We start from the raw sequence: 70,732 nt of genomic DNA on the forward strand, positions 1-70,732 counted from the left end.
CTGCTAGCTCCAGTCGACTACGGTTGACGAAGACGTTCCCCTTCCACTGAGAGCCATTCTCAGTCCCGCTCTATGTAAATAATGTAAATATTCATGTAACCATGTGAATACAGTTTTTCCTTCACTTCCCCTACTCCCCGTCTCCGGCCCACGTTTCCTTCCTCCTTCGGCAATGCGGCGGTGATCCTGGATCCGATGCCTGGTGGGACACGCTACTAGCACGGCAAAACATATCAACTGGTTGGCAGCGGCGGGATCTTCCACGCTTGGTCCTGGCTTCAGCAGTGGTGAGCGCTTGACTTTCTTTAAGAATCTGCCAGGCTTGATAACTCTGGAAATTTATCACTACCTGTAGATTGTTTTTCTGCACGTGCTCGCTTAAGCATTTCACGTAGCAGCTTATTTTTGAAAGTCCTCGTTCGGGAATTGCCATGGATTTGAGCAAGCTAAAGAAGCCAGAGTTGATGTTGCTGTGTGAAAAGCTGGGTATTGAGGCCAGGAAAAGTCACAGAAAGCCGCAGCTGATTGAGGCTATTAAGGAATGTGGTGCTAAGGGGGAGGGTGACAAAATTTGGGAGACCTGGGAAGTCATTCAGGAGGGAATCAGGAACGCTAAGGAGGAGGCCGACAGGGTTGAAAAGGAACGCAAGGAGAAGGCCGACAGGGTTGAAAAAGAACGCCTTTACCGCAAGGAAGCCGCTAAGAAGGAGGCCGACAGGATTGAAAGAGAACGCCTTTACCGCAAGGAAGCCGCTAAAAAGGAGGCTGACAGGTTGGATAAAGAAATTGCTCTAAAGCGTTTGGAGTTGCAACAAATTTTAGAGGCAAAGCGCGCCGAGAGGAATTCGACATTAAATCAGGAGGTTTCGGCGCGAGAAGAAATTAAAGTCGGCAATGAAAACTGCGTGTCTTTGCTCATTGCCCGCGTCACGATCGAGAGCCCGCTCGGGGTGCGTCTGACCGAGGCAGCCATCTCCCAAAACCTGCCTAAGCAGCATCACTCGATTTCCTCAAATCGCTCGGATATGCTGCCCAAAGAAAAGGGCCTTTGTTTTGGAGATAACGCTGCGCAGGTCCTTACCACTTCGAAGGCTCGTGAATTCGCAGCGCCAGCAGAGCACGTAGTTGAAGAGGGCAAACCTGACAGCGACTGTGGGGCTCCAGGCCAGAGCGCGGCGTTAGCTGAAAAGCGCGATGCCGCACAGATTGTCCTTTCAACCCAGAAAGACTTAGGCGCAGCGCAAAAATGTCGTCCTCCAGAAAGCAGTCGCGCGCTGAAAGCGGCAACTGCAAGTTCTATTGTAAGCGAGGAAGGCGCCTCAGCGCTGCCTCGAAACAATGATCTGTTCAACGATCAGGGAACGACAGCCGCTCGCGACCAAACACCCGAAATTGAGTTATGCTCCAATGAAACCAGCGTCTCTTTGCCAACTGGCCGCGTCGCGATCGAGAGCCCGCTCGAGGTGCGTCTGACCGAGGCAGCCGTCTCCCAAAACCTGCCTAAGCAGCAACCCTCGATTTTCTCAAATCGCTTGGATATGCTGCCCAAAGAAAAGGGCCTTTGTTTTGGAGATAACGCTGCGCAGGTCCTTGCCATTTCGAAGGCTCGTGAGGTCGCGGCGCCAGCAGAGCACGTGGTTGAAGAGGGCAAACCTCAACCTGTAAGCTCGAAGCCTGTAAATTCTCTCGGTGATGAGCTAGAGCAGGCTTTGTCACAAACAGACGATGAGACGAACGCCGGCGACTTAAGCTGTGACGGCTCCGCGTTACCACATGACGAGCCAGCCCAGGACTTACTCACTACTAGCACAGGGGTAAAGAGTACCGATAGTAGTGCAGGCGATAGTGAGTCTTCCGAATCAGACGCAAGTGATGACCTGGAGCTAGGTGAGGAATTGAATTCCAATCTTGTGTTACCCCACTCGGATGGCTTTCTCGAACTCCTTCGTGTGGACAGAGAAACGTTCACCGCTGAGCAAGAGAAAGACCAATCTCTACGCAAGTTGAGTCCCCAAAGTGACATAGGTGTGTCACGGGAGAAAATACCTTTCCAGCTCCGTTCTGGCCTGCTGTACCGCCAGTATAAGGATAGGAAAGGTATCCAACACGACCAACTTAATGCCCGCGTCGCGATCGAGAGCCCGCTCGAGCTGCGTCTGACCGAGGCAGCCGTCTCCCAAGACCTGCCTATGCAGCATCCCTCGATTTTCCCAAATCGCTTGGATATGCTGCCCAAAGAAAAGGGCCTTAGTCTTGGAGATAACGCTGCGCAGGTCCTCACCAGTTCGAAGGCTCCAGAATTCGCAGCGCCAGCAGAGCACGTGGGTGAAGAGGGCAAACGTGGCCCTGTAACCCTCATAAACTCTCACGGTAGTGAGCCAGAGCAGGCTGGATCACAAACTGACAATGAGGCGAACGCCGACGACTTAACCTGTGACGGTTCCGCGATGGCTAGTGACGCGCCCCGCAAACCAACAGCGAGGGTTTCCACGGAGCGGAAGCGTATAGAGGTGGCCAAACGGGAAGAGTTAATCAAGGGGAAAGTGCGGCTCTTGTTGAATGCTCGACTAAAATCCGAACCGCGTAGCCACCCCAATTTGGCACCTCGGTGCTCAAGAGTTCGCACCCGCCCCGTGGGAACACAAGCCAAGAGAACGCAACGCGCGAACCCAATCCGAGAGAGACGGATACGCTGGCACGGCATTCGCACCCGTTCGTTCCCTTCTCGCATTCTGCTTTCTGAGCGTCAGCCAAACTTCAGAACCGCGAGACTTGGACGAGAAACAGTCAAGGGTCCCAAGCTGAAATTCCTAGCCTTGTGTCCTGTTGCACCTGCTAGAGCAGCAATCGGACCGCGGCCGCGCAGGGGGCGGCTGAAGAATAGGAACCAGTAAATTCCTCTAATCGTAACGTTGTTTCTGGACGGTTTCGAGGAATAATCCTATACAGTTTATTGCTTGTTTCTTTTTGTTCATTTAACTCTCCTGTACAGAAATGCAAGCTGAAATTCCTAGAATTATGTAATGTCTCATCTGCTAAAGCAGCTGTCGGACCACGGCCGCGCAAGGGGCGGATATGACGCATAATCTCATATTGAGTTTAATGCTTGTTTTTTTTCTTTTGTTCATATCACTCTCCTATGCGAAATGAGAGCGAAATTTCGGAGCTTGGCATTGCGGGACTCAGTTTACATGCGTTGCAGTAAAGTGCGCGGTAATGGAAACGCTGATGGCCTCAGCCGAAGCTTTCCCGCGTAATGCCCTTTCCTGACTCCACGGAGGTCAATCCGCTATGCAAATTTGTATTTTTTTTTTTTGCTTTAGCGGGAATCATTTTTGTCTGTTTTGCATGTGTGTTCAGCAGCTCCACCTTCCCTTTGTGCTCTCACGGGCGGTGGCTTTCTGTGACATACACCGTGCTACGGCACCCCCCCAAAATTTTAGGAAATTTTTCCCTTTTGGCTAAACAAGCTCTCTGTATTCTGGTTTGGTCAAACTTGGAAACTTTCGGAGGAGGACGTAAATTTCACGCGACAGCTCATTTTCTCTAAACAGACTTTGTCGACCGAAAACAGCTTGGCAGTTCTTAAAGTCGGTTTGGCGCTTTCTGCTTGTTGGGCTGTGTACCTTGCTGGTTGAGACCGTTACAGTTGTCAACGAAGCAAGAAGAACCTTTGGGCCCAGCTGTGACCAAAAGCCGAACGGACACAACTCCAGGTCTCTGCGCGCAGCAGCGTTGGCTGCAACCACTACGAGACCTCTTCGGGCGGCGGACGTGCTGTTGTGACTGTACTTCGGACCACGTGGGCCCGATCATGCAGCTACCGTGAACATTCATCGAGGCCGACAACCCCGCGACGGCGGTGGGAAGTGGGATGCTTGGAATGCCCCTCCGAGCCTCAGCGGATTAGTGTAGCAGGAATTTCAAAGGCCATTGTCAGCAGTAACCCAAGCGAAATTCCTTGAGCGGATTAGTGTAGCAGGAATGCAGGAGGTATTGTTCGAGCGACCACAGAGGAGGCGACGGGCTGGCGCCGGTCACGCTGGCGGATAATTGAAGAATTCTGTGGCCCCGACTCGCGTTCTGGGCATTCGGCGGGGAAGCAAGTTCATTCACCTGCTGGAAGACTTCGGGAGATTCCTTTCCCGCAGGGCTGGATGAGTCGGCATCTCCTCCTCTCATCGACCCAGCTGCGGGAGAGGGGAAAAGCTCGCACCTGCCCAGCCGTGGGTGGTAACAAGAACGTCCCCTTCGGTCCATCCGATTGGACAGTGCTCGTCGACCATTATTCCCCAGCCAGGGATCTGGGGAAACCGAACGATATTTAACTCGGCCGTGAGTGTGGCCGAGAGAAGCCTGCTAGCTCCAGTCGACTACGGTTGACGAAGACGTTCCCCTTCCACTGAGAGCCATTCTCAGTCCCGCTCTATGTAAATAATGTAAATATTCATGTAACCATGTGAATACAGTTTTTCCTTCACTTCCCCTACTCCCCGTCTCCGGCCCACGTTTCCTTCCTCCTTCGGCAATGCGGCGGTGATCCTGGATCTGATGCCTGGTGGGACACGCTACTAGCACGGCAAAACATATCAATACCCAGCTCTATTCTTAAAGCGCTCGTGTCGTCTACTCTTTCTGTCCGAGTTTTTCGCGCTAAAAATTTTGCAAGATGTCTTCTTACAGTGTGACTCGCGCTATGGCCTCTGCTCATACCCAGCTCTATTCTTAAGCTACGGAGCTGCCTATTGTGAGACTGGCACTGTTTGTCCACGTATTGCAGCATGCACCCTCTTAATGTTTTTTTTTGTTCTTAAACCTTTTTCTTTTTAAAGGGGTGGCGAAAACGAGTGTAAGTTGGCGTGTATCGACATGGTACTACCTAGTTTTAATCACAGAGAAAGAGCCCGAGAATCAAATTTTAACTAAGTAGGATATTTGGATGGAGTTACCCTCAATGCGCATTTCAGAAAGTAAGCCCGACAAGAGAAGACACTACGGTAATCAGAGGCACGTAATTGGAATTCTGGGAAAAGGCATGTGAATATACGCTTGCACGCGCTCATACGCGCACGCACGCACATTCACACAAAACAATGTACACAAAGTTTTAATCCGTGCTTAGAGACATAAGAAGCGAAAGCGATAGATCTCACTTGAAAGCAACAAAATGTCGCCGACTCTACTAACGCCTTGGTATAGATAAGGCACGTCGTAGGGCTAGGTAATATAACGTGCGTCTAAATGCTTAGTGTCACTTCTAGGAATATCAGTTACCTTGAGGACATGGCTGGGCGTACAGGAGTATAATGGAAGAAAAAAATTCTAGCGTTAAAAGTACCACTTTTCGATGAATGCTTACTCTCATGACTTAGGCGCACGATTGCATTTACTCACAAGGCGGAAAAAACTGGAAAGAAATAAGAAGTGTACTTAGAGGAGTGGATGGAGGGGTGGCAGCTATTCAACCCCACCAACACAAAAATATTAGGAGCAAGTATCGAGGAGCTCTGCTGTGGTCGCACCAGCTTTTTTTTTTTCTTTATTATCCATGGTTTTACCCGCCCCGCCAGCAAAATGTGTACGGGGAACGACGAGAATGACGGCGTCGTCAAAAAGCGCGGCTGGTGCATATGACAAAGGAAACGGCATCCCAGCTTCCGTGTGTAAAAAGGACGAATGAAATTCAATTTCATTTCATCTTTTAAATTAGGAATTTACAAGTGGACTACTGTTCGCATGTTCCGATTTCTATGATTCTTTATCGCACCGACCTCTTGAAAACATGAACTGTTTGAACCAGAGTATAATCTGCAGTGAAAACAACGTAGCAGCCAAGCAGCAGTCGCGACTGCACCTTGAAAAGATAACACTTCATTTGATAAATTCACGCAAAACACTTCTTAATTATCACCGTGACTCTAGTACAACTGCTAAAGCGCGTGAAACGTGAAGAGCACGAAGGAAGACAGGCAGTTATGCGTATGTTTTCTAATTTCCAAAATTTACTGTCTTTAAGGCCATAATTCCAGGCTTCGTGGCCGCGGGAAACGCGCACTTACGAAAAAAAAAGGGCTAAACAGAGCTACTATGGACAGAACATGCTGCGGGTAAAAAAAGATACGGTCTGTTGAAAGCGCCAAAGAAAATATTGTAACAAACTGATAAGGAAAAGTGCGGCCCAATCCACTGTCTGTAAGCGCGCCAGGTCGCCACGTGGGGCGAAACTTGTGCGTCTGAAGAAGCATCTTGGTATCGCTTCATCGTGAGCATTTCGCACCAGACCAGAGACAGATAGCCGTCCAAGAAAAAAAACGAAAAAAAAACGTCAGGCCGCTGGAAAAGCGGCGATGCACCGGTGCATCGTCATGACTGCTGCCTGCACACGTGCGGAGCCTCTTGTCGAAGATCGCATGGGGTTTAATTGCAGCGGGGGAAAAGGGGTGAGGGGGAGGGTCGCGGAAGAAAAAGATGTGAAGAAAACGCTCGGTGACTGATCACAGATAACTCAAACCTTCTAGAACATTCTGCCAGCGTCAGTAGCGCATACGCAGCCTGGCAGCGTATGGCTGAGACGAAGCCATTTTGTCTTCTTAGCTGGAAGTGCTGCGGGAGAACCGATGAGGACGTTTCGCAGTGCGGTGCTTCTTGCCGCGACTTTTTGTGCCCGTTGCCAGTTGATTGCTGTCGTCTTCGCCATTCCCCGGAGGCGTCCGGGAGCTCTTATGCTCGTGACCTGCCGAAGAGTGCAGGCGGAATTTTCGTCGAGCCAGGCGTCCGGCAAGGAAGGTGAGTTGGGCTAAGCCTCGCGGCGAGGGGGCATGAGTTCGTGAAACGAGCTCTCTGCTATTGGCATACGAATACTCGCATTTTTTTTTTTTTTTTACCAGCAGAACTGGATAACAGTGTAGCACAATTAACACGAGGCTTGTAAAGTGGTTTCACGAACCGTGGCCGTCGGGTCTCTTTTCCGTGACGGAAGCGCAGCGGGCTAGTATTCGCGACGCACATGTGTAGGCTTAGCAGACACTAGGCGGGGCAGCTGCAGGCATTGAGTCAGCGAGGAATTGTCATGTATGCCTCGCGCCTCTGCGCTTCTCCACCCAGAACTTATATGGACGCTGCCAGAGTAAACTCCCGAATTCTATATGCTTGCACCCTTGTTACAGCTCTGTTTTTATTTTCGCAGATGCACGGACTTTGGCTCAGCCTTTCTGCCTTCCTGACTGTCAGCGCTGAGGGAGTAGTGATGAAGGCACTTTGCAATGCGGTGCTTCTTGCCGCGACTTTGTACCAGTTGATTGCTGTCGTCTTCGCCATTCCCCGGACGCGTCCGGAAGCTCTTACGCTCGTGACCTGCTGAAGAGTGCAGGCGGAATTTTCGTCGAGCCAGGCGACCGGCAACGAAGGTGAGTGGGGCCTCGCCTCGTGGCGAGGGGCGCATGTGTTCGTGAAACGAGCTCTCGGCTATTGGCATATACGAATACTCGCATTTTTTTTTTTTTTACCAGCAGAACTGGATAACAGTGTAGCACAATTAACACGACGCTTGTAAAGTGGTTTCACGAACCGTGGCCGTCAAGTCTTTTTTCCGTGACGGAAGCGCAGCGGGCTAGCATTCGCGACGCACATGTGTAGGCTTAGTTGACTCTAGGCAGGCAGCGGGGTAAAGCGCGGCGAGGAGGTTGCGGTACACTCCAGCAGCGCCATCTTGTTACTCCCATAGTTGCCTGTACTTATTTGTGGTTCATGGTATTGAAAATTAAGTGATCATTTTCAATATAGCGACACAGAACACATTAAAAATAAACCTCTAAAATTGTAAACGTCGAAGAAAGTGCTTAAGCATTACACTGTAATATGCAGACGTGTGCCAGAGAACTTGGGAAAGTTTCGTTTTCGTTTCGTGTGCTGTGGCAGCTGTAGGTTACCGAGGGATGCTAGTTCATTGCTACTTACAGCGTAGACTGCAGAACCGAATTAAGATACGGCAGTTTACTACGCCCAATACGCACTGCATTACACCTCTCCGGAATCACTCACTCCAGCCGCTTGGTCCGCGGTCTTTCGCACGAGCGTTGGCTTCTCTGCTGGTTTTGTTTTTCGATGTCTTAATCAGTGCGGGAAAGCCCTGCAGACGCCAGTCGTCTCCGGTACGCACATTGGTCGGACGTATTTCTCGTGCGCACGTCGGTCGATCGCGTACCATCGAGGACAAAATTTTGCGGGACGTCGGAGCGGCGTTTTCAAGCTGCCTCTGCTCATTACGCGGCGCAGTGGCCGCGTCGAGGCTGTGATGGCCGATGATTAAGCGCATGCGCGTCCTATATTCCTCCGCTTGCCTGTCTGATAGCTCGTTTCGCGTGAGTAACTGGTTTTTCTGAGCTTGGCCGCGGGCGGCCGCTTTTCGCTGCTTCCGCTCGTCAGCCGCCACATGGCCGCCGTAGCCGGCGCGCTGCCCGGCGACAGCGATGACGGTGCGCATTCACGGCGCCCGTCGCATTAATGTAACTTTTTTTTTTTTTAAGGAGAGGCTGTCTGAGCCGCAAGTCAATGAGAGGGCTCAGACCTGTATAGTGACAATCGACGGACCCTTGCCTTGTCACGCGAACAATATTGAGAACGTGTCCTGCCCTGCGTCCTTGGCGGACTATTGTGGGTTAAATGCTTTATATTTCAGCGGGACAGAGGTCCTGCGCACACTTCGCAGAGAGTGAGGGTTGCTCTTGGAAGTCGTGGTGTGCGCGGCAACTAGCACGGTCACCGGAAGGCCAGACGGATAAATGCATGGGGCTTAATAAAAGCTTACCATTTGGGGTCGCACTTTGGGAATGCCAACCAACGCGGATAATTAACAGGCGGCCATCAAGACAGTAGGAAAGGCTTCGTGCTTTACAGGTCTTTATACAAATAGATGCTGCGGCGTTTCATAAGCGTGTGACTTCTGCGATGGACTCCTGGATTGCGGTTTTGTTTAAGTGCACTTTTTTTCATTTGTGGCATTAAATTTGTTGTGAAAGAATTCCCACCTTTGCACTTTACAGGGGCAGAATATTTATGAAGTGGTTACGATGCACGCTCGCCGTTAAGGTGCGTCAGAAAGTGGTTCTAACACGCAGCAGAACAAACCCGTCCTCCAACGTAGGCACGAAGTTACAAACGATTCCTTAAATGAAGGAAAAAACAGCGCTTTATTTCTCTCCATAAGAAAAAAGTTACATTAATGCGACGGGCGCCGTGAATGCGCACCGTCACCGCTGTCGCCGGGAAGCGCGCCGAGTACGGCGGCCATGTGGCGGCTGACGAGCGCAAGCGGCGAAAAGCGGCCGCCCGCGGCCAAGCTCAGAAAAACCAGCTACTCACGCGAAACGAGCTATCAAACAGGCAAGCGGAAGAATATAGGACGCGCATGCGCCTAATCATCGGCAATCACAGCCTCGACGCGGCCACTGCGCCGCCTAGTGGCGCAGAGGCAGCTTGAAAACGCCGCTCCGACGTCCCGCAAAATTTTGTCCCCGATGGTACAAGAAACTGGACGCTAGACGTGTTGGCAGCGTTCGCGGCGAACTGCCGTAGGCACGCACCACGCTGCGACTCCGCGCGACGCGATCTACCGCTTTGCCACGCTCTTGCACAGAGTTTGAGAAGAATGCCGCCGTCGTGCATCATATGCAAAACAAGGTGTCAAAAGCGATCGGGCATTTCGCTTCATGTGTTAGCAATGTTCTTCCCTGGAAAATTCATAACGACACTGTCGCGCATTTTCTTTGTTAAGATTTTTTTGTACGCATGCAGCACGCATGACAAGCATTAATTCGTGGAGCCTTACGTTTAGTGGTATATATTACAGGCCTAGCAGTGAAACAGTATATGAATTCCTCAGAAAAATAAAAATTCCTGCAAAAGTGGCTCAGCACTATTACGACACCACTGCCTAGTTACATATAGGGCAGAGGATCTGATCAAGACATTTTGAGCAATCATGCTTTTACAGCAGCCACACCAGGTATTTTTTGAAACCAGATGCAGTGCCAACGATATTCCAAAGGGTACATAGTGAGCAGTTAGGAGTAAATTGCGGCTACTCTCTGTTTATGTCTAGTAGAAGCTGCATTCAGTGTTAAATTTTGATGCTTGTTACGAGTGAGTTTTGAAAATTATGCTGAACCTAGCTACAGCCTTTACAGCCAAATCGTAAGTAAAAAGAGGTAAACTGAACTTTTCAACAAAACACTAAATATTTAAGTTACAATTAAAAATTTACCAACTGGTATGTCAGTACGAAAGTAAAGGCAGGAATGCAGCATAAAAAGAATCAGGTTCATGATCAATAAAATGCATCATGTATCAGCAGTTCAGAGTAGTGCACTAGATGGGAGGGTTTACGCAGGAGAGACTGTGTGTTAGGCATGTCTACATTATTACACAGAATTCTGACAGAGGTCATGGTGTCTCACCAAGTCTGTCTGCGTAGGGTGATAAGTTATAATACAGTTAGTGCCTCAGCTCGTGCAATACTTTTACTTCAGGTTGCAAGCACACTTCACAGTGCTCTTTCAGGATTGCAGTGTTCGCCACTTATGTCACCGCAAAAATGCAAGCAGGTAAGGTTAGGTGAGCAGAAAGGCCAATGCTTCAGGCAACAAAATTTTTATCTTAGCAGGAGCACGCAAACTCAGAAGCAGGCCGTTCACAGACAATGTCCTCACCCCCCTCACGAGCTCAGTCACCATTGAGGAAGTTCCCACGCTTGCAGGTAAAACACAATGAATCCGAATTCTGGTGTCTCTGGTAATGTAAATGTTCTTACTTCAGGCCATTAGGGTGACAAAGTATCTTAGCCGACCAGTCATCTCACCTATATGCAAATCCCTCTGCAAACACTTGCAAACTCCCACAACATAGTCCCCACGCAAGCGAAAGTAGGCGAGATGCTTCAGATAAACAGCTAAAACCTCAGGTCAAAACTGATTTTGCTTCAGGACAAGTCTACACCACAAACCCCCAGCTCAGTAGCAGCATCATCAGGGAAATCTCTATGCAAGTGCTTGCAGGTAACATGCAAAAGATAGATGCACTGTCTCCTCTGACGAGCCAAAGTTGCACTTGAGTTATGAAGCGCGCTGCAGAAAAGTATTCTTGATTAATTTCTATCCCTAGGGTTATTGTACATGCTACAAATTTATTACAAAATAGAGTACCAGCTGTTCCCGCTAGCCGTACTGTATATTCTCTTAAATGCTCCTCCATTACAGAATCGAAACTTGGCATTCAGTAACTGCATTCAGTGGATTGAAGGAATGAGCCTGGCCAATGTGCTTGTTTACGAAGTAGAATCCGTGTCAAATTCAGGCCTGCATTCCTTTAGACTGCAAATATCTCGTGTTGCGTCTTATGTCAGATAAATGGCAATGATACGCCAAATGCAAGGTAAGTCTCTTGACTGTAGTAGAGGAAATAAGATTCTTGTTGCAGTTTCTAAAACACACCTTATACGTGTGATGCAAAAACACTGCTAAGGTCACTGAAGTACTCACTCATTTATTAGTGTTAAAACAATCTAAATGCAAAGCAGTTGTACATTTAAGCTTTTACAGACACCTCTGTGCATTTCAGAAGGTCTGATTTTTTGGTTTTGTGGGGTTTAACATCCAAATGTGGCAAAGGCTACGAGGGACGCAATTTCTGAAGGAATCTGCACAAGACGCACAGTTGAGCTATAAATAACAGGCATGATGAACAGTGGCACAAAACATTTATTCCAACATTGCTCATGCGAAATCATTGTATTAAGATACTAAGTTGAAGACTCTTTGTTTTTAAGCACCAACAATACCACATCAAGGCAGCCCTATTAGGTGTTGAACAATTAAGAGCACAGGTCTTGACACTGTTTCTATTTTTTTTTCATGCGCATTCTTCGAGCATGTCAACAGATGTGCAAGGTATTGAATGCAACATTGTGCATGACTGAGGCATTATTTACATACTATATTTATTTCTCATGTGTACAACAGTAACATCAGTGAATTTATAGAAAATAAAAAAAACGCATTCACAAACATAACTGCTTAAGTTAAATAACTGTCAACTATGAAGCCAGCTGTAACTTTGCAGTGCAAGTTGTATAGCAAGTAATCTCACATGCTTGTGATTGTAAACATACACTGGTTGTCAATTTTTTTATAGAGAACATGGCATGAATTTTTAATATTTCGAAAGCTGTACGCGAGAAAACTGCATTCCAACATTTCTATTTACCGTACACAATGCTCTGCTGGTGCTCTCTGAACGTGACTTATCCCACACGTCTTTTGCATAAAGTTCTTTCATGTATGTACACTTCGTTGGTGCTTCGGTGCACACAGATTAAACCATTCAGAACGGAGTCCATTACAGATTTTGCGTTGTATTCAAACAGAATTATGGAACACCAACGAAGTCTCACCGCAGGAGAAGACAGGAGGTGACAATTCACACTTAACTAAAGGGACTCCAGGTAGTGCCAAAATGCATGGGGCATGCATGTTTTATAACGCCCCGTACATCAAAACAAACCTCGCTGAACCTCACCCCCAATCCTCGCTGATCTCAGCTCACACAAACACAAATCATACATAATGAGCGGCACAGGATTCACCACCACCTGTAACTGTCTTTGTACGCTCACAGTCGCGAACATCTTGCACGTGAACTAAAAAGCAATCAACACAGCACGTAAGCAAGCTGCAGCACTGTTCCTCCCGCAGCTTTTTAGCGCGCACTATGTAGCGCGCGCAGCGCGCGGCCATGCTGGGCGAAGTTGCCAGGTTAGTGCGCTGTAATTGTCATTAAATCGTCAAGCTTGGTCTAGGTCGTCTGTATCATGCAGGGAACCATGAGCGAAGTAACAAGATGGCTGCCATTCATGGTTATAAAAAAAGTGGAGAGGGTTCACATGGGAGATCTGCCGCTGCTTTCTCTCTAGAGTTGGTATATTAGCTCTATGTAGGCAGGGCACCTGTGCAGGCATTGAGTCAGTGAAGAATTGTGATGTATGCCTCGCGCCTCTGCGCTTCCCCACACGGCACTTGTATGGATGCTCCAAAAGTAAACTCCCGAATTCTGTATGCTTGCACCCTTGTTACAGTTGTTTTTATTTTCGCAGATGCACGGACTTTGGCTCTGCCTTTCTCCACACGGCACTTGGATTTGTCCGGACGCTCCACGAGTAAGCTCCCGAATTCTACTTGCTTGCACCCTTGTTACAGCTGTTTTTATTTTCGCAGATCCCCGGACTTTGGCACTGCCTTTCTGCCTTCCTATAGCTGTCAGTGCTGAGGGCGAAGCGGTGAGGACACTTCGCTGTGCGGTGCTTCTTGCTGGGACTTTGTGCCCGTTGCCGGCTGTTGCTGTCGCCATTCCCCGGAGGCACTTGTGACCTACCAAGGAGTCCTGGCGGAATTTTCTTCGAGCCAGGCCTCCGGCAACGAAGGTGAGAGCGGGGCTAAGTCTCGCGGCGAGGGCGGCTGTGTTCGTGAAACGAGCTCTGGTTATTGGCTTAAGAATACTCGCATTTTTGCTACTAGCAGAATTGGATAAGTCATGGAAAACTGGATAACTCGCCCGAGCGTCTGCCTTCATGGATAACAGTGTAGTAAAATTGGTTTGGTTTATTGGGGTTTAAGGTCTTACAACGACTCAGGCTATGAGAGACGCCATACTGAAGTGCTTCGGAAATTTAAACCACCTCGAGTAGAATTAACACGAGGCTTGTGAAGTGGTTTCACGAACCGCCGTTGTCGGGTCTCTTTTCCGTGACGGAAGCGCAGCGGGCTAGTATTCGCGGCGCACATATGTGTAGGCTTAGCTGACACTAGGCAGGGCAGGTAGCTGCAGGCATTGAGTCAGTGAGGAATTGTATGCCTCGCATATTGCTCACTGCCTCAAGGAGCTCAGCTCATCGTGCCCGCTGTCGTTTATGTCACGGAACGAGCACCCGTTCCGAACGCCTTTGTAGCCCGGCCACCATGTCGTGTCAAGGAAGAAATTGGTCAAATCCCCTTGTGTGATCGCCCGTTCGATCGCCCATTCAAAATTGTACGGCCTTAACGCCATCGCGCACGCGCACGCTAGTGCTCTTGAGCGACATGTGGTTTGTGGACCCGTACACGGCGCTCGGAATTCCTTGCCAGCCTCGTCCAGCAACTCTGAAGAATGGACGCTGCCTGCGGTCTGCGGCAGATCGCCTTTCTGCTGCAGCCAAGGTAGGTGAGTGAGTGGGCATCCGCCACTGCGGCTCAATTTCTCCAAGAAGCGGCCACACCCTTCGCTACATGCCTGCCATGGTGAGTATACTATGTTTGTGCTTGAATTTTTTTGCTGCAATTCGTTTTTTTTTTCTTTTTTTAGGATTTGTGTACGTGCTCCAGCAAACGGCCCCCGTGCATACCAACATACACAGAACCATTCTGGCGCTCGCTTCTGGTCCGTTGACTTCTGCACATCGTGCCATTCCTCCCAAGCTGAGAACCCCACCACCACACCCAGCCAGCACCTCCTCCATCATACTGGGTGACCTGACCTGGGCAGCAATCTCCTTCATGATGCAACTAGGCTTGGGAAGTTTCCCCTTACAGCCTGTCACTGCACTGCTCAGCCACTATTTCATTCTCAAGTGGCTTGTGGGCTTTGCTGGAATGTCACATAGGGTCCTTCCACTAAAGGTGGCAGATTCTTTGCTCGTTAGTCATGGTAGAACACCATTGTTTGCATATTTTCATACTATTGCTTGTCAACGATGATTGACTGGACACTGTTGCATTCATTCTTGCCTTGTCAAATGGGACACAACTGTGGCCATTCCATATGCACCAGCTCGTCGCTGCCTCGATAAAACTTGACAACGCAAACTTCATTGGAAACACATTCACGGGACCACCACTGTCAACTTGGAATTTCATTTTGGTCGTGAACAAGTTTGCTTTGCTCAACGCTTCGGACCGCTTCGCGCACTGTTACAAATTGGTTCCACTGATGCCACGTTGTATTCCAGGCGATACAGGAGTATCTCAGACACCCATGACTGCCTTCGCAGTGCTTGCGTCTCTGCAATGATCACCTCATATTCTTGCGCTTTTTCTTCTCTGCGTCTTTGAACTCGTGACAGCGGCGATTGCCTTTCATCTGCTGTTTTGCGGAATCATGCACCAGTTGCTCGGATGAACCTTTAAAGAATCAGCAGTGCGCTTGCCTCGATTGGCCACTGTTGCATTCATTCTTGCCTTGCCAAGTGGGACATAAATGTACACATTCCATAAGCACTGGCTCATCGTTGTCTCAATCGGACCTGACGTACGTCGTACACTTTTGGAATCATATTGATGGCAGCAAAACTGTCAGCTTTGAATTTCCCTTTTCTTCCGCTGACATGCAAGGTGAATGAGTTTGCTTTGCTCGGCGCTTCGGACAGCTTTTCACACTGATGCAAAATGATTCAGATGTTACTATGTTGTATTCCAGGCATTACAGGCGTTTCTCGCACACTCATGACTGCCTTCGCAGGGCTTGCGTCTCTGCAATGATCACTTTGTGTTCTTGCGCTTTTCCGTCCCCAATGGGCACTGAACATCCCTTGGACGTCCTGTGGATGTTTAGGATGTCCATGGGACGTCTAAAAGAATTCCAGTGCTCATTGGGGTCTCTGCATCTTTGAAATGGTGACGGTGCTGACTACCTTTTATTTGCTGCTTTGTGGAATCATGCAATAGGCACTCTGACGAGCCTGTCAAGAATCGGCAATGTGCCGGCCTGGACTGGCCGCTGTAGCATTTATTCTTGCCTTGCCATGTGGGACATAAATGCAGCAACTCCATATGCACCGGCTCATCGTTGCCTCGATCATACTACGACGCAAACTTCTTTGGAATCATTCATGAAACCACCGCTGTCAACTTTGAATTTTGCTTTTCGTCCGTGTTTGTTTTGCTCAACGCTTCGGACGGCTTTGCACGCTGTTTTAATATGGTTCAACTGATGCTATGTTGTAATCCAGGCATTACAGGCGTTTCTCGTACACTCATGACTGCCTTTGCGGTGCCTGCGTCTCTGCAACAATCATTTCTTGTTCTTGTGCTTTTTCTTTATCTTTGAACCGGTGACTGCAGCGATTGCCTTTCATTTGCTGTTTTGCGGAATCATGCAACAGACACTCGGATGAACTTTTCAAGAATCAGCAATGTGCCGGCCTCGACTGGCCGCTGTTCCGTTCGTTCTTGCCTTGCCAAGTGGGACATAACTGCGGACATTACATAACCATCGGGTCATCGCTGTCTCGATCAGGCCTGACAGACTCCAGGATGTTCTTTGGAATCGCTTTCATGGCAGCAAAACTCTCAGCTTTGAATTTAGGTTGTCTTCCACTGACATACAAGGTTGTCAACAAGTTTGGTTCGCTCAAAAACTTAGTACGGCTTTCCACGTTGTTGCAAACTGGCTCCACTGAAATACCACGTTGCATTCCAGGCAAATGTAGGTATTTCTCGAACGCTCAAGATTGCCTTTGCAGTGTCTGCGTCTCTCCAATGATCACTTCATGTTCTTGTGCTTTTCCCTCTCTGCGTCTTTGAACTGGTTTCAGTGGCGATTGCCTTTCTGCTGTTTTGCGGAATCATGCACCAGTCACTCGGATGAACCTTTCAAAATAGGCAATGTGCTTGCCTCGATTGGCCACTGTTGCATTTATTGTTGCCTTGCCACGTGGGACATAAATGCCACACATTCCATAACCACCGTCTCATTGTTGTCTCGATGAGACCTGACGTACGCCACGAATTATTTGGAATCACATTCAAGGCAGCAAATCTGTCAGCATTGAATTTCACTTTTCTTCCATTGACATGCAAGTCTGTGAAGGAGTTTGGTTCGCTCGACAATTAGGATGGTTTGTTTGTCATTGCAAATTGGTTCCATTGATATCGCGTTGTATTGCAGGCAATATAGGCGTTTCTCGAACGCTCGTGAGTGCCATCATTGTGCCTGCGTTTCTGCAATGATCACTTCATATTCTTGAGCTTTTTAGTCTCTGCGTCTTTTAAATGGTGACGGCGGCGATTGCCTTTCATTTAATGCTTTTTGGAATCATGCACCAGACACTCTAAAGAACCTTGCAAGAATCAGCAATGTGCTGGCCTCGATTGGCCACTGCTCCATTCATTCTTGCCTTGCCAAGTGGGACATAAATGCAGACATTCCATAAGCACCGGCTCATCGTTCTCTCGATCGGTCATGACGTATGCCACAAAGTTTTTTTGAATCAATGATGGGAACAAAACTGTCAGCTTTCAATTCTCCTTTTCTTCCGGTGACATGCAAGGTTGTGAATGAGTTTTGTGTGCTCGGCGCTTCGTGTTCCGTGGGGTCAACGACTCTGCAAGGCATCTAACAGCAGCGCATCGTGCACAATATTGGAACTGCCACAACGTGTTGGTCAGGCATAAGTACGTGCCCATAGTGAGCGCCAGATTCTATATGCATGCACTCGTGTTACAACTGTTATTATTTTTGCAGATACGCGGTCTTTGGCTCTGCCTTTCTCCACACTGTATTTGGAATCAGTTCAGACGCTCCAAGGGTAAGCTCCTGAATTCTGTATGCTTGCGCTCTTGTGAGTGAGCATTCTGTTATGTTTGCGGAGCTTGTCCACATGATTACGTCCGAACAAATGGGTTTATGCAAAAAAAAATGGTACCATCAGATAGAGCATCGGAAAATCTTGTACGGGAAATTGGGGGATTGAGGTGGGTTAATTAATGAGAGCCAAAAATGTACAAAAAGTGGACGGCCAAAGCAAAAGTGACACCAAATTTGAAAACGTCGGAAGTGTGGCACCACTTGACCGGAAGTGTTAACGGTAACGCGTGGCGCCAAATTTGAAAACAAAGCATGGCACGAAGTTTGAACTCGTACCTAAGCATTTCTCCTGTGTGGGTGCCACAGTGATCTCTGTTTTCGCAGATGCCCGGTCTTTGGCTCTGCCTTCCTCCACACGGCACTTGGTATCAGTTCAGACGCTTCAAGAGTAAGCTCCCAAATTCTATATGCTTGCGCCCTTGTCACAGCTCTTTAATTTCGCAGATACACGGACTTTCACTCAATCATACTCCCCACGGCCCTTGTACCTGTTTGGATGCTCCAAGAGTAAGCTTCCAAATTCTGTATGCTTTTTCCATTGTTGCAGCTCTGCTTTTATTATCGCAGATGCGCGGACTATCGCTTTACCATACTCCACACGGAACTTGAACCTGTTAGGATGCTCCCACACGAGTTCTGTTTGCGCCTCTATATGTTTCGATGGTGAGTATGCCTGGTCCATGCTTGTGTTTCTTTGCTACCAGCAGCCTGTCTTTTTAGATTTACGTGCATTTCTCAGTCGAGAACCCTTGAGCATAACAGCGAGAAGGCTATAAAGCGTTTCTTGAGCAGCGCATTGTCCTATTCCTTCCATGCTCCCTGCCTCTTCCGCTTACTATATGCATGCAGGGATGCTGCTAGTGCCCATCAGACGCTTTTACAGTGTGTGCATGCCCTCCATGCTTTCCCCCGCAGGTTCTCTTTTAGTATGCACAAGAACGAGCTCACATTGGCTATCCCCTGCTGTCAGCAGGAAGGACTCCGAGGTGCCGTATCATTGTCGTGCAGGAGACCCCCGTTCTGCTGTTGCTGTCACAAATGCTGAATGTCTGCGCAGTAAGTGCCTACATCTTTTATATGCTTGCATCTATTACAGTTCTATTTTTGTCTTGCAGATGCGGACTCCGGTTCTGCCATATACTCTACGGGCCACTTCATTCTACATGGTCAGGCACACACAGCGCACTCGTCCTGGACCAGATGTGACCCCGCCTTGACGTCCAGTGTGGTGCCAGATTGTTTAGTCACCATTGAGTCTCTCTCCTAAAGCTCTCAGCATATGGGTTGATGCTAGTGAAGGCCGGCTGACAGGCTGAGTTGACGAGGACAAACGGGGTGGCCGTCCGAGGCTGGAAGTCTTTGGATTGAGGCGATCTGGGCTGGAGGTTTCCTGTAGGCTATCGTGAACGTTAGACCGTGCTTCCCGGTGGCCCGCTGCGCCCCTTCTGCGCGTTCTCTTTTGGCCCATAACACTGTCACCTATATGGGCTTTGTAGGACCTGTGAGACCACCTCCACCACACCCAGCCAGTGTCTCCTCCATCATACTGGGTGAACTGACCTGGGGAGCAGTCTCCTTCATGATGCAACTAGGCTTGGGAAGTTTCCCCTTACAGCCTGTCACTGCATTGCTCAGTCACTATTTCATTCTCAAGTGGCTCGTGGGCTTTGCTGGACTGTCACATAGGGTCCTTCCACTAACGGTGGCAGATTCCTTGCTCGTTAGTCATGGTAGAACCCCATTGTTTGCATATTTTCATCCTATTGCTTGTCAACATTGATTGACTGGACACTGTTGCATTCATTCTTGCCTTGTCAAATGGGACATAACTGCGGCCATTCCATATGCACCGGCTCATCACTGCCTCGATCAAACGTGACAACGCAAACTTCATTGGAAACACATTCACGGGACCACCACTGTCAACTTGGAATTTCATTTTGGTCGTGAACAAGTTTGCTTTGCTCAACGCTTCGGACCGCTTTGCGCACTGTTCCAAATTGGTTCCACTGATGCCACGTTATATTCCAGGCGATACAGGAGTATCTCAGACACCCATGACTGCCTTCGGAGTGCTTGCGTCTCTCCAATGATCACCTCATATTCTTGCGCTTTTTCTTCTCTGCGTCTTTGAACTCGTGACGGCGGCGATTGCCTTTCATTTGCTGTTTTGCGGAATCATGCACCAGTCACTCGGCTGAACCTTTCACAATATTCAATGTGCTTGCCTCGATTGGCCACTGTTGCATTTATTCTAGCTTTGCCAGGTGGGACATAAATGAGAACATTCCGTATGCACTAGCTCATCGTTGCCTTGATCGGACTGCGCCAAAAATTTCTTTGGAATCACTTTCACGGGAACACTGCTCTCAACTTTGAATTTCTCTTTTCGTCCTACTTTAGTTTGCTCAATGCTTCGGACAACTTTGTACACAGTAGTAAATTGGTTTCACGGATACCATGTTGTATTCCAGGCAAAAACAAGTGTTTCTCGAATGCTCATGACTGCCCTCGCAGGGCCAACGTCTCTGCAATGATGACTTCATATTCTTGCGCTTTTCCTTATCTGCGCCTTTGAATTGGTGACGGTGGCAATTGCCTTTCATTTGACGCTTGGTGGAATCATGCACCAGGCACTCTAAGGAGCCTTTCAAGAATCAGCAATGTGCTTGCCACGATTGGCAACTGTTGCATTCATTCTTGACTTGCCAAGTGGGACATAAATGCAGCAATTTTTATGTACCAGCTCATCGTTGCCTCAATCAGACTGTGCCGCAAACTTCTTTAGAATCACATTGATGGTACCACTGCTGTCAGCTTTGAATTTTACTTCTGTTGACATGCAAGGTTGTGAATGAGTTTGCCTTTCTAAATGCTTAGGACGGCTTTGCACACAGTTGCAAATTGGTTCCACTAACGCCAATTTGTATTCCAGGCAATACAGGCGTTTCACGGATGCTCACGACTGCCTTCACAGTGCTTGTGTCACTGCAATGATCACTTCGTGTTTTTGCAGTTTACATTCTCTGTGCATTTGAACTAATGACGGCGGCAATTGCCTCTAACTTGCTGCTTTGTAGAATCACGCACCAGGCACTCCGACGAACCTTTCAAGAATCAGCAGTGCGCTTGCCTCGATTGGCCACTGTTGCATTCATTCTTGCCTTGCCAAGTGGGACATAAATGTACACATTCCATAAGCACTGGCTCATCATTGTCTCAATCGGACCTGATGTACGCCGTACACTTTTGGAATCATATTGTTGGCAGCAAAACTGTCAGCTTTGAATTTCCCTTTTCTTCCGCTGACATGCAAGGTGAATGAGTTTGCTTTGCTCGGCGCTTCGGACAGCTTTTCACACTGATGCAAAATGATTCCGATGATACTATGTTGTATTACAGGTGTTTCTCGCACACTCATGACTGCCTTCGCAGGGCTTGCTTCTCTGCAATGATCACTTTGTGTTCTTGCGTTTTTCCTTCTCTGAGTCTCTGAAATGGTGACGGCGCTGACTGCCTTTTATTTGCTGCTTTGTGGAATCATGCAATAGGCACTCTGACGAGCCTTTCAAGAATCGGCAATGTGCCGGCCTGGACTGGCCACTGTAGCATTTATTCTTGCTTTGCCATGTGGGACATAAATGCAGACACTCCGTATGCACCGGCTCATCGTTGCATCGATCATACTATGACTCAAACTTCTTTGGAATCATTCACGAAACCACCGCTGTCAACTTTGAATTTTACTTTTCGTCCATGTTTGCTTTGCTCAACGCTTCGGACGGCTTTGCACGCTGTTTTATTATGGCTCAAGTCACGCTATGTTGTAATCCCGGCATTACAAGCGTTTCTCGCACACTCATGACTGCCTTTGCGGTGCCTGCGTCTCTGCAATGATCACTTCTTGTTCTTGTGTGTTTTCTTCTCTATCTTTGAACCGGTGACGGCAGCAATTGCCTTTCATTTGCTGCTTTGTGGAATCATGCAACACTCGTATGAACCTCTCAAGAATCAGCAATGTGCCGGCCTCGACTGGCCGCTGTTCCATTCATTCTTGCCTTGCCAAGTGGGACATAAATGCGGACATTACATAACCGTCGTGTCATCGCTGTCTCGATCAGGCCTGACAGACTCCAGGATGTTCTTTGGAATCACTTTCATGGCAGGAAAACTCAGTTTTGAATTTAGGTTGTCTTCCACTGACATACAAGGTTGTCAACAAGTTTGGTTCGCTCAAAAACTTAGGACGGCTTTCCACGTTGTTGCAAACTGGTTCCACTGAAATACCACGTTGTATTCCAGGCAAATATAGGTATTTCTCGAACGCTCAAGATTGCCTTCACAGTGTCTGCATCTCTCCAATGATCACTTCATGTTCTTGTGCTTTTCCCTCTCTGCGTTATTGAACTGGTGGCGGTGGCGATTGCCTTTCATTTGCTGTTTTGCGTTATCATGCACCAGTCACTCGGATGAACCTTTCAAAATAGGCAATGTGCTTGCCTGGATTGGCCACTGTTGCATTTATTCTTGCCTTGCCACGTGGGACATAAATGCGGACATTCCATAACCACCGTCTCATTGTGGTCTCGATGAGACCTGACGTACGCCACGAATAATTTGGAATCTCATTCAAGGCAGCAAAACTGTCAGCATTGAATTTCACTTTCTTCCATTGACATGCAAGTCTGTGAAGGAGTTTAGTTCGCTCGACAATTAGGATGGTTTGTTTGTCATTGCAAATTGGTTCCATTGATATCGCGTTGTATTGCAGGCAATATAGGCGTTTTCACGAACGCTCGTGAGTGCCATCATAGTGCCTGCGTTTCTGCAATGATCACTTCATATTCTCGAGCTTTTTAGTCTCTGCGTCTTTTAAATGGTGACGGCGGCGATTGCCTTTCATTTAATGCTTTTTGGAATCATGCACCAGACACTCTAAAGAACCTTGCAAGAATCAGCAATGTGCTGGCCTCGATTGACCACGGCTCCATTCATTCTTGCCTTGCCAAGTGGGACATAAATGCGGACATTCCATAAGCACCGGCTCATCGTTGTCTCGATCGGTCATGACGTATGCCACAGTTTTTTTGAATCACAATGATGGGAACAAAACTGTCAGCTTTCAATTCTCCTTTTCTTCCGGTGACATGCAAGGTTGTGAATGAGTTTTGTTTGCTCGTTGCTTCGTGTTCCGTGGGGTCAACGACTCTGCAAGCCATCTAACAGCAGCGCATCGTGCACAATATTGCAACTGCCACAACGTATTGGTCAGGCGTAAGTACGTGCCCATAGTGAGCGCCAGATTCTATATGCATGCACCCGTGTTACAACTTATTATTTTTGCAGATACGCGGTCTTTGGCTCTGCCTTTCTCCACACGGTATTTGGCATGAGTTCAGACGCTCCAAGGGTAAGCTCCTGAATTCTGTATGCTTGCGCTCTTGTGAGTGAGCATTCTGTTATGTTTGCGGAGCTTGTCCGCACGATTACGTCCGAACAAATGGGTTTATGCGAAAAAAAATGGTACCATCAGATAGAGCATCGGAAAATCTTGTACGGGAAATTGGGGCATTGAGGTGGGTTAATTAATGAGAGCCAAAAATGTACAAAAAGTGGACGGGGCCATAGCAAAAGTGACACCAAATTTGAAAGCGTCGGAAGTGTGGCACCACTTGACCGGAAGTGTTAACGGTAACGCGTGGCGCCAAATTTGAAAACAAAGCATGGCACGAAGTTTGAACTCGTACCTAAGCATTTCTCCAGTGTGGGTGCTGCAGTGATCTCTATTTTCGCAGATGCCCGGTCTTTGGCTCTGCCTTCTTCCACACAGCACTTGGTATCAGTTCAGACGCTTCAAGAGTAAGCTCCCGAATTCTATATGCTTGCGCCCTTGTCACAGCTCTCTTTAATTTCGCAGATACACGGACTTTCACTCAATCATACTCCCCACGGCCCTTGTACCTGTTTGGATGCTCCCCCTCGAGTTCTGTTTGCACCTCTATATGTTTCGATGGCGAGTATGCCTGTCTTTTTAGATCTATGTGCATTTCGCAGTCGAGAACCCTTGAGCATAACAGCAAGAAGGCTATAAAGCATTTCTTGAGCAGTGCATTGTCCTATTCCTTCCATGCTCCCTGCCTCTTTCGCTTATAATACTCATGCAGGGATGCTGTTAGTGCCCATCGGACGCTTTTACAGTGTGTGCATGCCCTCCATGCTTTCCCCCGCAGGTTCTCTTTTAGTATCCTCAAGAAGCAGCTCACATCGGCTATCGCCTGCTGTCAACAGGAAGGACTCCGAGGTGCCGTATCATTGTCGTGCAGGAGACCCCCATTCTGCTGTTGCTGTCACAAATGCTGAATGTCTGCGCAGTAAGTGCCTGCATCTTTTATATGCTTGCATCTATTACAGTTCTATTTTTGTCTTGCAGATGCGGACTCCAGTTCTGCCATATACTCTACAGGCCACTTCATCGTGCATGGTCGGGCATACACAGAGCACTCCTCCCGGACCAGATGTGCCCCGCCTTGACGTCCAGTGTGGTGCCAGATTGTTTAGTCACCATTTAGTCTCTCTCCTAAAGCTCTCAGCATATGGGTTGATGGTAGTGAAGGCCGGCTGACAGGCTGAGTTGACGAGGACAGTGTGGCAGTCTGAGGCTGGAAGTCTTTGGATTGAGGCGACCTGGGCTGGAGGTTTCCTGTAGGCTATCGTGAACGTTAGACCGTGCTTCCCAGTGGCCTGCAGTGCCCCTTCTGTGCGTTCTCTTTTCGCGCATAACACTGTCGCCTATATGGGCTTTGTAGGACCTGTGAGACCTCCTCCACCACACCCAGTCAGTGTGTCCTCCATCATACCGGGTGACCTGACCTGGGGAGCAGTCTCCTTCATAATGCAACTAGGCTTGGGAAGTTTCCCCTTACAGCCTGTCACTGCGCTGCTCAGTCACTATTTCATTCTCAAGTGGCTCGTGGGCTTTGCTGGACTGTCACATAGGGTCCTTCCACTAAAGGTGGCAGATTCTTTGCTCGTTAGTCATGGTACAACATCATTGTTTGCATATTTTCATCCTATTGCTTGTCAACATTGATTTACTGGACACTGTTGCATTCATTCTTGCCTTGTCAAATGGGACAAAACTGCGGCCATTTCATATGCACCGGCTCATCGCTGCCTTGATCAAACTTGACAACACAAACTTCACTGGAAACACATTTACGGGACCACCACTGTCAACTTGGAATTTCATTTTAGTCGTGAAAAGTTTGCTTTGCTCAACGCTTCGGACGGCATTGTGCACTGTTCCAAATTGGTTCCACTCATGCTCCGTTATATTCCAGGCAATACAGGCCTATCTCCGACGCCGATGACTTCCTTCGCAGTGCTTGCGTCTCTGCAATGATCACTTCATATTCTTGCGCTTTTTCTTCTCTGCGTCATTGAACTCGTGACGGCGGTGCTTGCCTCTCATTTGCTGTTTTGTGGAGTCATGCACCAGTCACTCGGATGAACCTTTCATATTCAATGTGGTTGCCTCGATTAGCCACTGTTGCATTTATTCTTGCCTTGCCAGGTGGGACATAAATGAGAACATTTCATATGCAGCAGCTCATCGTTGCCTCAATCAGACCGCGCCAAAAATTTCTTTGAAATCACTTTCATGGGAACATTGCTGTCAACTTTGAATTTCGCTTTTCGTCCTACTTTCGTTTGCTCAATGCTTCGGACGGCTGTGTTCACTGTTGTAAATTGGTATCACGGATACCATGTTGTATTCCAGGCAAAAACAAGTGTTTCTCGAATGCTCATGACTGCCCTCGCAGGGCCAACGTCTCTGCAATGATGACTTCATATTCTTGCGCTTTTCCTTATCTGCGCCTTTGAATTGGTGACGGCGGCAATTGCCTTTCATTTGACGCTTGGTGGAATCATGCACCAGGCACTCTAAGGAGCCTTTCAAGAATCAGCAATGTGCTTGCCACGATTGGCAACTGTTGCATTCATTCTTGACTTGCCAAGTGGGACATAAATGCAGCCATTTTTATGTACCAGCTCATCGTTGCCTCAATCAGACTGTGCCGCAAACTTCTTTAAAATCACATTAATGGTACCACTGCTGTCAGCTTTGAATTTTACTTCTGTTGACATGCAAGGTTGTGAATGAGTTTGCCTTTCTAAATGCTTAGGACGGCTTTGCACACAGTTGCAAATTGGTTCCACTAACGCCAATTTGTATTCCAGGCAATACAGGCGTTTCACGCACACTCATGACTGCCTTCACAGTGCTTGTGTCACTGCAATGATCACTTCGTGTTTTTGCAGTTTTCATTCTCTGTGCCTTTGAACTAATGACGGCGGCAATTGCCTCTAACTTGCTGCTTTGCAGAATCACGCACCAGGCACTCTGAAGAACCTTTCTAGAATCAGCAGCGTGCTTGCCTCGATTGGCCACTGTTGCATTCATTCTTGCCTTGCCAAGTGGGACATAAATGTACACATTCCATAAGCACTGGCTCAGCGTTGTCTCAATCTGAACTGACGTACGCCATACAGTTTTGGAATCATATTGATGGCAGCAAAACTGTCAGCTTTGAATTTCCCTTTTCTTCCACTGACATGCAAGGTGAATGAGTTTGCTTTGCTCGGCGCTTCGGACAGCTTTTCACACTGATGCAAAATGATTCCGATGATACTATGTTGTATTCCAGGCATTACAGGTGTTTCTCGCACACTCATGACTGCCTTCACAGTGCTTGTGTCACTGCAATGATCACTTCGTGTTTTTGCAGTTTTCATTCTCTGTGCCTTTGAACTAATGACGGCGGCAATTGCCTCTAACTTGCTGCTTTGTAGAATCACGCACCAGGCACTCTCAAGAACCTTTCTAGAATCAGCAGCGTGCTTGCCTCGATTGACCACTGTTGCATTCATTCTTGCCTTGCCAAGTGGGACATAAATGTACACATTCCATAAGCACTGGCTCAGCGTTGTCTCAATCTGAACTGACGTACGCCGTACAGTTTTGGAATCATATTGATGGCAGCAAAACTGTCAGCTTTGAATTTCCCTTTTCTTCCGCTGACATGCAAGGTGAATGAGTTTGCTTTGCTCGGCGTTTCGGACAGCTTTTCACACTGATGCAAAATGATTCCGATGATACTATGTTGTATTCCAGGCATTACAGGTGTTTCTCGCACACTCATGACTGCCTTCGCAGCGCTTGCGTCTCTGCAATGATCACTTTGTGTTCTTGCGCTTTTCCGTCTCTGCATCTTTGAAATGGTGATGGTGCTGAGTGCCTTTTATTTGCTGGTTTGTGGAATCATGCAATAGGCACTCTGACGAGCCTGTCAAGAATCGGCAATGTGCCGGCCTGGACTGGCCGCTGTAGCATTTATTCTTGCTTTGCCATGTGGGACATAAATGCAGCCACTCCATATGCACCGGCTCATCGTTGCATCGATCATACTATGACGCAAACTTCTTTGGAATCATTCACGAAACCACCGCTGTCAACTTTGAATTGTACTTTTCGTCAGTGTTTGCTTTGCTCAACGCTTCAGATGGCTTTGCACGCTGTTTTATTATGGCTCAAGTCATGCTATGTTGTAATCCAGGCATTACAGGCATTTCTCGCACTCTCTTGACTGCCTTCGCAGTGCCTGCGTCCCTGCAATGGTCACTTCATGCTGTTGCGCTTTTCCATCTCAGCATCTTTGAAATGGTGATGGTAGCGATTGCCTTTCATTTCCTGCTTTGTATAATTATACACCAGATACTCGGACGAACCTTTCAAGAATAAACAATGCGCTGGCCTCGACTGGCCGCTGTTCCGTTCGTTCTTGCCTTGCCAAGTGGGACATAACTGCGGACATTACATAACCATCGGGTCATCGCTGTCTCGATCAGGCCTGACAGACTCCAGGATGTTCTTTGGAATCACTTTCATGGCAGCAAAACTCTCAGCTTTGAATTTAGCTTTTCTTCCACTGACATACAAGGTTGCCAACAAGTTTGGTTCGCTCGAAACTTAGGACAGCTTTCCACGTTGTTGCAAACTGGTTCCACTGAAATACCACGTTGCATTCCAGGCAATATAGGAATTTCTCGAACGCTCAAGATTGCCTTCGCAGAGCCTGCGTCTCTCCAATGATGACTTCATGGTCTTGCGCTTTTCCTTCTCTGCGTCTTTGAACTGCTGGCGGTGGCGATTGCGTTTCATTTGCTGTTTTGCGTTATCATGCACCAGTCTCTCGGATGAACCTTTCAAAATAGGCAATGTGCTTGCCTCGATTGGCCTCTGTTGCATTTATTCTTGCCTTGCTACGTGGGACATAAATGCGGACATTCCATAACCACCGTCTCATTGTGGTCTCGATGAGACCTGACGTACGCCATGAATTATTTGGAATCACATTCATGGCAGCAAAACTGTCAGCATTGGATTTCACTTTTCTTCCATTGACATGCAAGTCTGTGAAGGAGTTTGGTTCGCTCGACAATTAGGACGGTTTTGTTTGTCATTGCAGATTGGTTCCATTGATATCGGGTTGTATTGCAGGCAATATAGGCGTTTCTCGAACGATCGTGAGTGCCATCACAGTGCCTGCGTTTCTGGAATGATCACTTCATATTCACGAGCTTTTTCGTCTCTGCGTTTTTTAAATGGTGACAGCCGCTATTGCCTTTGATTTAATGCTTTGTGGAATCATGCACCAGACACTCTGAAGAACCTTGCAAGAATCAGCAATGTGCTGGCCTCGATTGGCCACTGCTCCATTCATTCTTGCCTCGCCAAGTGGGACATAATTGCGGACATTCCATAAGCACCGGCTCATCATTTTCTCGATCGGTCATGACGTACGCCAGTTTTTTTGAATCACAATGATGGGAACAAAACTGTCAGCTTTCAATTCTCAGTTTCTTCCGGTGACATGCAAGGTTGTGAATGAGCTTTGTTTGCTTGGTGCTTCGTCTTCTGTGAGGTCAACGACTCTGCAAGCCTTCTAACAGCAGCGCATCGTGCACAATATTGCTACTGCCACAGCGTGTTGGTCAGGCGTAAGTGCGTGCCCATAGTGAGCGCCATAATTCTATATGCATGCACCTGTGTTTCAGCTGTTATTTTTGCAGATACGCGATCTTTGGCTCTGCCTTACTCCACACGGTATTTGGCACGAGTTCAGACGCTCCAAGGGTAAGCTCCTGAATTCTGTATGCTTGCGCCCTTGTTACAGCTGTTTTATGCATGAGCATTCTGTCGCTATGTTAGCGGAGTTTGTCCGCATGATTACGTCCACACAAATGGGTTCATGCGAAAAAGAATGGTACTGTCAGATAGAGCATCAGGGGATTGAATTGGGTTAATTAATGACAGCCAAAAATGTGCAAAAAGTGGACGGGGCCAAAGCAAGTGGCACCAAATTTGAAAACAAAGCGTGGCGCGAAGTTTGAACTCATACTTAAGCATTTCTCCAGTGCGGGTACCACAGTGATCTCTATTTTCGCAGATGCACGAACTTTCGCTCTACCGTACTCCACACTGCCCTTGTACCTGTTTGGATGCTCCAAAAGTAAGCTCCCGAATTCTATATGCTTGCGCCCTTGTCACAGCTCTTTTTAATTTCGCAGATACACGGACTTTCACTCAATCATACTCCCCACGGCCCTTTTACCTGTTTGGATGCTCCAAGGGTAAGCTCCCAAATTCTGTATGCTTTTTCCATTGTTCCAGCTCTGCTTTTATTATCGCAGATGCGCGGACTATCGCTTTACCATACTCCACACGGCACTTGAACCTGTTAGGATGCTCCCACACGAGTTCTGTTTGCGCCTCTATATGTTTCGATGGTGAGTATGCCTGGTCCATGCTTGTGTTTCTTTGCTACCAGCAGCCTGTCTTTTTAGATTTACGTGCATTTCTCAGTCGAGAACCCTTGAGCATAACAGCGAGAAGGCTATAAAGCGTTTCTTGAGCAGCGCATTGTCCTATACCTTCCATGCTCCCTGCCTGTTCCGCTTACTATACGCATGCAGAGACGCTGTTAGTGCCCATCGGACGCTTTTACAGTGTGTGCATGCCCTCCATGCTTTCCCCCGCAGGTTCTTTTAGTATCCACAAGAACGAGCTCACATCGGCTATCCCCTGCTGTCAGCAGGAGGGACTCCGAGGTGCCGTATCATTGTCATGCAGGAGACCCCGTTCTGCTGTTGCTGTCACAAATGCTGAATGTCTGCGCAGTAAGTGCCTGCATCTTTTATATGCTTGCATCTATTACAGTTCTATTTTTGTCTCGTAGATGTGGACTCCGGTTCTGCCATATACTCTACAGGCCACTTCATCGTACATGGCCGGGCATACACAGCGCACTCGTCCTGGACCAGATGTGACCCCGCCTTGACGTCCAGTGTGGTGCCAGATTGTTTAGTCACCATTGAGTCTCTTTGCTAAAGCTCTCAGCATATGGGTTGATGCTAGTGAAGGCCGGCTGACAGGCTGAGTTGACGAGGACAACGGGGTTGCCGTCTGAAGCTGGAAATCTTTGGATTGAGGCGATCTGGGCTGGAGGTTTCCTGTAGGCTATCATGAACGTTAGACTGTGCTTCCCGGTGCCGTGCTGTGCCTCTTATGTGCGTTCTTTTGGCACATAACACTGTCGCCTACATGGGCTTTGTAGGACCTGTGAGAACTCCTCCTCCACACCCAACCAGTGTCTCCTCCATCATACCGGGTGACCTGACCTGGGGAGCAGTCTCCTTCATGGCGCATCTAGGCTTGGGAAGTGCCTTAAGCCCCGCTGCGGTGGCTCCGCACCTGGCATCCTGACTACGGTGACTGCGGCCAGCCGTGTTCCGTCCAGCCTTCACTTGTATAAAACCCAATTCGGTCGCTACATTTGGTGCTAGATGCTGGGTACACACATCCTAGGTGTCACCAGTACCCCGTCGCAGCCGCCCTTTGGCAGGTTTGCCATCTTTATCGCCAGAGTTCATTTCGATTGCGACCACGCAAGCGAGCCAGACCCACGAACTGCGAGCTGAAGAGGAGACGATTTTGATCCATCAGCGAGATCTGCGCACATTCCACGGCGAGAGCAAAGAGGACGTTGAATGGCTCCGACATTACGAGAGGTGCAGCAAGTACGACCGTTGGAACACTACCGCCCGCCTGTACAACGTTGTTTTCTTCCTTGCTGGCACGGCTCTGACTTGATGCGACAACCACGAGGAAAATCTTACGACCTGGAGCCGGTTTGTCGAAGAAATCGCGAAGACCTTCGGGGATACTCTTGCGAGGAAGAAACGCGCTGAGCATCAACCTTCCCAAAGAGCTCAGCTACCCAGTGAAACATGCACGAAATACATCGAGGAAGTATTGAAACTTTGTCGCATGGTCAACTGGCAAATGCTAGAAGACAAGGTAGGGCACCTTCTCAAAGGGATTGTTGAGGACGTGTACAACTTCCTTATTTCCCGAGACACCCCTGCTACGGTTGCAGATGTCTTAAAGCAATGCCTTAAAGCACGCCGGATAGCACCAAAATTCGGCCGCCTTTCCAATGTGACCACCGTCGCCAGCATCGACATCCCCGAGTCAGAAGACATCGCTTCTATAGTCAGGAGGATTGTACGTGAGAAGTTAGCGGTTCAGCGGCGACGTACAAATTTCGATGAACTTTACCAACAGGCTTCGAGGCCTATGCCATCATTGGAGCAGCGTACTTCATTGACTGCACCAAATAACGACCCATTTTACAACTGCGGCATTGAGCGGAGCCAACAATCGACGTCGCACCTGTACTTCCAGCAGCTTCCATCCCGTCCTGATGAAGTACCTCGTGGTGCGTCTCGTCGCGCGTCCGTCACCTCTCCTCTGCCTTTAAGGGATCCTGCTGTGAGCTACCAAAGCCGCCAGCCACTGATATGTTATGGCTGCGGGTTCAGCGGACACATCTCCCGGTTTTGCCCGCGTTGCCAGTTTTCTCGACCCCCTGTGCAACGCGCACCACGCTTCAGGAATGACTCCCAGTGGGAGCAGCCACCCGCTACCTTCTATCGGCCTCCTTCTCCCCAACGCAGTGCATGCAATGACTCCCCTATCTCCGACCGCAGCATCACTCCGCCGCCGCAGCGACAAGGCCGTTCACCATCCCCACGTCGCTGCTTCGTTTCTCCACCGCTGGGAAACTAGGCGGTGCGACCGATGGAGGTAAGGTCGCCGGACAGTCAACGTCGCGAATACCTCTGCCTATAATCATGCTAAAAAAACGGTGTCAGTGACTGTAGACAATGTCGAAACGGATGCTTTAGTTGACACTGGTGCCGCTGTGTCCGTTATGAGCCTTTCATTTAAAAACCACCTTCGACAGAAAGTTGTTTGTGTGGGACAGAATCGATACGTTTTGTGGAGTTGGGGGTGAAACTAGTTCCGGTTGGCCTGTGCTATGCTTCAGTTGTGCTTGGTGACGAGTGCTACCGAACAGAATTCGTTGTGTTGAGACGTGCCGCGCATGACATGATCTTGGGTGTTGACTTTTTGCGTGAGTGTGGTGCAACACTAGACTTCAGTGCCGGTGAAATTTCTTTGAAGCCAAACATTATCCCCATATTAGTGGATAACATGTCCCAGCCTCATGAAGGAGTTCTCTCCCTACAGGAAGATGTGTTGCTGCCAGCGATGACAGCAAAATTTGTGCCTGTGAAATCATCCCAACGTTTCGTGGGCACGAACTCATTAGTCGTCGAGCCAAATGTCTTGAACGGGGCGAAAAAAATACTTTGGTGCTACGTTCCGTCGTCGAGGCAGTGGATGGCGGTGCACTCATCTGTACTGTGAACGTGTCAGAGGAGCCTGTTCGTCTTCCTTCTGGTTTAGCACTCGCAAGATTTGAGAACCATGTGATCCACGCCATTGAAACTAGTGGTGAAATAAAACGTACACTCGCCAAAAGATGGTTTTTAAACCATCTTTTGGCGAGTGTACGTTTTATTTCACCACTATGCCTCTCCCTCGCCAGACAGGATTCTGTCGAACCCTTGATTACGTTGCCATTGAAACTATTTCTGATCTCAGCGAAGCAGCACCAGGGAAGTCTGAATTTTCTGCTGAGCTTGAGCGCATGGTCAACAAATCACTCCCGTCTAGTGAACGTCATACGCTGCAAGAAATCTTGCAGCGTCATGCTCAAGTGTTCGACTTTGCCTCTAAGGGATCGGGTAGTCATTTTCCAGCCTCTCGAATACAGCATAAAATTAACACAGGAAACACACCCCCTATTCACCAGAAACTTAGTCTCCCTGGCAGAGCACAAGATCATTCAATAACAGGTGGACGAAATGCTGCAGAAAGGAGTCGTCCGTGAATCTGCCAGTCCGTGGGCCGCCCCTGTGATCCTAGTGCGAAAGAACAATTCTTGGCGATTCTGCATTGACTACCGTCGTCTAAATGCGCTAAGATGTATACCCTTTACCTCGCATTGACGATGCAGTCGATTGTTTGTACGCGGCGTCATATTTCTCCTCGATTCATTTGCGATCTGGTTATTGGCAAATTCCCCTGCATCCATCTGACCGTGAGAAGACAGCCTTCGTAACCCCAGATGGTTTGTACGAATTTAATGTAATGCCATTTGGATTATGCAACGCCCCTGCAACGTTTGAGCGATTCATGGACACGATCCTTTGTGACTTAAAATGGGAAATCTGCTTGTTACCTGAATGTCATCATTCTCGGCAAGACCTTCCAAGAGCACAATGAAAGACTCCATATTGTTCTCGAATGCATCGGATCGGCGGGGCTCATTTTGAACTCAAAGAAGTGCCATTTTGGGGACCGGCAAACTAGTTCTTGGCTTCCTCGTCAACCAGGCTGGTATCAGGCAAGATCTGCAGAAGATCGCTGCAGTATGAGATTTTGAACCTCCACACACCCTGAAAAGCCTTCGGAGCTTCCTCAGACTCTCTTCATATTTTTGTCGCTTCATTGCTGGCTTTGCACACATTTCCAACGTCCTCACTTCTCTTCTGCATGAGGATTCGCAGTTTGTGTGGACCCCCAAGTACGACTCCTCCTTTCATCAGCTGAAATCTTCTCTCACATCAGCACCCCTCCTGCGGCACTTCGACCCTTCTGCTCGGACGGAGGTCCACACTGACGCCAGTGGCGTTGGTCTTGGGGCGGTGCTTGTCCAGCTGCACGGTGGGCTGAGTACGTTACTGTCTATGCCAGCCACACGTTAACAAAATGTGAGCGCAACTGCACTGTCCCCGAAATGCAGCGCCTTGCCGTTTTGTTCGCTGTGCACAAGTTCCAACCGTACCTGTATGGATGTCACTTCACCATTGTTACGAACCATCATTCTCTCTGCTGGCTCATCGGACTTCGCGATCCATCTGGTCGTCTGGCGCGCTGGGCACTGCGCCTACAAGAATACAACTTTGCTGTTTGCTACAAAAGTGGGCGCCATCATAGTGATGCAGACTGCTTGTCACGCCACCCGTTGCCAACCTCAGCCAATGATGAAGAGTGTTTAGCCTCGTTCGAGCCGACGTTCCCCAGTATGGCGATCTTTAGCCGAGAGCAACGCAGCGGCCTTTCACTGCAGCCCCTTATAGAAGCGGGAGGAGGAGTAGATTCAACCCCATTTATTATCAAAGATGGTATTTTGTTCAAGAAGAACTACTCTGTTGATGGTGCTGTCCTGCTTTTGGTCGTCCCGAAAAGTCTCTACTCACAAGTCTTGCCCGCTATGCACGATGACGTCACATCTGGTCATCTAGGCTTCTCTCGTACCCTCCATTGAATTTGGCAGCGTTTTTATTGACCACAAGTTTATAAGACCACCAAGCAGTACGTTGCGACATGTGAATCATGCCAATGCCTTAAGGCACGAACCACCACGAGGGCCGGTCCTTTGCAGCCCGTCAAACCACCCACTTCTCCTTTTGAAAAGATTGGAATTGACCGGCTTGGTCCTTTCCCAAAGTCTTTAGAGGGATGCCGTTGGGTGATTGTATGCGTGGACTATCTTACCCGATATGCCAAAACCGCTGCTCTTGCTATCGCCAAGGCTGATGTTTCGTCGTTTCTTCTCCACTCGTGTTATTCTCTGCCATGGCGCACCCCGTGTTATAATAAGCGATCGTGGACGGCAATTTACTGCTGATGTCGTGGAAGAAATGCTCCGGCTTTGTGGATCAGACTACCGGCACTCTACACCGTACCACCCGCAGACCAACAGTCTTACCGAACGCACCAACCGCACCCTGACAACTATGCTGTCCCTGTACGTCTCGCCTGACCATCGCAACTGGGACGCCGTGTTGCCATATGTGATGCACGCTTATAACACGGCAAATCATGAGGTCACCGGGTATTCCTTCCATTTGCTATATGCCCGAACTCCCCACGTTTTCCTCAATACCATCTTCCCGTTTTCCCTCAACAACGCATCCGTTGCCCAGATACTCTGCCGTGCCGAAGAAGCCTGTCGTATAACCCGTTTATGTACACTGGCCTCTCAACGCTGCTCAAAAGAGTACTACGACCTACATCATCGTGCAGTCACTTACTCTCCTGGAGACTTTGTCTGGCTTTGGATGCCAAACCGCAGGCGAGGATTATATCAGAAGTTTCTGTATAAGTACGATGGCCCCTTCATCGTGCTGGACCAACTAAATGACCTGAATTACGTCATTGCCAAGGTGACGACTGATAAACACCGTTCCCACTTGAAGCGCTGCCAGTGTCGATCTGCCTGACTTTTTCGAGGACGAGAATCATCTGCCCCCGGGGAAATGTAGCGGATGAAATGGGTTTTATACAGGTGAAGGCTGGACGGAACACAGCTGGCTGCAAACGGCTCAGAGCCCAGATCACTCTGCGCACGCCTCCCTCTTCTTCCTCCAAGTCCTCAGTAAGCCGCTAGGCTGCGCAACAATATTATTGTAACCGGTGCGAATGATGCTGAGCACCTACGCAACCTTCGTGTGTTACATTGCAAACTAAAAGAATCTGGCCTGAAGTTGAAGCTCGAAAAGTGCCACTTTTTCATGCCACAAGTTCAGTACCTAGGCCACATCTTCAGCAAGGAGGGCCTGTCCCCGAACATTGCGAAGGTGGCTGCCATTTTGCATGCTCCTGTCCCACAATGTCAAGGAACTTGAAAGCTTCTTGGGTCTCATCAATATCTACAGCAGTTTCTTAGTCTTCCTGCACTCCACGGTCTGCTGCATATATACTTCAAGATGGAAGGAAGTGGGAGTGGGGACAGAAACAAAAAGATGCATTCACTGCATGCAAGCACCTGGTAACTTCAGCTCCAGTTCTTACACATTTCTGCCCTGACAGGCCTGTATGCCTTATCTGCGACGCATCCCTATATGGCATAGGTGCAGTTCTTGATCACAAAGATGCTGATGGCCAAGAACATCTCATTGCTTTTGCCTCGAGGACGAAGTAGACTGAAACTATAGTCACTTTGACAAGGAGGCACCGGCTTTAATATTTGGCGTAGATCGGTTCCACCAGTACTTGTGGGGCATATCGTTTGATGTACACACTGACCACAAGCCACTTTTTGGACTGTTGGGTGCCAACAAGCCTGTTCCAGTGCAAGCTTCACCTTAAGCAGTCAGGTGGGTCCTGAAGCTCTCCGCATACAAGTAAAAACTTGTGTACAAGCCCAGTAAAGAGCTTGAGGAGGCATACCCACGACTCCTGTCACCTGCTCTTGTGACACGAGCCACAAGAAACGATCCAGCTCTGGGTCATGTTGTTCGTTCTGTGTGAGAGGAGAAAGCCTCCCAGAGGGACCAGAGTGGAACCCCTTCAATACCCGAAGCACTGAGATCAGTCCCCATACATGAGGGTAGTCTGCTATGGGGATCAAGAGCCATGGCTCCACGATCACTGCAAGCCCAAGAACTTTGTTTGCTAGGGCCATCCACCCTGATATTGAAAAGAGCAAGATGTTTACCAGGAGCCATGTATGGTGGCCAGGCATAGACAGTGACATTGCCAACAGTGCGAAGAACTGCACTACGTGCCAGGCTCAACATCAAGCTGCACAGCCAGTCCAGCAGACACCCTTTGCTTTTCCCCAGCGACCATGGTCAAAGCTTCACATTGATTTCGGGGGACCCTTTTTGGCACATACGCTCTTGGTTATTGTTGATGCCTTCAAAATGGATTGAAGTCTTTCCTGTATCGTCCACTTCTGCAGAAGCTGCCATTTCTGCCCTGAGAAGCACATTCGCTCGGCATGGCCTCCCCGACATAACCGTTTCCGACAATGGTCCTGCTTTTACCAGTGCCCAGCACCTCGAGTTCTTAGCTCGAAATGGAATACGCTGCATGCTGGTACCGCCCTATCACCCTGCTTCAAACGGTGCAGCAGAGCAAGCAATACAGACCGTAAAGAACAAGCTCAAGATGTTTGGTTCTGGGGACTTCCAAACATAGCTATCCAAAATTTTATTCTACTACAGGACCACACCGCATGAAGTAACTGGTCAGCCACCATGTGAGCTCTTAACGGGGAGAACCTTCAAGACTCCTTTGGATGTCCTGCGACCAAACCTGCAGGCATCGATGCTTCGAAAGCTATTGAAGCAGAAGTATGCTGACGGAGGGTCCCGGCAAGCCCCATCACTGCAACCTGGAGACGAGGTATATGCACGGAATTTCTGCACAGGTGCACCATGGGCACCTGTCAGTGTTGTGGACGTCAGTCCCTCATCAGCCAACGTTTGTTTCGAAGATGGTACCACAGGGAACCGACACATTGACCCCTTGCGCCTTGTGCATACGAAAGCATCTTTGACTCCTACTGAAAGGGACCCATCTCATCTTGCTAGTACTACAGCTCCATCACAACTGCCATCGCGGTGGCTCAGTGGTTACGGTGCTCGGCTGCTGATACCAAAAGAAGCGGGTTCGATCCCGGCCGCAGCGGTCGAATTTTGGAGGCGAAATTCTAGAGGCCCGTGTACTGTGCGATGTCAGTGCACGTTAAAGAACCCCAGGTGGTTGAATTTTCCGGAGCCCTTCACTACGGTGTCCTTCATAGCCTTAGTAGCTTTGGGATGTTAAACCCCGAAAAACCAAACCAAACCATCACAACTAGAGCAGCAGCCCTTCCATGTGCCAGCTGTTACAAACATGCCTCGAGGAACAGCCATCTGCCACGGACAGTGACATGACTGCAGTCAACAGGGGTGTGCGTGTGTGCAGTGACTGTCATGACTGTCTAGCACACCAATGTTGCAACATAGCACAAGGACTAGGAAGCTAATAGTGCGGTATCCTATAAAAGTATCCTAAGAGGGGAGGAGGGTCACAATTTTGGCTTGTGCGCAGTGCTGATAATGTGGTGTTGTGCTGGCCACACCTGACTGCTGAGTGAGGGGCGCATGGAAATAAACGGGCAGTTCATTTTTTGATTTCTGGCTGGATGCGTGGTGTTGTCCTTCGCGGACATGATGTCTTCCAAGTGTAGTCAGACTGCAGCCAGGCTATCTACGCTCGTAACACTAAGCACTCTCAGAACATCTTTGAGTGTCAGTTCTTCGAGCTTGAAATTCTTTGCACTCGCTCTATAGTCTTTGATACGATCTAGTCCCGGATCATCTTTTGCATTTCGGTGCAATGTTGCAGTCTAATTTTCATCCTGAGATCAGTAAAGAGTGCATGGTACCTTTTGTCTTGGTGTTGCTTTTTTGTGTGAAAAATTTAGCAAGAGTATATAGTCTTGCTTCAGTGTCAAGTGTGTGCCAAACAGCGGTTGTCTTCTAAGAGAACTTCACAACTTAAACTGTGCCAATAAATGCGTACTGCCAGTCTCCCCGGCTTCGAGTTTTCCTGTCGCCACTTCTGTGCCCACTGGCATTAGCCGGTTTGAGCCCGACGTGGCTGACAAAACAGGTTGTGGTTTTGCAGAGTAGCCGAATTGATAAAATGCCTTCAGACTGATGACGATTTGATGGAGTGAAACTAGCAACCATTATTGAAGAATGCACCTATACTTTCTACACAAGGTGCCTAGATCATCAAAGAGGCTAGTGGACTTGCAACCGGTACAACACGCGCAGAAATATGCTAGCACAGTGCTGCTTTCTGGAGAGAAGTTTAGGGATGGAGAACAATTGACTGCATGGCTAGAAATGTGTGTGGTGGGAACAAAGAGCACGTGGATGTTACTAAAAGCTTTGAACATTGCTACTTTCCTTTGTTTACCTACTCGCAACAACACACAGAGGCTTCGCTCTTTCGCATAACCGTCATATAGCTTGAAACCTGTGTAAAAAATTGAAGGGGCACTTAACTCCACCTAATGGGTATGATGCGATAGCATATAGGGTTAATTCTCATATGCAGGCCATTTGCTACTTTGTTCACAGATCTCTGGGAGTCCTCGTATCCCTCCTGGTGTAGTGGTGCAGTGGCTACACGATGCGCCACTGCTCGGCAATGGCAGCTGCTTCCAGCAGTGGGCCTTTTGCAGCTCAGGTTGCTCTTTCAGAGGCAAATTATTAAGAATAAGTAAATTAAATCAAAATAACCAACTTGTTTGCTCACTACCCGGTGGGCACGTTGTGATTACGCCCCAAGGCCATGTGACCGAGCTAGCGCTCCTGCCTCCTAGCTTGCTCTCAGGGCATCACCTGCCAGAGTCATGCTCGTGATTATTGGCTCACAATGCCTACGCTGGATTTTCTGCGCAACAGAGGTTTTAACGCGACAGCGTTAAAATTGCGAACTCCTAACAAACCCTTGGAAGCTGAACGCAACTCCTCAAGCAAGATTACGGTACGCATGCATTCACCTCAACGCCTTTCTTTTGAGAACCGCGCCTTCAGCGTTCCTAGCTCTACTACCACAGCGATGCCATGCACATGACTCAAAGCGCCTTGTACAGAGCAGTAGAAACTTTCCACACGTTCCAAGTGCTGAACAGCTTGCACCCTGCCATCCTCTCGAGTCTGTGTCTATTGTCATACCTTGCTCTCATTGGTTGACTGTGGTGTGACATCAAGACCTTTGCCGTCGACCAATCCTGAATTAGAGTGACGTGCAAAACTTTTCCTCCGAATGTCAGCTTTACACCTAGCGTTAAAAGCGTAAAACATCAATAGATAAAATCCATGGTAGGGAGAGAGGGCAGGTAGTTTGGTTTCATGACAACACAAAGAGAACAAAAGTTGAGGGAGCCTCAGGGTGCTTAGCCATTTCAATGAGGACTTGCCTCCGTCTGGGAAAAGCATTCATAATACATCATCCTGACTATGCCCACTGCTGGACAAAGGCCTCTCATATCTTTCCAGTTAATTGGTTTAAATAGGGCCTTCACTCTGATTAGGAAGCCTGGGTGAGGGGCTGTAGGGTGTGATGTGGGAAAGGTGTTAGATATGGGGAGTATGAACTTGAAAATCTTGTCCAGGCAGTATGGCTGCTAAAGAGGATTAACCAGTTGACCTGCAGTACTAGCTGTGTTAAAGAAATACACCAGCTCAGCGGAAAGGAATCCTAGGGGGTGGTCAGATGAGCTTCACCTCAGGAGAGGTAGTATATAAACCGGGTGTAGGGAAAAATGTTGCCGGAAGATACGTCCCGCTTGCAGTACCAGATCACGCTACGTTGTTTAGTGCAAGTCATGCCAAGAAAACCCACACCACAAAGCACCTCCATGGGTGACTTCGCTGAAGCACCGATGTGATCAGAGGTGCAGTTGCTCTCAGCCACTCCCTTTCAGCCGCCATCACTTTTTTCATAGATGCCCTATGGTGGGTGTCATCATACGAAAACTGATGAACGCTTGTTGTGTGTTCTTGTTCTATGTGTCCTGTCTGTTTTTGCGCTGTTACTTGAAGATGAATTACCAACAAGTCCAAGCTGTTGTTCGGGCTGATAAAGAGAGCACTTGACCTTCCGACAGCTACCTCAAACACTCGCCTCACGGCACTAGGGGTAGTCAACACTTACCAGGGACTCAAGGAGGATCACCTCCCAAATCAGCACATATGATTCGCCCAAACACGCTCTGGTCAGGCACTGCTTGACAGGCTACATATACAGCACAACATACATATACAGGAGAGAGTGCAAGTATCAGAACTATGGCACTGCGCCACATTAGTCCACCCTCTCCACATGAAAATGGACCGAGAAGGATATGAGGGCTGAAGAGCGGCATGGATGAGTGCCCTCAAGCGCCATTATGGCAGAAAAGACGGCGTATCCAAACCATAGGTAGTGGTACACGGCTGCAGTAGTTCACCAACACCGACAGGTGGACGGGCTCACCTTCAAAGCTGCTCGCCCATTACAGGCGGAGGAAGTGGCCCGGCTGCTTCCAACCTTTCTTCCAAATATATTACGGACCCGCGAGGGGCCTGCCGTAACTACAAGGCCGGCTGGGTCACATGTAACTCTGGCAGAAAGAATATTGCGCTGGAGCATGAGGAAGTCAGATCCTCCGAGAAAACATACTGTCTGGACTCCTGGTCACCAGGGTCTAGCGGGAGGTGAGGCTGAGAATGCGACTGCCCGGGCACTCATCTCTTGGGTACCTCCCACAGATTCCATGGATCAGGAAGGATGGAGGCCAACTCCTCCCCAGATATGGAGAAGTTTTAGATTACTACAGAGATAGTCATCGCCAACACCCTACGCCTATAGGGGCTCGGGAAGGTGAACAAACACTTTCTCCTGAGACTTTTCACAAACACGATATTATGCCTAGCTACTAGGGAACACTTTGACCCTATTGGTCACCGGCAGATTCCAGCACTGTGAAAACGAAGCAGAAACCCTACCATGTGATATAGACTTGCAAGCAAAATTCAGCCTTAGCCCCAAGCCCTACACAAGAGGACTGGGAGGCGGCCCTGCATGGATGCTCAGACCTTCAAGCCCAAAGTGTCTTGGTCCAGACAAGATGGCAATTTCGACCAATGGGGGCCAGGACTAGGGACACTGGAAGACCTAGTAGGTCTAGTAGTAGTAGACAAAGACCTAGTACGTGGGTCTCCTCTAAGGCGTCCTCACCTCTCTTTATTGAGCAATAAAAGTTTTTCACCGCCACCACAGTGGGTGCGTAGGTGGTGGTATGAATGTACAAACAAGATAGGACTTAAAGTCGCCACTTGGCGGTTGCTCTGCTTGAGTCACTGATCTAAATGATTGTGGCTCTACCACTGTCCCATAATGCCAGTGTTGTCTAAAAATTTCAAGAGTGATTATGACACTAATCAGCGCTCATTTCGGGGCCCTTAAGGGCTGTTACGTTTGTCACAACACCAGTGGGGGTATGAAAGCCCGAAATCCGTTCGTTGTTTAGTCCCTTCCATGCCGATGATTGGAATCGCTGTAGCGCACAAAGTTGCATAGTTGTTGGTCCTGTGTCCTCCATTAAGAGCGGCCGAGTTGGCGCTACACATTGCAGGGGAATAAGTGGGAGGCATTCGCAGGAAGTTACAATGTTTTAGCTGTGTTTACCAGCCTGTAGGTACCAAAAATTAACATATCATGTGCCAACGAAGGCTAGTATTTACTGGGCAGCTTCTGGTACTAGTCTTGTTGGGAACGGTCCACAATTAAAGCACTTCTGTAGCCATTACATTGACCACACCACCAGCAGGGATAAGTATCCAGTTTAGAGCGCACTGCGTACCGGTATTGCATGCAACATAAGATATGCTGAGCACCAGGCCAGGGTAAAGCTTGTGCCCATTAGAAAACCGGCGGGTACTCGGTGGCACGGGGGCGAATCCCCCCACCCCCCCCTCCCTCATGCAAAGCCGATGGTACAATCACAGGCGGTCTGCCTCGCATTGGTTAGGTTATGCATGCAACATAACCCCGAAAGTAGAAGACTGGACAGCCGCCGCTGTAGCGCAGTTAATACAGTCAAGACCTGCAAGAAATTTCGTTGAAGTGAATCTTCGTTTTAATGAGATTGGACCTGAACACTCGTACATTGGACTGGATAGTTTATGAATAACATTCATTTCCAAAAATCTGTAAGCGGTGGTCTTTCACTGTTAAAGGTGTGCTAAAGAGCAAACTGAAATCGTCATTTTTCCACGGGAACTCGATCTACACGTTCCGAGCATTCTCAGAAACTTCAAATTATTATCCTGTGCAGCAGATTTCCTTACTAAATCGTATTAAACGTCCTGGCTCCCATCTTTCTTTTTGAACTAACCTCCGAGAGTAGGAGGCGTCAGTCAACGCGTGCAAGCCACAGCTGTGTGCAAGCTTAAGCACTTCAAGCAGAAGGTTAAGAAAGAGAAGGACATACATAGGTTTCAGACAACAGACGCTATCCAAATATCAATGCTCTCTTCTGCATTACTCAATCAACCAGTTATCCAACCTCTGTGGGGCCCCACTTTAACACACACACACTTTAACATCCGCATTTAAGACTCACACAAGTGTACTGTACTGGTGTGCACAGAACAGGGATTACCTTGATGAGAGATCTGCAGTGTCATCATCTGTCTGAAGCTGCTTCAGATATTTTGTCTGGTTCTCGATAACTTCTCTGAGGCTGCGAAAAATGGTGGATGGTCAGCAAGAATGGCCTTCCAGGGAGACTCTTGGTAAGGTGCAAATAATACCCATTACTTTTTAGTGCTAACTGGACATAAAAGATACAGTGAAATAACATTAACCAAAATAATGGCCAACCAGCCTAAATTACAAAAAGCTATAAAAAATGAATGTTTCAATTTCATTAGTTTTAGGAACAGAGTTTTGCAGAAACACATTTCTCTATCATCTGTCGGTATTTTGTGTCAGTGCTGATAAACGCACCTTCATAGCGTTACACCTCCATACACTACATTTTGCAAGAACTACCATGAGATCGAAACTGCAGTGAACCATCCCCTAGAAAGGATTTGGCTAGAAGGATGTTTCTCTGCTTCAAATTCAAAAATCCAAAGATGACCTCAGGAGCTAAAGAAAAAAAAAATATTGAGAAGACACCACTCAGCCTACACTGAACAATAAAGCCTTTTCTGAATTTATTGTCAACAAATAAGCAGCACTGTAAGATCACCGATTAATACGCTGACTGCTGAAACAACACTAATTGACTCAATACAATGACGCAATATAAACTTCACCCACATAACATTTAACAATGCTTCTGCCAGGATAAACGAGCCTGATACAGCGCTACTGTTACTTCACACCATCGATAAGTGAATATGGTCTTAGTTGGCAGTATGCTTTGAAAGCAGAGAAAGTCGACATGAACAAAGCACTGTGGAGGCCTGCTGTGAAGTGGTGCACCGCCATTCGTAAACATGGTGCCCGCCAAGTCGGCAAAGTATCCTACGTGCAGCAACTGGACACTAGTTCTCTCTCCTTTCCAGGGATGGAGCTACCAACCGCAGGATGGGGGGAACAGAGGAGCACATTTTGCAGAGCACGGCATTCTGATTCGCTCAGATCGCTGCCACCTTCACAGTGCTGCAAACGACTTGTGAGGTGAAGTATAGCTGTGACTCATCCTCAAATGGCAAATGCATGTATAGTTGAAAACTTTTCGGTTTAACCACGTTAACAACGTTGACAGCAGAAGGTGCACTAAGCTGCGTAATGGATACTAAAGCGCAAAAAAGACAAGCACTTGAAAGAAAGGCCTGACTGCTATTTTTGCCCAACTCCTATTTACTCTGAGCATGGAAATCAGTATGTTCGGTTCACAGGCTTAATTTCATTGATAATGACAGGTAGTAATAGCCGAAAGCATCAACCCCCTGATTGCAGTTTTGCCTTCAGCACCTTATCGGGGCTCTCCTCAAAAGAGACGAAATAAAGCATCACGTTTTTTTTCTTCAAATGCAATATCTGCAGACCTTCATCAGCCACAGCAGCGAACAAAACATATACCAGTGTGCTGTGAATAACTCACGATAAGAAATATGACCGGGATGATAATCAGGTATGAGCCGGCACAATTTTTTCGTCTCACTTTGCTTTCCACGGCTGTATTGAAAAACATCGAAACACTACAAAAATTTTCTGGTTAGGCGCGAAGTTTGCGCCAGCTTTTCACCCGTGCTTCATTTCTTTAAGTCAACAAGAAGTTCCAGTGACAAAAAGATGCTCTGGTTGAAGCATTGATTGGCAACAAATTTTTTTCCTCTTCCTATCACATACATCTTGCATCGTGCCTTCTAACTAACCGGGCATCTGCACAGAGAGAATTGCAGCACATGCTTAGAAATTTCTCATTATTTCTGATATTAGGAATGCTTACACTGAACACAGAAACACAAAATTTTAAGTCCACACATACTAATCAGAGAATGCGTAAAAAGCATACAGAAAGGTTCTTTGTTTTTAACATTACCTGGCACATCTGCCCAGAATATATTCTTTCTTGAAGCCTAAATCGCATAAAATGTAAATTAGGCTTGCGAACATTTTTACGTTGGTCGGGCAAGTTTCTCTCGTGCCCATAAAAATCTGCAGAGAAATATACCGTTAATTGACCAATGACTAACTGTTCTTGTTAAGGCTTATGAAAATCTTCCGGGACTTCCTACGGACCTCTCATAGATGCAGAAAACGGGGCCAAAAAGATATGTGAGGGATGTCCATGGGAGTTTCTCCGCACTTCTTGGGGATATCCACATGTCCTTTCAGGATTTCGCAGGGACATCCCTTGGATGTCAGTGTTGTCACTGGTTACTGCATTCGTTATAACCTTGCCTTATGTTTCTCTATCCGCAATAAAGTGCGAAGGTAAAAAAATGTAATTGACCCATGTAAAGCTCACATATTTCATCCACCCTAGTTATTAAGACTGGAACAACTGATGCTGACTTCGTATTAAAGGAATGAGAACTTGGCGAGGCAGCCTCCTGCACCAAACAAGAAATGAAGGCACAGTTTAAAACAGGCAAACTTGAGGCAACACAGCCATTTGGTAACTAGAATAAAGATGTAAAATTTCTGATAGAAAAAAATTGCCTGCACAAATCCGATTGAATAACACTAAATTAAGAACAGCACAGACATTGAGCCACTGCAGCAGGTCCCAGAAGTAGCTTTGGATCCCATAATGAATGAAGCAGAAACAATGACTTTCTCTTGCCTGGTATAGCCTTCTTCAAGCAAAGTGCCGAGGTCCAGATGTGTGTCAAGTGATGCTGCAGGCATTGTGCGGCCTGTATCTAATGGGCACACTATGTACCCCTTCTGCAATTAGAACAGAGAAGGAAAAGGACAGCGAATGAGTTGATGTTACATGAGTGCAACACTACAAAACAGAAGCAACAGGAAAGCAGTGCAGAAATCCCAGTGACACTACTGGCACCTAAGGGGTGTCTCTGCGAAATCTTGAAAGGAGATGATGATATCTCAGGGTATCCAGGGGGTACAGGGGGGGGGGGGGGGTAAAGCGTGGTGAGGAGGTTGTGATACACTCGAGCAGCGCCATCTTGTTACTCCCGTAGTTGCCTGTACTTATTTGGGGTTCATGGTATTGAAAATTAAGCGATCATTTTCAATATAGCGTCACAGAACACATTAAAAATAAACCTCTAGAACTGTAAACGTCGAAGATGGTGTTTAAGCAATGCACTTAATTCTTTTATTGTTCTAAACATTGAAATACGCTGATGTGTACCACAGAACTTAAAAGAGTTTCATTTTCGTTTCGTGTGCTGTAGCAGCTGTAGGTTACCGAGGGATTCTAGTTCATTGCTACTTACAGCGTAGACTGCAGGATGGAATTAAGGTACGGCAGTTTAATACGCCCAATACGCACTGCATTACACACCTCTCCGCACTATGTGTACTTCGGAATCACTCACTCCCTCCGCTCGGTCCGCGGCCTTTCACACGAGCGTTGGCTTCTTTGCTGGTTTTGTTTTTCGATGTCTGATTCGGTGCCGGGAAAGCACTGCAGACGCCAGTCGTCTTCGGTGCGCACATTGGTCGAACGTATTGCTCGTGCGCACGTTGGTCGACCGCGTACAAGAAACTGGACGCTAGACCCGCCGGCAGCGTTCGCGGCGAATTGCAGGCGCTTGCCGGTGAATTGCCTTAGGCACGCACCATGCTGTAACTCCGTGCGACGCGATCTACCACTTTGCCTCGCTCTAGCACATAGTTTCAGACGAGTGCCGCCATTGTGCATCATATGCAAAACAAGGTGTAAAAAGCGATCGGGCATTTCGCTTCATGTGTTAGCAATGTTCTCCCCTGGAAAATTCATAACGGCACTGTCGTGCATTTTTTTCATTAAGATTTTTTTGTACGCATGCAGCACGCATGACAAGCCTTAATTCGTGGAGCCTTACGTTTAGTGGTATATATTACAGGCCTGGCAGTGAAACAGTATATGAATTCCTCAGAACAATAAAAACTTTCTGCAAAAGTGGCTAAGCACTATTACGACACCTCTGCCTAGTTACATATAGGGCAGAGGATCTGATCAGATCATTTTGAGCAGTCATGCTTTTGCAGCAGCCACACCAGGCATTTTTTGAAACCAGATGCAGTGCCAACGATATTCCAAAGGGTACATAGTGAGCCGGTAGGAGTAAATTGCGGCTGCTCTCGGTTTATGTCTAGTAGAAGCTGCATTCAGTGTGAAATTTTGATGCTTGTTACGAGTGAGTTTTGAAAATTATGTTGAACCTAGCTACAGCCATTACAGCCAAATCGTAAGTAAAAAGAGGTAAACTTAACTTTTCAGCAAAACACTAAATTTTTTAGTTACAATTAAAAATTTACCAACTGGTATGTCAGTACGAAAGTAAAGGCAGGAATGCAGCATAAAAAGAATCAGGTTCATGATCAATAAAATGCATCATGTATCAGCAGTTCAGAGTAGTGCACTAGATGGGAGGGTTTATGCAGGAGAGACTGTGTGTTAGGCATGTCTACATTATTACACAGAATTCTGACAGAGGTCATGGTGTCTCACCAAGTCTGTCTGCGTAGGGTGATAAGTTATAATACAGTTAGTGCCTCAGCTCGTGCAATACTTTTACTTCAGGTTGCAAGCACACTTCACAGTACTATTTCAGGATTGCAGTGTTCGCCAGTTATGTCACCGCAAAAACGCAAGCAGGTAAGGTTAGGTGAGCAGAAAGGCCAATGCTTCAGGCAACAAAATTTTTATCTTAGTAGGTGCAAGCAAACTCAGAAGCAGGTAGTTCACAGACAATGTCCTCACCCCCCTCACGAGCTCAGTCACCATTGAGGAAGTCCCCACGCTTGCAGGTAAAACACAATGAATCCGAATTCTGGTGTCTCTGGTAATGTAAATGTTCTTACTTCAGGCCATTAGGGTGACAAAGTATCTTAGCCGACCAGTCACCTCACCTATATGCAAATCCCCCAGCAAACACTTGCAAACTCCCACAACAAAGTCCCCACGCAAGCGAAAGTAGGCGAGATGCTTCAGATAAACAGCTAAAACCTCAGATCAAAACTGATTTTGCTTCAGGACAAGTCTACACCATAAACTCCCAGCTCAGTAGCAGCATCATCAGGGAAATCTTCACGCAAGTGCTTGCAGGTAACATGCAAAAGGTAGAAGATGCACTGTCTCCTCTGACAAGCCAAAGTTGCACTTGGGTTATGAAGCACGCTCGCTGATCTCGGCTCACACAAACACAAATCACACATAATGAGCGGCACAGGATTCACCGCCACCTGTAACTGTCTTTGTACGCTCACAGTCGCGAACATCTCGCACGTGAACTAAAAAGAAATCAACACAGTACGTAAGCAAGCCGCAGCACCGTTCCTCGCACAGCTTCAAGCACAGCTTTTTCGCGCGTACTACGAAGCGCGCGCAGCGCTGGCTGGCTGGATGGATGATATGGCTTTATTTACCCTTTGTACTGGGCGGTAGCTTTCGCCACCTAGCCTATACTTCCTTCATTGTTAATTTATTTTTATTTTCCCTTTCTTTCACTTTCGCTCTTACAGTGTCTAGTCTGGCTATCCATTTCCCCTCCAAATTCACCCCTCCCTTGATTTCCACCACGAATCCTCCAACCTTCCCTTCGTCAATGTCACTTCCCTCATTGTTAATTTATTTTTATTTTCTCTTTCTTTCACTTTCGCTCTTACAATGTTTAGTCTGGCTATCCATTTCCCCTCCAAATTCACCCCTCCCTTGATTTCTATATATCCTCCTTGGTCCTCCCCAGTAAATCCCCATAGAGCTAATATACCATCAAGGTGGGCAAAAAAGGTGTACAAGTATCGATACATGAAAAGTACTAACACAAAATGGACAAATAGAATCCGAAAGCTAAGGACGAAGTATTTACGAGTGAGGGATGGGACGCAACAAAATACTAACGTGAAAGCGGAGGCAAAGGAGACGGAAAGAAGATGTGGAAAGAAAGAATGCAGGAAAAATCGGCGCTAGGCATATATAGGCCACGAAAACAGGACATCAAAAAAGAGCGATTATTCGATAATTCGCGGGGCAGTTCACTGCTTTTTGAGGCTAGGACAGGGACTCTGAGAACAAAAACGTATAGGTCCAAATTTGAAGAAGTGGATATCTTGTGCGCTGCATGAAAACGGAAACGGAGGCCATAGAGCACTTGGTTCTGAGGTGCGCAGAACTCCGCCCAGCCCTCCCTGAGGGGGCAGCAACAGCCATAGCGCTGGAATTTAGTGGGGGAGGACGGGCGAGTGGGTGGGAAAAGCGTGACATTGACGAAGGGGAGGTTGGAGGATTGGTGGCGGAAATCAAGGGAGGGGTGAATTTGGAGGGGAAAAGGATAGACAGACTAGACATTGTAAGGGCAAAAGGGAAAGAAAGGGAAAAGAAAAATAAATTAACAATGGGGGAAGTATAGGCTAGGTGGCGAAAGCTACCGTCCGATACAAAGGGTGAACCCTTTCTCATCCATCCACTCATCCATCCATGGCTACAGTTGGTTACATTAACTCTAGGGTCATTTCTTTAACCTAGCGCTGGAATTTAGTGGGGGAGGACGGGCGAGTGGGTGGGAAAAGTATTCTAGTTCACTATAAACCTACACCAGCTACACCAGTGTAGCAAAGCTTCATTGGAGGTATTGGACGTTTGCTACACTGGTGTAGCTGGTGTAGGTTAAAGAAATGGCCTATCTATGATGGCTACCATCCGCGGTTAGCTCATGAGTTATCTTGGAGGAAGGAAAATTTTCCTTTTTCCCTCCTCCATGGCGGTTATAAAAAAAGTGGAGAGGGTTTAAGTGGGAGTGTTGCCGCCGCTGGTTCCGAGTTTGTTGACTTCAGCGGCATCTAGTCGCCGCAACGCCAACTGAAAGACAGAAGCCCTCCGAGATATTGGTTCTCGAATGCTGCGCACCCTGATTTCATGGATTCCGAACAAGCTACTATTCGAAATATCTTTTCGTTGGCTCTAGGCGTGGTATAAAATTTCCTCAAAGTAAAAGTAGAACAGCGCGAAAATGTATAATGGGGTCGTATTTAAGGTCTTTAGTACTCCGTTGCTCTGTTGGAAAACAGTCTTCTTTATTGTGCTAGAGATGGCGCCGGTTGCTACGAAGAGAACAGCAACAAGTCATCCGCCTGGCGACGAAAGCCGCGAAGGAACACTGCAGCCTAGCCTGCCTTTAGTCGCGGAGGGCTTGGTCCCCCGTCCCTTGAGCCTGTGCGCTAGGGCCGGGGAGAAAGGGGCCCTCCTACATCGGTGGAAAATAAAGTTCTTGCACGCTTTCCTTTCTGGCTTCGAGGCAGCCAGCCCTCTCTCGAGAATAGCCCCAACTCTAGTCTGGCGTCGAGGCCTAACAGTTTCTTCCGCGAATGTTCTACACGTTCTAGCATATTTAACCGATTTCTAAAGAGCAGAAAAATAAACCAGCTTACTAGCCTTGCCAGTGGTGCTGACAGCCGAAGAGCTACGCGCGCGCGCGCGTAGCTCTTCCGGCGTCTTTCAGGTGCGTACGGGTGCATTCGTGAGCATCACCACCGCGCATGTCCGGCAGGCTCTTCGGTGCCAGCGCTGTGAGCAGGCAGGCATGCGGTCTGGCCAGCGGCTAGATCAAGGCCAAGCCGTCCGAGCGAGGAGCGCTCGTTGGAGTTTCTCGTAAAATCACCATAATGGTTCTGTACCGCCCCCCCCCCCCCCTCAAGATAATTTATATAAGTTATTTCGATGGATTGGTTCTTTCCTGAACTTTTTAAGCCTGAATAAGTGGCGCATTATTGCGTTAGGTGATTTAAAAAAATTCAGGGGGCACTTCGACTGTCTAAAGTGTGTAGAGGCGAAAGCGTTTTGCGGACCACTTTGACTGCTTCTGTGGCACTGGTGGCGTCACATGTAATTGAGTGCTAATTACTAAGTGATGACAAATCAGTAATTAATGGTTAATTATTTATTAATGCCTGAATACTAATTAACTGCTAATTAATGACGGTTAAGCTTCGCCTTTAGGAGTGGAACGCCACAGCGTGTTGTAGCGCTGCCAGGGAGTCCACGGAACACCACCACCCGTTCCGCGCGATGAATGCAACGGTTTTTGAGGAAAGGAAATGGCGCAGTAATTCTGTCATCTCGGTGGACACCTGAACCCACCGTAGAGGAAGGGAGGAAGTGGGAGTGAAAGAAGAAAGACAAAGATGGCCGGTAATGAAAAAAATAAAAATTGTATTTGAGGAAAGGAAATGAGGCAGTAACTGTCTCACATATCTCGGTGGGCACCCGTCAAAATTCAGGGGGGGGGGGGGGGGGGGGGGTGCACTTCTTTGACCTAAAGTGCGGTCACTGATGTGTGGTTAAGATGTTAAGCTTCGCCTCTAAGAGTGGATCGCGACAGCGTCTTGCAACGCTGCCATGGAGTCCATAGAACCCCATCGCCCATTTCGCTCGTCGGTAAATTGGTTTTTGAGGAAAGGAAATGTATCTGTCTCTCATATCTCGGTGGACACCTACACCTCGCCGGAAGGGAAGGGAAGGGAGGAGGATGGCAGTGAGTGAAGACACCGTATTCACTAGACGCGCCTTTGTTCATTCCAAACCATCGAGCTGGCATGGCGGAACAATAAAGAAAAAAAAAAGATGGCATGGCGGAGTGGATAGCATGCTCGTCTCGCACTCCGAAGACCGGGGTTCGATTCCCGAGCTCGACCAATTTTTTACTCTGTTTTATTTATTTATATGGCCTGACTAGCAAAGTTAATTAGTCTAATTGGGTAATTAAGCAATTAACTAAGCTCAGTTCCACTTACTTGGAGCATCACTATATGATCCCTTCAATTGGTTGCATGGTTAGTAGCCAAAGTACAATTGGCCCCGTTTGAAATTGGCGCACTGTGACGTCACGACCGTTTCGACCAACGGAAAAGCGTGACATTTCTGTCGACAACTGCTGCTTACAACGATGAGACATTAAAGGCTTTCGCCTTAATATTACCTTTTTGGAAATTAACCATATGAAGACCTGATTAAATGACGTAATTCTGTGTGTTGGTTGTGACAATGTTATTAATTTACCCGCGCGCATATCACAGCACTCCGAAACTTTAATCTATTTATGCTTCACTAATTTTCCATCAGGTAGCAGTGTATGAGGTGTTTTTTCATGGGAGTTAGCAATCAGTAGCCCTTCTTTTCATTTTTTTTCAGAGAAGATGGAAATGAATGCTCCCGTACACGTGCGGAATGTTCATGATAAAAGTAGCAGCCCCAGATTTTGTAATTTAATCTCTGCGATTGGCTGGACTGATGGAAAGGTATATCGTGATTCGTCCCATGCTTACGATATATTTATTGAAAAGCTGTTAGAAGGTTACGATGCAGCATTTCCAACGCAAACTGTGAAGTAGCATAGAAGTGCAGAAAAGAATGACGGGAGCACTCTTGAAACGAATCGCACAAAAGAATAAAATGTTCTCTTATTTTTTTAAAACGAAAAGCCCGGATGAATTAATTGAGTTTAAGAAGATTCAGAATAAAATAATAGCAGATCTAAAGAAGAATAAGTTTTTGTCTATATTGCACAACCTGAAATTACTTTGGCGAGGTATTAGTGCAACCCTAGGAAGCAGAACAACGGATCTTCTCACCGAACTACGAATCAGTGGGGTTAATTATGCTGACTCTCGCTTGCAAATAAACTTAACGACCACTTTACAGCGGAAGGAGGGTACCATTGCTCTGTTAACATTTATATATGGCTAGAACAGTAGACTCATACTTTCCTTTCAGAAGTACCGATTCTATATTTCTGTCGCCTACTTTATTAGATGAAGTCGTTTCTATCATTAATGGAACTCGTGCTCCCCTAGAAATGCACTGACTGTTTCCTATCAAATGCGCAGTTAATAGTATCGCGAGCCTGCTTACGCATATGTAAAAATTCTGCTCACGGGAGTATTCCCCGATAAATTAAAAGTTACGGGTGTTGCAAAGTTGTTGAAAGAAGGCAGGAAAAACGACCCCCCCCCCCCCCCCCCCTCCCAATTATCGTCCAATTTCTGTATTGCCACTGTTTTCAAAAGTAGCCGAGTGTGTACTTTTTAGGCGGCTAAATAACTTCTTAAAAGCTAAAAAATTAATTTGTAAAGAACATTGACCTTAAACCTGGGAAATTTACTTGTTAGATATTAAAACTGAATAAATAAAATTTTTTAAGGTATGCCTTTTTTGGCTGGAATTTTCCTAGATTACTGCAAAGCCTTCGATACCTTTACACATTCAATATTTTAGATTTACGAGATTCGCGGAGTTGAAAATACATTATTGGAAAGTTATTTCAGTGTTTGGAGACTATTAATACTCACAGGTGCACAGTGCAAAATCTAATTTAGGTATGGTGAATTTTGGCGTCCCTCAGGGATCAATTCTTGGACCTTTTCTATTTACTGCGTACATTAGTGACATCGTCAGCTTCCAATGACCGTTAATATTGTGTTATACGCCGACGCTACAAATGTGTTTTTTTCCTGCTCTAATCCTCAAGTAGCTGAACAGTTATGAAATGCCTGGTATAACAGGTATCGATTTGGCTGTCTGTCAGCCAACTTCAACTAAATGTAAATAAAAAAGGTTCATGGTTTTCTATTAAAAAATAAACTATTAGACCACCATATCTAATTAGAGTTTAAAAAATGGTTGGTTGTTTAGCTGTGCTAAGCACTGAATATTGTGCAGAGCACAGTTTTTTCAGGTTTTTTTTACACGACCTCTTTTGGGACTCGAACCCAAGACCTTTGCGGGCTCGAACTCTCGACCTTCACCGGACTAGAATACGGGACCCTTTTTCGCTATTACTATCATCATTATTACTATCATCACCATTATCATCACTGCTATCTCCGACTAACACTATCGCTATCATCATCACAACTATCATAACCATCGATATCACCAACTATCGCTATCACTATCACTAACATCGTCATCACTATCGCTATCATCATACCTGTCATAATCACTATCACTATATATCTCTTGCGCCGCCGCGGTGGCTCAGTGGCTATGGTGCTCGGCTGCTGTCCCGAAAGACGCGGGTTCGATCCCGGCCGCGGCGGTTGAATTTCTTTGGAGGAGAAATTCGAGGCCCGTGTACTGTGCGATGTCAGTGCACGTTAAAGAACCCCAGGTGATCGAAATTTCCGGAGCCCTCCACTACGGCGTCTCTCATAGCCTAACCCCATAAACCAACCAACCTGTATATCTCTTGCACTGTCACTATCAGTAGCCATCTTTATCACTATTACTACCATCCCTACTGCAATCTGTCTCTAGCACTGTCGCTATCAGTAGCTATCATTATCACTATCTGTTATTTTTACTATATATTATCGCTACTATCATTACATATGTGTTGCTTATCAACTGTTTCTTAATCAACTTTTACGTTTTAGGTTGACTACCATACAACTTAAGATTGACAGCTCGTGCAGACACTTTTGCGGAAAACTTCCGTCTACAACTTCCATCCGCGCCCCTCATGAGCCAAGAAAGGCTTAAGCCTTAAAAGCAAATATATTTTGCTCTTGTTCATTCTCATCTTGTATACTGCAATCTCGCGTCGAGTACCTGCAAAGAAACGATTCCCATAAAATATTTTCCTTCAGAAAATAGCTCTACGTACATTATGTACAGGCCGAGCTAATGAAACACATTTTCGAAACTTTTAATTCCCGCAATCTTTTTCATTGTTACAACTTGCATAGCACAACTAACACAGCACGAGAAAGAACGCGACATATGCAACTCGAATTTGACAGTTATTTTCCATAAATTCAAGCACGATTTCGTTGCCTTCCGTAATTCTTACCTTTCGAGGAATATAACACGATTTACGTTTGATTTCTCCATCCACGTCTAGCTCCAACCACCCAGGCCCAGACACCCATCACTTCACCCTCCAAATGACGCCACTACAGTCAAGCCGAAAGCAAGCGGAGAGATTAGATTACCACGAGTGGAGGGACACAGCGCCGGAAACTGGGCCCCGGGGTCAGGAATACCTCCTTCGATTAGTCACGCCTCGGTTGAGCGCACCGACATCATGAACAGTTCAACTGGTTAAGCTTATTCGTCTCATTACCACATCCTGTCTCTTTTTCCCTCACTCCGCGTGGTCCCACCCTAATGTAGAGAACGTGACGAAACCCCAAACTAGGGCGTCAAAGCGGTAAAGGCGGGTTGGCGACGGAGCGGCTACTCTGCGGTCGCCAGGCTTCGTCCGCTGCGAGAATAATTTGCCTGACGTGAACTTGCGCCACCACTATCATCCTCTAGACGTCAAAAAGTCTCCTGATAGTATAATAAGAGAAGCGATAAAGCATCCTGGTTAGTTTTGCAGGCTGTACGTAGCAGCCCGATATGACAGCGACTGTGCTCTGTGGACATCCTGAATAGTGCTGGATTAGACTCACCAGTCTAATCCAACACGTTCGGCTTTGGACTTCATTGCGGTTCCGCATGATTTCTTTGGTGTCTCTTACCTTGTGTCGACAGGTCCAGTACAGAAGTTCTGAGATGCACCTTTCATATGGGAAGACCTATGTTCAGATACTGTATATATATGCTTCATCAATGATGAAAGAACCAAAGGAAGGGGGACATTCATTCCAAAAGGAAATGAATTCAGTGCTCGTCCCGTCTTCTCTCTTGTCCGCTGTGTTTCGCGCTTTTTGCACATAATGTTCCCACGTAAGGGACACTCACTGTAATGTGGAAATAATGAAGCAAGTTTGATACTGCACTACCTGCCGTTTCATGAAACCACTGTGTGATTCCGTTTTTTATTTAAACTTCAAGTCTGCGTGGCACATCAAGGTGCGCATGGAATTCGTGACACCCGTCATGGCAATAAAAAAGGAAATAGGCTTAGTTCTTGCTCCTTTAGGCACGGGCACGGTTCACCGACTTTTGCTTTTTTTACTCCGTCTACTCAATGTTCAATACCATTTTTTTAGAAGTTATGGGCAAGAGCTAGCTCCAACGGTTGTTTTATGTTGCTTTTAATAAATATTTGGCCTCTGCAACAAGTGCTATGGCACAGTTAGCGACAACAACCGTGTCTATTAGCATGGTTGAGGTTTTGCCGCACACTGTAGCAGTGGGGAAATGAAAAGCAAAAATAAGAACAGCGGCAAACTTCTCATTTTCACGATTTCATCTGCCATGCGCACCCTTGCGCAACTCGTCAGCCCTTGTAGCATTGTCGAAAGCTACTCTGAAGGGCTCCTGACACAGCCATGTGAAACAACGCTTTCACTGTCTCCAACAGCGGTATTCTGGTGACTATACAATTTATTACGGTTTATATGAGAAACAAAATTATGAAATGTTCTTTAAAGCCCCGCTAAATGTGCCTTCGACCCGAAATCTACAAGGCACAAAGGTTGTCATGATGTGCACCCATGCTCACACGTTTAAAATCCCTACTGGCCGACTACTGCTGTGGTAGAAGTCCAGGCAGACGCTGGCACATTCCCAAAGGCCCCAGCTGCAATCAGTGGGCTATCCTTCTTGAACATATAAGCGAAGCTGCCGCCTACACAGGCTCCAGACAAGAAAGAAATAACGAGTGCAGCAGCTGCCAGCAGCCAGATTCCGATCTGAGTGGAGTCTTCATCGCTGTCGGCATCACCGGCATTGTCGCTAGCGCGGCCATGGCTGTCCGTATGGCCGCCGCTCTCCCTGGGAACTTCGTCTCTGGTTCGTATGCTGTCAAGCCGGTCTACTTTGTGGGGATTTCTCGGCACCTGGCCCCGTCCGTTGGTATCGTAAGGTGGCTGGCTTTGTGGAGGATAAGGGGGCTGACCTCTTGGAAGATAGCGTGGTTGGCTTGGCGGAGGATACGGCCGGGAGCCACCTGGAGGAATCGGTGACGAGCCATGGGGAGGTAGGGGTGGACTTCCGCCGGCACTCTGTTAGGTTTTAAAAAGAGCAACTGGAATTTATTTGGTGATAGCTTCTTACCGTGATACTTCGTGAAGAATGCTATAGTGGGCTTACTAAAACTAAGCAAGTAAAGAAAAAATGGCCATAAACAACATCCTCTCCCTAGGTAGCGATAACTGCACGTGAGCCCTGGACCCTTGGGGCGGAGCGCTAAGAAGCGGCAACGCGATAGGCCAACCAACCTATCGCGAGGCACAACAGCTGGTTTTGATACAGCAGCCACGCCACGCGATAGATTAGTTGGCGACAGGTTGTTTTTGCCTTCGAGCTCCGCCCCAAGGTTCTAGAGTGCGCGTGTAGTTGTCGCTACATTTAAAAAATAGAGGACCTGTAGCCCCATTAGGCAGCGCTCATGACGTGCCCATTATAGCTGAAAATGATGACAATAGGTAAACAGGAGACTATATCTGCATAGATTTGAATGGTTGCTCAAGAGAACAGGCACTGAGAGAGTGTTCGCCAGATAGTTACTGTGAACGCGAGCAACCTTGAAGTTGCATAACGATGATCATAGCGAGCATCATCCAACGGCAAAGCGCTGGACTGCTGTGCTCGCGTATACATAGCTTGCTCTGTGTGGCTTTCAATGTGTCCCGTCTCTGCCGGCTGTATATCGCTTCGCTGCGACGCACCAACTAGCCCAAAGAGCCACATTAAAGAACTGTCTCGTGCTGTCTGCTCAGTTCTGATGGAATCCAACATTTTCTATCGTCGCCACTATTGCCAGCTAGCGGCTATGAATTTTTCAAGAAATGAAAAATGCTGTAATGTTTACAAGGCCAGGAAGGAGTATAACCACTTTTCTTTCTTGATGAACTTTTTTTTTACATATAAATAAGCGGTACTGAGCAAATAGCAGCTGTTTAAAAAATCGTTTAAAATTTCCATCATGTGTAACCACGTTATCATGCAGCACAGAACCGTGCAACCCTTCTGATAGCGCCTTGGATCTGGCTTGGTCCGAATGTAAAGCAAAAAGCACAATGTGAGAATACAGCAGGCCTGGTACCTGGTGCCGCAGTATTTAGGCCTTCGATATTAAACGACGAGCAAGCATAACGTCATAGCTCAAGCTTGAATTTTTCGAAACTAAAGCATAATACTAAAGGAGGCCCACTTTTTCGCGTCTTTTCTTTATTTTATGTCACCGCCCATCGTAGTCGTAATGTTCACCGGAATAATGGTTCACTATGTCCTTTAAGGGACCCTGGACCACGTAGAGCTTTTTTGAAGCTTTCGATGTTTCGGGAGCAAGCCAGACAAAGCCTCTTTTTTCACGAATTCGTTTTTTTCCCCCGAACTCCTGCTTCATTACAACTACAAGAAGAAAGCGACCGCGTTTGCATTTAAATAAGACAGTAGTGACTGTTTCGTCCACTTTATTTACTGTCAGGTTTTTGTTTGAGTTTATTTTGAATCATTTCACTGGAGCTGTAATACAGCTACATCTACTGAGGATGCAGACAATAAAAATCCCATATTTGCTCCAACGCTCCTGCCGTGTACCAATAGCTTCCCGAGAGGTTCTTAAGGCTAACAGCAAAAAGGCACCTGCACAGCATGATCGCTATCATCGGATACAACTTGAAGTCTGCAGTGAACCTCTGCCCATGTTCAGGGCCGTCGCACATCCTCCATGACGAAACAGTAGTGCGTTGTTCAAATTCCTCTTGTTACCTGAACAAGAAGCTAATTACAAGGGAAAATTATATGCTCTAGAATTTTGATCTGTGGCTTCCTTAATAGAGTAAAACATTAAAAAGCTTATTCCGTTTACTGTTGTGACTGACCAGCGGAGTAATACAAGGTGCCGTGTTACCAGCTACTGTTTCATTAAGCTGCATCCTATTGCGGGTAAAACCGTACACGAAGTTCAAGGGTTGCCATCGTTTTGAAGAACAGAACGAATCTCACAACCACGCTAAAAAAAAAAAAAAGCTCAATACTCACGCAGAGACCGCTGTTGCTTTCGCATGCGCTACCCGATGGGCAAGCGCTGCATGTAGGGCCAGGCAGGTATACTGGCGTGCCTATGAGGTTCCCACTGGAGGGCGGGAGGAAACGATGAGCGAGAATCGGAAACTGAGCTCTATGGGACGTTGTATGTTGAGGGTGCCGCCGGAGAGCATGCGCTAGAGAAGCGGATAGAGGGCAGCACAGTTTTCATATGGTTTATGGGGATTTAACGTCCGAAAGCGACCCGGGCTATGAGGGACGCCGTAGTGAAGGGCTCCGGAAATTTGGACCACCTTAGGTTCTTTAACGTGCACTGACATTGCACAGTACACGGGCCTCTAGAATTTCTCCTCCAAAGAAATTCAACCGCTGCGGCCGGGATCGAACCCGCGTCTTTCGGGTCAGCAGCCGAGCACCATAACCACTGAGCCACCGCGGCGGCATAGCCTGAGTCGCTTTGGGACGTTAAACCCCAATAAACGAAACCAAGGCCTGCACGCTCCCAAGACACTGAGCGCCGCTAACACTCGGTGCTGCTATACTTCGAAAGCCTTGCGGTTTATACTACATGTCAGACTGCTTGAGGAAACAACGTTGAGAAATAGCTGTACCCTCGTTTATGATCAGCAAAAACAAACCGGAGCTTGCCTGCACGTGTTTCACAAATTCGCCAGGACTGCGTACATAGCGCCGTGGTGCGCCCTAGAAACTGCCATCCGAGCACGGAATCTCCCTCGAGGATTGCTGCTGTAGCTCCCCGTCGTTCGGGCATTCGTCGGAGCTCTGCTGTTACGACAGCGCGAGCTCGTAAAGGCATTCCGAGTTCACTATACACGGCTCAAGCCGCTGCTCGGCAGCACACCCTCGCTGGTGAGCATCGCTTTCCTTCGCTCCGAAAAGCCTCTGCGCTTCAGAACGCGCAACACGGCCCTGTTTCGCTTACTTCTTTTAAGGCCAAATTATCACGCGCGTGCATAATTTGTCCCGTTTCATGTCGTGAACTCTGGCACCAAATTAGCCCAACACCGCGATCGTTTGCGCAGAAAAAAAAAAACAGTATTTCGCCTCCATAGAAATGCGAGCGCCGCGGCCGGGATCCGACACGCGTGTTTCGAGTCGGCAGCCTAGTGCCAGAACCACTGCGCCACCGCGGCAGCTCACAGTTTTCACAGGCAGTGTGCTAATCTTCACACGATGTATTAGACATTGAATACACATGTTCCTGTTTACAGCAACCTGTAATAAGGACACCGCTGACCAGTTTATACAGTAATTTTGTGTTCTAACTAAACATACAGGTATGGACTGCACTGCCAGGAAATTTTGCACTGTCTGCCCTTAAATCCGCGCAGTTTAGGGCGTCTGAAGTGCTTCCATTTATAAAAAAATAGTGCCAAACTAAAATCATGATATATGTACAGTACGGTCCAGAGTTAAAGGGAACATACGATCGTGTTGCCTTCGCATTTCATGAAGCCGTGCGGCACAGATGCGGCTAGAATGGGCGGCATCAGGTGCATGCGCGGGAAGACCAGCCACCATGTTTACTGTACATGCATGTTGTGCCGACAATTCCCACAAGTTCTCGGCGGCAGCGTTCCGCCAAGTGCGGAGGCCACGCGATCGCATGTTCCCCTTAACACTGGACCCTACTGTACAACGATATTACAAGAATGTGTAAACCTTGCAGCGAACACGTCGTTCAGTTTTAATAGATGGTTTTACAAAGCCCACTGCGCATGCGCTCGCTTACCGGAAGGAGCCAAGCCGACATCTTAGTAGTAGTCCTTTGCGACATCGTCTGCGCGACAACCCGCTTTACTTATCTGCTCTATCGGCATTAGATCGGTTTGCAGTAGCTTCCCGCGTGGAATCTTATGTTGATCTAAAGGAACTGAAGATGTCACTACAGAGTTGCTTGGGTTGAGATTCGACCAGCACCAGGTTCAGCACCTAGAGGGAAATTAGCTGCTGCATGTGACGGGAGGAATTAGGGGACCACAGCGGCAACAGGGCGCTTGATTCGAACGTATACGTGTTTGAAATTTTGCAGATGAGGATGAAAACATGTTTGAAAGCCACCATTGCGCATTTTGTTGCACGCGTTTTTAAACCCTTGGGCAATGTTTGAATTTCTTGCTGGCTTCTTAATTTTCACAGTGTCCATAAAGGCGTGCACCATTGTCGTAAAACTTTTGCTTTCTTTGTTCTTATATCGGGCTCCTTGTTTAAAACAGAAGTCACGCGCTCGTCCTTGTTGTTTGTTGCAGGGAATCAAAACACTTGTTGGAAATAATTAATCAGTACTTTTTTTTTTCAATAAACACAGAAATGTATTCTCTGTTTGGTAGCTTAGAAGCAAAAAAGCTCAGCAGTACGAGCGAGCAGTATAAAGCGGCTACAAACTCATGTGTTCAGTTTAAAATGCAAAAGGAGGAGTGAATCGGGGAGATTCTGAGTGGTCGACGCTTGGGTTGAATGCTTAATAGTTGTGACCTTCACGTCGATTTTTGAGCTGACAGTTTTAACAGACTTCTTTATATTTCGGGATAATCTAGCTTTAGCGGCTAGAGTGCCTAACGTGCGACCCGCTAAATTTGTCCAATCTGTCATTATGCGATCTCTCAGAGTGCATTTCAGAGATTTTTCATAGTCTATTTTCGGTATGACAGGGTGGGGTCTGAATTTCTTTTGTGCACGAGTAGCGCACATTTCACCAGTCCCGAGCTCCTTTAAACATTTTCTGATCCTAGGTCAGTCAAATGTGACAAGGCTTTCTGCCTTTCTGATTACCCCGATGTATTCATGAATGTGCGGTCGTCTAATCTTTTACTGTGATGAGGACGAATGACATTCGTTGACGTAACAAGACGTACTATATACTAACAAACAGATGCCCTAAAGATAAGTGCTTGATAAAAGCCCCTGTCAGAGCAGGCAGGGATCCTTCAGAGCCTCCTTAAAGGCATGGAGTTTACTTACGAGTTGCCATAACTTGCATTTGCTGGTTCAGCAGTGTGTCCACGTAGCGGATATCACAAGGATAATATAGTTTAGGTCATCTGGCCAATTACTGGTGACGAAATGTCAGTTCCGGGGACACTTTGTGCAGCTTATCTTAATTAGCTCTTCTTGACCGCTTTGTTAATTCTTTCCTGAAGTTATCAGCTGTGATTTTTCATTTAGATATGTTTCAATTCCTTTGCTCTGGCAAGAGAACTGGATCTCACCTCGGTGCGTAGTTGCAAGCGAAGAGCCTCATCAGTCTCCCGTTGAGCTGGTAGTTCGTGAAGCCGCATCCTATGTAGCGCGTCTCAGCCCAAGTCATCTGGAGAAGAGAAAATCACACTGTAAGCACACCACGGACAATTCTGTATTACTTCAGCGGTATTCCTACCACCTGACCAGTAACTTCAATAACTGTACACCATTTCACCTTTACGCACCTGTTACGAGAACGCTTTGTACAGGTAAACATATTCGCTTTCTATAACTTCGACACGTATAACTCAGTTTGCGTTAACAGTGATGGACCATAACACTGTATCAAAGCAGAATACTTTGCTCAAAATGCATTTAAAGTTCGCATACCACGAGCGAGTCTTGGTCTGAAGCTGTTAAAATTTGTTATAAAAACCTGTTTTGCAAAATGATTGGACCGCTGTAGAAATTTTTTTCTCTTTAAACGGAAGCTATTCCACCTTATATGCTTCTTAGAAGCATGTTCTGACATACGTTTTTCTGGTCCTCGTCCTTTCCTTAAAAGCCTTTGCTCTGGCTTGTGAAAATGAAAACAGTATTACAAACTATGCAGGCAGTTTTACAAAGTACCAAAGTACGCGTGACCAAAATGATCGATCGTGGAATAAAGTTCAGTTAATCAAACTCTTGCCAGACACTGACACTGCTGTGCAGATTACCTGCGTAAAATGCGTGATCACGCCTCCACCTGCTGCCTGGAAGGACGAAACGGCATTCGAGTTGAAGCTTCTGTATTCAGTGAACCAGTCGTCGATCCAGGACTTGGCTTCGATGACGGTCTGTTTAGCCGAGTCTACAGCCCAGCCGAAATTCTGTCCCACGGATGCGAACCTGCCTGAGTAAAGAAAGCAGGCATTTTAAAGTACTATGACTTTTGCATCTGTTTGGGGTTTTCTGCAAAAATGGACACCGTTCAATAATTCAACGAAGCCCGCAGTGGCCGCCAGGAGCGACACCCGCGCTTCCAGTGTGCAGCTGTGTAGACAGAATAACACGCGACTTACGTCGAACGCACTACTGACACCTGATTCATGATTCGAAAAGACCAGCGCGAAAACAGACGGAGACAATAGAAGAAACGCACACGACAGGACGGGCGCTGAACATAGAAAAGAGCCCAATGTAGAAGAAATACGTTCAATCAAAATTGCTTATTGGGCGAGTTGGTTGAACATGATTCGAAATGATCAGCGCAGGTCATTTCAAATAATTTCTAACCAACTCGACCAATCAGCGATTTCGCAGGTGGGGCGATGAGTGTAATTAATGTTTTTGTTTGTTCGAACAGAAGTGTTTTCGGTTTAAACGGCTAGCGCGAATGCGGATTGGAGTGCTCAAATTGCTTGATTTTTCGCCAGTTAAGTTTAGTTGAGTTCAATTCGGAATGAGAATTTCAGTTAAACCTCTATATATGTTAATATGTTAAACCAACGCAGATTACTTCACTCTACGAAATACACGTTTGTGATGTGTAGAAGAAAGAACACAAACTTTGGTGGCAGCTTTAACTATTGTGCCTTAGATTTAACTGAGACAAGGCTGCAAATGATTGGACAATACTGTTCGCAGTTCTGGGCTTGCATAATGGAATACCGCCGCGCGGATATCGGATTAATGTACAGATCAGGGTATCTAAAGCCACACATCAGATATATATAAGAACAAAAAGTTAAATGTGGCTCTCATTGTCATTTGACATTTATTGGAATGTTCTCCACCCGACAGCATTGCCGTTCTTACGCCTTCCGGCTGCAAAGTTTCGATTTTAGAGCAAGCACAGCACTCTCGCTCTTTTCGTACTCACTCGTGACTCGGGCATCCCTGTGGTCGTGCTTGCTGATGTCGCACTGATCGGTGAATGCCTGGGCGACTTCTGCCAGCTCGTCGTCCCACTCCTGCAGTGTTGTCGAAGACCGGACAGCCCGTCAGGCACTTCAAGATGTGACTGCGTTCTTTTTTCGTCAATGCCCCAGAAAATATCCAATTTTCAAAGCATTTCGGTCAATGGAGATTGACCAGCGACGTAGCTGCCACTCTAGGCAAATATAGCGCATAAGGCATCAGGCAGGAGCGGGCAAACAGAAGTGGACCCAAAATGGAACTCACCATCTTATACATGTTCTTTGCCGCTGGGTACCCTGGTAGTCGGCCCTGCGCGATTTGGGAGCGGTAGTCGTTGTGCACCTGTAGTGCCTGGGCCTTGATCGCTGCACTAAGACCACTGGTCGCCGCGTCGATCCTGCATCGTGGGTTGGGCGTCTTGCAGGCAGTGTGTGTGATGCCTCCTGGCCGATTCTGGTACTCCGGCCGGCACGCGGCTTCGGCACTGTCAAGGTACATTGCGGTCACCGACGTCACGGCTAGGAATAACGGCGCTGTTGAGGAGAGCTCTGCCATTGCCTCTAGCCGATATTTTTTTCTTCGTCTTCTTCGAGCGTGGATGGCTTGAGATATGAGCTGTAGCTGAGTGATCATAAACACGTCCAGAAGTCAGCGCAAGCCACCGCAGATATGAACTACGGCGTCTGCCCACCTAACTTTTCCAACATTTTAAAAAGCAGTAAAATTTCATCTCTTTCTCACCGCGTGAAGCAGGGCTAGTTGGTATTCGCTTAACACATTCATGGCTACTATTGCAAGGAAGGACGCGTATGTGGCACAAATACAGAGCACGAATTCTAAACTTCAAATTACTGCACGCACAGATCAATTATGTAAGAGCCACATTGAACAAAGTGCTTTGCAAGAAAAAAAATTAATAAGCACCAAGAAGAGAAATACAGAGAGGGGGAAAGGCAGGGATGTTAACCAGGAAGGTTTCCGGTTAGCTACAAACACTAAAACATAGAGACAAAGTTAGTTACAGCAGAGAAACCGGGGAAGACATCACTGACGAAGACCATGTGCATTGGCATACATGCGTGAGTTTACCTGTCAGCCATGAACAAAAACTGCGAAAATCGGTGCAGTAAATTTAGAGCCATTTGCTGCCCCACTTGATCAAAGCATGTTGCAGAGGCGCGTTGAACTTTAAACTCTGGAGAGACTGATTCACGTAGAAAATGCGAAAAGAAAAATTTTGTCTTTGAAAAAGACATAAATGGGATATGCACGGGACATTTTGTGCGCACTATGTACAAGCCTAGATCGTCAGAATGGCAGAATTGTCATTTCATCTTTAATGATTGCTTCATGATTCGATAAAGAAAAGACGCCTCGCAAAAAAAGACCTACCGCTAAGGAATTTTTTGAAATATAACCAACCGCGCCATCTTTTCACAATTTTACTTGTAAAATTAGAGGTCGAACATTGAACAGAGCCAAAGAAAACAGGAAACGATATAAAATAGCGGAATGTGCCTAAGCAGCTGCGTAATGATGAAAAAATTGAGTAATAATATGATAGATTACGGAGCCAAGCAAGGCCTTCGATTCTGTGGCTGAAGATATTTTGTTAAAAAATTGGATATAATTGGGTTTCACTGTCCTTTTAATGCACTTATAGAGAGCTATTTAAGCAATCGGTCTCTAATGGTTATGACAGGAAACACCGTTAGCGTAGAAGTTGAATTAACCCTCGCTATTGTTTAATCTCTACGTGAATGATGTATCATACATTGTTCCGCCATGCCAAATATTTCAGTATGCTGAGACACTGTCCTTGTTTCTGCTCACTCAATTTTTACAACAGCTTTGACCTGCCTCCAATCAGATAACTTCTCCATACGATTTCCATTAACAAAAAAAAAACTAAACAAAACAAAACTAGTATGTTTCCGCAGCCTTGACAAGAAAGTTGTTTCCCCACTATTTTTTTTTGTCTATAATTGTAATTGCTAAAATTGCTCCTGCCCTCCTATCCCGTACTCGAATAGTGTGAAATATTTGGGAGTAAACTTAAAAGAGATATGACTTGGAATGGCCATCTAAGTTTCCTTTGTGATCAACTTCTTGGTATCACTTGTATGCTGTTTAATTCTCGATTTTTGTTCCCGTTTTCCATCCGGAAGGTAATTACTCATGCTCTTGCTTGCAATACTTTTCGGGGTGGCGTAACTATATTTTACTATTGTTCCCTAGCGTGGCGTTCCCAGGTGAATTCTATTTTAAAGCAAGCCCTTTGATATCTGTTGTGCATTACAAAAACGCTAACGCATGCAAATTGTTTTGTCTTCCTTCATTTGCCCAATTTGCCCAATAGATAGTTGTACTGGTCTCTGGCATTCTGAATTTTTGTGTCCTCATATTGTTCCGTTCATTCATGTTTAACCCGAGGTTTACAACTTCTAGGTGCTACACACAGTATGGTCATTGAGCTTGGCGCATGATGGCCTTAGCTGCCTAAGTGCCATGAAACCGAACACAACACAACACAACACAACACAACACAACACGACACAACACGACACGACACGACACGACACGACACGACACGGCACGACACGGCACGACACGACACGACACGACACGACACGACACGACACGACACGGCACGGCACGGCACGGCACGGCACGGCACGGCACGGCACGACACGACACGACACGACACGACACGACAGTATGGTCATGCTTGAAACCGGGCGCGAATGGTACGAGGACAAGAAGGAACGTGAAGCAACAGGACTGGCGCCAACTATCACCTGAGGTTTATTGCACCACACCCTGCATTTATACGCAGCACCCAGCCGTAACACAGAACATCCACAATCAGCATACAGATTACAGGCGGGCGAGGCTATGTGTCCCTGTGTCTTTCTTCGTGGTTCGTCCTTTGATTGCGCATCCTTTACCTTCACAACATCATGTACCAACTAGGCCCTACCCAAGTTTTGGCGAGGCTACTGACAGGAAAACACCTCAGTACAATAGATACGTCACCTAAGAAACCGAAAAAGCACCCAACGTGAAAGCTCCCTCAAAAAGGAGAAGCGCACATCTCAAAATAAAATACGGCAAACATTTTCGTTAAATTTCTGAGCTCCGTACATAAACAGAAAAGACAAGTGACAATGGAAATTTGAAAACTAAAATGGCCAACAAGAATGTGGAAAAATGGTGCACATGACAGAGTACTTTTGGTATAACAAAACAAGCGATAATGGAAAACAAAACATGACATCAAAAAAGTTGCAAGTAAATACCAGCTTGAGGTGTTTGATTCTGCACCTTCCAAACTTTGCTCCGAAAATTTGCTCCATGGACAAGGCAAACGAAAGACCAGTTTGCTGAATTAAACATAAAACTAAGGTCACCAATGCAGATCACGAGTGATGTTCCAGATTGCTTTAAGCTGCTGACTCGTCTGCATAGGGCATTCTGGTCGTTGTTTCACCGAACGCGCCATTGAACTCCTGCGGAATGTGCGCAAAAAACATGGAATTTTCCTTGCAGACCACTGCAAAATCTGCCGAAGTTGCCGTCTGGAATTACACAAAGCGATGTTCTTGAAATCCGGTAGAAATAAAGTAAAGGGGGAAATAGTTGAGGCTTGTTATATCAAAAAAGCAGGGAGCTTGTGCGTCAGCAAGCCGTCCATCTCAATCAGTGACGGAGAGGGGCTTTCCTCGAAGGGTTCTTTTAGGTGTTACAGTCGTGATTCTCGCCTGCCTTAGTCATCTTCTCGAATTTTAATCCATAGCAGCATATTCTTTCACTCTGACACCGAGAGTGTCTGCCGAAGTTTTTAAAGTTAATTTGCTCATTTGTCCCGAGTTCCTGTTGGTCATTTTGTTTTCCATGGTCACTTGTTTTGTTATACCAAGAGTACTCTTTCATGTGCACCGTTTTTCCACTTTCTTGTTGGCCATTTTAGTTTTTAGTTTTCCATCGTCACTTGCCTTGTTTTGGTTATGCAGGAAGCTCAGAAATTTAAGGAAAATCTGTGCCGTGTTTTCTTTTGAGGCGTGCGCTTCTGCTTCGTGAGGGAACTTTCACGTTGGGTGCTTTTTCGGTTTCTCAGGTGATCTGTCTATTGTACTGAGGTGTTTTCTGCCAGCAGCCTCGCTCACCTGTAATCTGTAATGGACGCGGGTTCGATCCCGGCAAAGGCGGTCGAATTTCGAAGGAGGCGAAGTTCAAGAGGCCCGTGTACTGTGCGATGTTAGCGCACGTCGAACAACCCCAGGTGGTCGAAATTTCCACAGCCCTTCACTACGGCGTCCCTCATAGCCTGAGTGGCTTTGGGACGTTAAGCCTCCGTAAACCATAAACCATAACATTTGCCTGATGACGCCTTTACTGTGTCATCGAAAAACATACAAAAATTTATTCCGGAGAATATTTCGGTTAATCACTAGTTTTGCCCAGAATTCAACGACGTTTTTCGCGTCTTCTCTATGCTGTCAAAACACGCATTGAAAAAGTTCATGGGATTGAAGTTCTAGTAATTTTACACCGAAGTCAGTGATTTTTCTTATCGTGCTGTTTATTTGTGTTCATGCTGCCGTTCACAACTACCGGGTGCAGAGCTTCGGCTTGGGCTGGCCCACTCTGTATATAGTGAATGTTTTCATGCTGGGAATGAAGGCAGCATTATTATTATTGAAATTTTGTCAGTACTTAGTAACCCAATTCAGGAACTAATACCCTGGACACGGTGCCATGAAGCGCATCCTGCTTTCAGTAGTATACCACTTGTGCACCAAAAGGTCGGCTGAGAAAAAGGCATGAGACAAGGCTCAAAGTAAGCTGCAAGGCAAGTTAAGGAATGTCGGCGAAGATATACGCTCACTACACAACTTCGCGCAGCGTAGAACACTTCGTTTTTTGCAGTGCTGATAGAAGGAGGAGAGGTCCAGCTTTCATATAACTGTCCCACGACGTTCCTTGAGTTTGCCATGGACTGACAGATTGCTTTGAATAACATCTAGAAGAACGGATCTTTTTTCGAGGTGACAGCCTCACTCGAGGGATATGTGAGACGATCTTGCTGAAGAGAATCGAGCTGAAATGCGAGAGATAGCTTCTCCAACAAACAGCCATTTCTTAAAAAAAAAGAAAAGAGCGCTGTCGGCGCTGACCTTTGGTGAGAAACAAGAAAACAATTCCTTGCGACTTGAAGCGGAGGCGCCCCGTTTACTGTTTTGTGCTGTAAATTTTGATCCGTAGCCTGTTTGGAGTATTCGCGCGAAGTCGAGCGCATAATTTGGTGCCATATGAAGAGAGCGCCACTGAAATGAAAGAAAGGGAGAAAACATTTTTCACACAGCGAGAGTCCGTCGCTTGCGAGTGCGATGCCGTTGCAAGGCTCATGGAATTATGTGTCTGGTTTATGGCACGCAAGAAAAGACGTCCTTATGTCTTGTTTGTCCGTTGCCCGTGCCTGTCTTGCGTCGTTTGTAAAGAAGACGCGCCGTTGGGTGCTCTCGGTTTACAGTGCCTTCAGTCGAACTAGTGGGTTAGGCATGAAGTGCTTCGTCCAGGAAGGAAATGAGGAAGGTGACATGGTCCAAGGATATCTCAGAGAAATAAGACAAAAAGAAAGCGTGGAGACTAATAAGACTTTTATGAGTTAAAATAAAAAGGATTCTTGAACAAGTAATGACAGATGAGGGTACTCCCACTCTACTTACATCCTGATGGACGTGAACAAGGACACAGCGAAGCATCCTCAACGACTTCGGGATCGTATATTAAGATAGCTGGCGAAAACAAATCTTTACTTTACCGCCGCTCCCGTCATTTTCACGTAGCGAGCAGATTTTTATTTATTTTTTGCTTCTGGTGCTCCGAGAGTCGGGTGCGCTATGTGAACGGGGTCCAGCAAGACATAGTAGAACCTGCAGCTGATATTTCCTCTTTGCATAGTGCGAGGATTAGTAATGTCTCAGAACCCGTGCGAGCGTTGAGATAAGCATAGGTAATAAATATGTGGCAATTTGAGGCGGTAATGTCCCCACGCAACATGAAACCTACATTTTTGGCCCGTCTCACTTGTGTACCCTTGACGTTACTTGTGTTTACGTAGTAGCCTATGTGATAATGCATGACCGACTCGCCCAAAACGTGCTCTCTTTCCTGCAGAATGGGCCTTGGCCTGCTGTGGAAAGGCTTGGCTGCAACCCACGCAATGTCGTGTACACTTTCGCTGCGTGGGCGTCTGCAGTGATTGTGGAGCTTTCTAACAATGCCTGGGGCGTTATGTCATGGCCTGATGTCGAAGTGGAGCGCTTTCCCGGGCCGCTCGTGGCATTCAGTGTCGATGCACGAAGCCTTGGCCGGTGCATGCCCTCGGGTTTTAACGCCAACGCGCACAAATCCAGGGGCCGCGTGGAGTTCTCACCGCAGTCCAGCAGCTGTCAGCCACAAACCAGGGTCAATGAACACGTAGTTCAAACTATGTGTGCGTGTGTGGTATCTTGTATCCGCCGTATTTCGTCACCCTGCGCTCCTAAATGTCTCACGTTAGAAGGCTAAACGTT

The 70,732-nt window shown here is 47.2% G+C and overlaps 3 protein-coding genes across 8 annotated transcripts; 2 read left to right on the forward strand and 1 right to left on the reverse strand.

The window, feature by feature from the left end:
* Positions 1-6,487: 6,487 nt before the first annotated feature.
* LOC149372667 (uncharacterized) lies at positions 6,488-28,864 on the forward strand. Of its 5 annotated transcripts, XM_089567224.1 has the most exons (17): positions 6,488-6,786; positions 7,187-7,406; positions 13,145-13,207; positions 13,266-14,324; positions 14,389-17,474; positions 17,545-17,608; positions 17,992-18,055; positions 18,112-18,174; positions 18,235-18,330; positions 18,583-18,723; positions 18,783-22,941; positions 23,014-23,077; positions 23,463-23,526; positions 23,585-23,680; positions 23,898-24,038; positions 24,098-28,728; positions 28,801-28,864. In XM_089567224.1, the coding sequence occupies exons 11-16, from the start codon at positions 22,829-22,831 to the stop codon at positions 24,196-24,198; spliced, it is 579 nt and encodes a 192-aa protein (XP_089423350.1). In that variant the 5' UTR covers positions 6,488-6,786; positions 7,187-7,406; positions 13,145-13,207; positions 13,266-14,324; positions 14,389-17,474; positions 17,545-17,608; positions 17,992-18,055; positions 18,112-18,174; positions 18,235-18,330; positions 18,583-18,723; positions 18,783-22,828; the 3' UTR covers positions 24,199-28,728; positions 28,801-28,864. The 5 variants fall into 5 exon arrangements, 4 of the variants coding, with proteins under 4 accessions (XP_089423350.1, XP_089423351.1, XP_089423349.1 ...); XM_089567225.1 differs by lacking the exon at positions 6,488-6,786 and having other exon boundaries at positions 7,048-7,406; XR_016287032.1 differs by lacking the exons at positions 23,463-23,526; positions 23,585-23,680.
* A 17-nt stretch (positions 28,865-28,881) lies between these two features.
* LOC149372668 (uncharacterized) lies at positions 28,882-44,214 on the forward strand. 2 transcript variants are annotated; one of them, XM_089567227.1, is made up of 4 exons: positions 28,882-29,240; positions 29,299-29,361; positions 29,770-29,907; positions 44,053-44,214. In XM_089567227.1, exons 1-4 carry the CDS (start codon positions 29,178-29,180, stop codon positions 44,164-44,166), a joined length of 378 nt encoding a protein of 125 aa, XP_089423353.1. In that variant the 5' UTR covers positions 28,882-29,177; the 3' UTR covers positions 44,167-44,214. The 2 variants fall into 2 exon arrangements, with proteins under 2 accessions (XP_089423353.1, XP_089423354.1); XM_089567228.1 differs by lacking the exon at positions 44,053-44,214 and adding an exon at positions 29,422-29,517 and having other exon boundaries at positions 29,770-29,906.
* Positions 44,215-56,572: 12,358 nt separating this feature from the next.
* On the reverse strand, positions 56,573-64,822 carry LOC149372669 (uncharacterized). The gene is made up of 6 exons (XM_089582360.1): positions 64,419-64,822; positions 64,117-64,207; positions 62,951-63,147; positions 62,282-62,379; positions 59,046-59,139; positions 56,573-57,061 (listed from the first exon to the last, which is right to left on the reverse strand). Exons 1-6 carry the CDS (start codon positions 64,785-64,787, stop codon positions 56,573-56,575), a joined length of 1,338 nt encoding a protein of 445 aa, XP_089438486.1. The 5' UTR covers positions 64,788-64,822.
* Between the last annotated feature and the right edge of the window lie 5,910 nt (positions 64,823-70,732).

The sequence above is a fragment of the Amblyomma mixtum genome, chromosome 1, assembly GCF_055824585.1.
Source record: "Amblyomma mixtum isolate Tamu chromosome 1, ASM5582458v1, whole genome shotgun sequence".
Classification (NCBI taxonomy): Eukaryota; Metazoa; Arthropoda; class Arachnida; order Ixodida; family Ixodidae; genus Amblyomma; species Amblyomma mixtum.

Bases quoted from the DNA above. Each gene is read 5' to 3' on its own strand.
- LOC149372667 (XM_089567223.1), top strand. From the start codon at position 17,510: ATGCACTCGTGTTACAACTGTTATTATTTTTGCAGATACGCGGTCTTT. The intron at 18,331-18,582 runs GTGAGTATGCCT...TTTCCCCCGCAG, and splicing joins CGCCTCTATATGTTTCGATG to GTTCTCTTTTAGTATGCACA. The intron at 18,724-18,782 runs GTAAGTGCCTAC...TTTGTCTTGCAG, and splicing joins AAATGCTGAATGTCTGCGCA to ATGCGGACTCCGGTTCTGCC.
- LOC149372668 (XM_089567227.1), top strand. From the start codon at position 29,178: ATGCACGAACTTTCGCTCTACCGTACTCCACACTGCCCTTGTACCTGT. The intron at 29,241-29,298 runs GTAAGCTCCCGA...TTAATTTCGCAG, and splicing joins CCTGTTTGGATGCTCCAAAA to ATACACGGACTTTCACTCAA. The intron at 29,362-29,769 runs GTAAGCTCCCAA...TTTCCCCCGCAG, and splicing joins CCTGTTTGGATGCTCCAAGG to GTTCTTTTAGTATCCACAAG.
- LOC149372669 (XM_089582360.1), bottom strand. From the start codon at position 64,787: ATGATCACTCAGCTACAGCTCATATCTCAAGCCATCCACGCTCGAAGA. The intron at 62,380-62,950 runs GTGTCTGGCAAG...TCTCTTCTCCAG, and splicing joins TAATCTGCACAGCAGTGTCA to ATGACTTGGGCTGAGACGCG. The intron at 57,062-59,045 runs GTGAGTATTGAG...AAAACCTAACAG, and splicing joins AAAGCAACAGCGGTCTCTGC to AGTGCCGGCGGAAGTCCACC.